This window comes from Elaeis guineensis, chromosome 5 (assembly GCF_000442705.2).
Source record: "Elaeis guineensis isolate ETL-2024a chromosome 5, EG11, whole genome shotgun sequence".
Classification (NCBI taxonomy): Eukaryota; Viridiplantae; Streptophyta; class Magnoliopsida; order Arecales; family Arecaceae; genus Elaeis; species Elaeis guineensis.
Window position 1 is genome coordinate 34,885,795 of NC_025997.2, and position 72,089 is coordinate 34,957,883.

At 35.8% G+C, this 72,089-nt stretch overlaps 1 protein-coding gene across 2 annotated transcripts; it reads left to right on the forward strand.

Annotated features, from left to right (window-relative positions):
- The first annotated feature begins 14,105 nt into the window (after window positions 1-14,105).
- On the forward strand, window positions 14,106-31,719 carry LOC105045338 (uncharacterized). 2 transcript variants are annotated; one of them, XM_010923580.3, is made up of 11 exons: window positions 14,106-18,328; window positions 18,585-18,824; window positions 21,632-21,761; window positions 23,976-24,128; window positions 24,298-24,542; window positions 24,646-24,715; window positions 25,520-25,726; window positions 26,333-26,568; window positions 28,067-28,145; window positions 28,217-28,354; window positions 30,960-31,719. In XM_010923580.3, exons 1-11 carry the CDS (start codon window positions 14,277-14,279, stop codon window positions 31,146-31,148), a joined length of 5,739 nt encoding a protein of 1,912 aa, XP_010921882.1. In that variant the 5' UTR covers window positions 14,106-14,276; the 3' UTR covers window positions 31,149-31,719. The 2 variants fall into 2 exon arrangements, 1 of the variants encoding a protein (XP_010921882.1); XR_012141511.1 differs by lacking the exons at window positions 24,646-24,715; window positions 28,067-28,145; window positions 28,217-28,354; window positions 30,960-31,719 and having other exon boundaries at window positions 26,333-26,472.
- Window positions 31,720-72,089: the final 40,370 nt, after the last annotated feature.

The following is a 72,089-nucleotide window of genomic DNA, read 5'->3' on the forward strand; positions in this document are numbered from 1 at the left end:
CTTTGGAGTCAGTAGTGCAGGAACCGCGCAAGGACTCAAACTCTCCCTCACAAATCCTTTTTTTATCAGCTCTCCAACTTGTCTTTGTAGCTCAGCATGCTCATTAGGGTTCAACCTATAGTGGGGCAAGTTGGGTAGGGTAGATCCAGGAACTAAATCAATGGCATGTTGAATATTTCTCATAGGCGGTAAGTAATCTGGAAGATCCTCAGGAAAGACATCATGAAACTCAGCAAGAAGGCTAGCTACTTCCTTAGGATAATCCACCTTAGAATCCTCACGAACTTCTCTAGCAACAAGCATCCAAACTGGTGATCCTTCACTCATGATCGTCTCTAATTCTTTAGCACCTATCAGATTGAGGCTTTTCTTCTTAAGATTTTCTTTTGGTCCATCGCCTATCTTTCTATTAGTAGCCTTAGGTGGGGAAGGATTAATCGTGATCTTCTTACCCTGATGAGTAAAGCTGCAGGAGTTGGTACGGCCATAAATCGTAACATCATTGTCGAATAGCCAAGGCCGACCTAATATGATACTTCCGACTTCCATGGGTAAGACATCGCACCACACATGATCCTGATAGGAATGAAGCTGGATGGGCACACGACATCTAAATTTGATGGGAATAGAGGAGGAATCAATCCAAGACACACGGTATGGACTAGGATGATCTACAGGAGTTAATCCTAATCGCTTAACCGTGTCGGTGGAGATGGCGTTGATACAGCTACCGCTATCAATGATCACCTTACAAATTTTATCGCCAAATTTTATGAAGGTATGGAAAATAGAGGTCCTACGCCAGTCTTCACTTTCCTTAGTTTGGGCTAGGACATACCTAACGACTCCAAGCCTAAGGTCTGACTCAGGTGTGGCATAACCTAGGATGTCCTCAGTACTCTCAAATTGCTCGGCTAAATCTGGATCAGCTTCATAAACTTCCTCCTCAATATTTTCTAGAGTTTCTCCTTCTAATTCTTCTACGAATAATGATCGGTTGGGGCATTGTGCAGCAAAGTGACCGTAACCATGGCACTTGAAGCAATGAGATCGAGAACTACTTCCTTTTGATAACTCTCCTATAGCTCCTTTTCCTTTATCTTCTTTTCTCCCAATAGGATTTGTAAGTGGAGGTCTGTTACTAGGAGTTTGATTAATATTAGGTCTCGATCCAGAAGGGGTTACTCGGTTGGGTTCAGGACGACGGGGAGTCGAATATCTAGAAAATCTTTCAAAATCTAAGGCAAGTTGATAAGCTTGTTCCAATGTGGTTACCTCTCGCAGAAAGAGCTCACGCTGAATATCCTCTCGTAATCCAGCTCTAAATCGAGATAAGGTAACAACTCTATCTTCGGCTACTCCACATCTCATGAGGTATTCATCAAATCTCGTGATATACTCGGTGACTGATCTATTCCCTTGAGTAAGCCTCTGCCATTGATCTAAAAGTCTTTGTTGGTAAGAGGTGGGGAGGTACTTCTCTCTGAGTTTTTCTTTCATCTCATCCCAGGTTTCTATCGGATCTTGTCTTCTCTGATTGAGAAGACGCTCTACACTTTTCCAATAAAGTCGGGCTTGCCTCATCAATTTCATCCTAGCAAATCTAACTCTCCTTGCTTCAGACATTTCATACCATCCAAAATAGTGGTCCATACCTGATTCCCAATCTAGGTACTCTCTCGGATCTAGACAACCATCAAAACTTGGGGCTTCGACTTTCACATTCCTAAGAATATGCTCATCTTGATCGAACTGGTTATGGTGTGGACGTGCCCCTATAGGTCGATCAAGTTCTAGATTCCTACCTTTTTGTCCTATAGGTAGTCGGAGAGACTCAGGTTCAGGTTGTTTCTGCCTAGCTTCTTCTAATACCACTATTCTCTCATCCATGGCTTTCATAAAATTTTTCATGTCATCAAACTTTTCAGTCAGAGCATTAATGATGGCTGCTATATTGGGATCCATATTGGTGTTGGGTGGGGAAGTAGGATGTTGGTACCAGGTACCTGATCTAGTGGTCATGCAACTCTAAGATGCAGAAATAAGGTGCAATAAAATTAAAATGCTTGAAAGTAAAGTACGAAATTTAGAGTGCGAAAATTTAACTTGCGAAAATTTAAATTGCTGAATTTAAACTAAAGCCCTAATCAACCTGGCTCTGATACCAAATTGATGCGGGACAATCCTAAAAAAAAAAATCAATCCTAATAATCAAGCTCTCTTCTGTTCATCAACAACAAATCACGTCCGGCCAGGGGCTCATTATTCCCAGGACAGACAGTATAGTTGCCTATACTCTGCTCAGGAGGCGTGATTGATTGATACGAGACTAAAGCGAGATCAATCTAAATGATACAGACGAATGCCATTCGAGAGATCAGTAAACAATTAGTAATAGAAAATTTCATAAACAGATAGCAGAAATTAAACATGCTCACGAGTAGATGCAAAAAAAAGAAATAAGAATGGAACGAGAGAAAATAAAATATTAAACCCGTGAGAAAATCCAAGAAGATGATAAGAATTCGGATCGTGGTAGTTAAGAAACTACTCTGATTAGGGCTCTTAATCTTTTAACCAAACAGATCCATCGATAAAGAACTAGGTCTTTACCAACATCGGATTAAAAAAAAAAAAAATCAAAGATCAACTGTTAAGGAACGAAGGTCCTTGACAGCATATGATCTGTAGAATAAGAAATCACTCCTTCTCTCAGCACGATAGATGAAAATTCTGGAGGAGACAGATCTTCTCTTGACGGAATAGGCTTGCGTGGGTAGATGGTGGAGTCGATCAGAGTCGCAGGAACACTGAATCTTAAGTAGAAGGAATAGGATAGAAAGTGGGCCTCACACCCTCCCCTTGTGGGGCAATTTTGGATCTCACACCCTCTCCCTCTCGGAGCGATTGACACAAGTATTTGTGAAGTTTGTAAAATCATTCATTGTTTTTTTTTTCATGAAAGATACAAGGATTTATATAGGACTCTAAGGGTCCTATTTGTTTAGGAATCTCTTATTTTTACAAGGAAGAAATCAACCCTCCACAAAAAAGTAAAGCATTATAATCTACCATAGGAAAGAAATCAGCCTTCAACAAAATAAGTAAGTAGCCAAGAACTCTTAAGGAATTCTAAGGAAGAAATGGAATTTCATGTGGGTGCTTGATGCTTGACACAACTTGGCATGAGCACGGCATATGCTGGCATGCATATTCTTCTCTTGGCATGTGGAGAGTGGTGGCTCCAAAGGTGACGTGGACAAATCCAAGTATGGCCCTATGGACCCAAAGCCAAATGCATTAAAATTTATTGACTGAAAATAAATAACTGAAGTAGAATCAATTTAATGAGGCTTCTTCGATCCAAATCGAACTTAAATTATGTTGCCGATTTTTGATGGCTCTGGTGTCCGCACCACCCAGTTCCAAGGTCGGGTAGTGGACGAAGAGGTATTTCTCCTTCCAATTGTGGATCGAAGAAGGGGCGCCTTTCAGCAACCCCTTCTTACCGAACTGGGGGGAGAAGTACCACCAGTCCTTCGCCGAAGGATGGCGTTTGAAGGTATAAAAATACCTAAACAAGGAGAGAGATGGCTGAACCTCGACTACGTGGCAGAGGGAGAGAAACCCTATCAAAAACCTAAAGGAATTCGGGGCCACGGAAGCGAGGGAGATGTCCAAGAAGCGGAAGAGGGCAGCGACAAAGGAAGGAAGCGGAAGCCGGAGTCCGACACGGAACGCTTCCTGATACAAACAAAAGCGACCGGGAGGGGGAGTGCTGGCCCGGACAGAGGGGCCAGGTAGCTCCAGGTCGTACTCCGAAGGAACTCCATACTGAACCCTTATCAGAAGGAGTTCCTCCGAAGTCGAGGAACATGGAATAACGCCCGGTGCGAAAATCGGGCGAAGCCCAGCCCCAGACGCGGGTTCGTCCACAGAGACAGGGACCTGGGGGTTTGAAGCAGAAGAACTCTCGGAACTGCTGGGAGCAGAAGAGCCAGAGGACATTTTGAGTAGTTTCGAAGGGGAGATCTAAAGGACCCTAAAAAGACGGACCGAAAGGGGAATGAGAGGCCGAAGACTAACTCGGAGGGATGCACAAAAGTAATGACGAGAAAAGAAGCCCCTAGGCAGTGAGAGGAAGGTTGGCACTAACCTATATTACTCTGAGCGACCTGAGGGATGAAAAATGGGAGGCGCCTACGGCTCGAGAAGACGCTCACTGAAGCAGGGCTCTCGAAGAGAAGACAGACACTAGCGAGAACTCAGAAATGGAGTAGGACGCCTAAAGGTGGGAGGACGGGTTTAAATAGACCCTGGGATCCGGCGCCATAATGATCGCGAATCCCCCGGGCCAGTCCGCATCCGACACGTGTCCCACTCCCCCTGACAGACGGCTAAAAGCGACCGACGGTTGGCAGGATCATAATTGCGCCGTACCTAGGCCAGTGTACCTGCGGGAATTTCGAAGCATCCCCTCGTATCGCTCCAATTTGAAAAGACTCCGGCACGCGCACATTTAATGCCAAAATATCTGGAGGCGGCAGTGCGCAGGATTCGAAGGGACGGTTTCGGCTGTGCCCATCTCTCTCTCTGTACTTCCTTCGTTTGAAATTCAAACTCGGAAGTAGGGGGACTGGTGTTGGGTATAAAATACCCACAGCCGAAATCCTCAGTGGAATCGACTACAGGACAGCTCCGCCCGGACTCCTACGGGAGCCGGGCTCCGTCACCGACAACTCCAACAGCTACGAGCAAACTCCGCCCGGACTCCTACGGGAGCCGGGCTCCGCCGCCGACATCGATTACAGGACAGCTCCGCCCGGACTCCTATGGGAGCCGGGCTCCGCCTGGACTCCTACGGGAGCCGGGCTCCGTCCTCAGCGTCAACTGCTGGTAAGCCCCATCCGGACTCCTACGGGAGCCGGACTTCGTCTTTGACTTTAATTGCAGGAAGACTCCGCCCGGACTCCTACGGGAGCCAGACTTCGTCCTCAACTCCAACAAGCTGCAAGTAGCCTCCGTCCGGACTCCTACGGGAGCCGGACTCCGCCAACAACGCCAACCGCAAGCGGGCTCCGCCCGGACTCCTACGGGAGCCGAGCTCCGTCCTCAAAATCAACCGCTGGTAAGCCTCGTCCGGACTCCTATGGGAGCCGGACTTCGTCTTTGACTTTAATTGCAGGAAGACTCCGCCCGGACTCCTATGGGAGCCAGGCTTCGTCCTCAACTCCAACAAGCTGCAAGTAGCCTCCGTCCGGACTCCTACGGGAGCCGGACTCCGCCAACAATGCCAACCGCAAGCGGGCTCCGCCCGGACTCCTACGGGAGCCGGGCTCCATCCTCAAAATCAACCGCTGGTAAGCCTCGTCCGGACTCCTACGGGAGCCGGACTTCGTCTTTGACTTTAATTGCAGGAAGACTCCGCCCGGACTCCTACGGGAGCCAGGCTTCGTCCTCAACTCCAACAAGCTGCAAGTAGCCTCCGTCTGGACTCCTACGGGAGTCGGACTCCGCCAACAACGCCAACCGCAAGCGGGCTCCGCCCGGACTCCTACGGGAGCCGGGCTCCGTCCTCAAAATCAACCGCTGGTAAGCCTCGTCCGGACTCCTACGGGAGCCGGACTTCGTCTTTGACTTTAATTGCAGGAAGACTCCGCCCGGACTCCTACGGGAGCCAGGCTTCATCCTCAACTCCAACAGCTGCAAGTAGCCTCCGTCCGAAATCCTACGGGAGCCGGACTCCGCCGACAATGCCAACCACAAGCGGGCTCCGCCCGGACTCTTACGGGAGCCGGGCTCCATCCTCAAAATCAACCGCTGGTAAGCCTCGTCCGGACTCCTACGGGAGCCGGACTTCGTCTTTGACTTTAATTGCAGGGAGACTCCGCCCGGACTCCTACGGGAGCCAGGCTTCGTCCTCAACTCCAACAGCTGCAAGTAGCCTCCGTCCGGACTCCTACGGGAGCCGGACTCTGCCGACAATGTCAACTGCAAGCGGACTCTGCCCGGACTCCTACGGGAGCCGGGCTTCATCCTCGACCCCAACGGCTACAGACAGACTGTGTCCGGACTCCGTCCGAACCCCCACGGGAGCCGGGCTCCACCCACGACCCCATCGCAAGGAGGACTCTGCCCTGATCCCTACGGGGGCCGAACTCCAACCGCTGTCGAGCTTCAGCCAGCAGATCTGCACTCCCAGGCCACAATCACGACCACGATCCTGCTCCACTTCCTGCGGCGGACTCTGCACAGCTCCATCACTCCCTGACAGGCCGCAGTAACGGTCGCAACACTGCTCCACTCCCTACGACGGATCCCGCGCCCACGCAGCTCCATTACTGCCTGACAGGCCACGATAAACGGCCACGATCCTGCTCCACCTCCTGCAACGGATACCGCACGATTCTCCCATCCACTGGCAAGTCACGACGACAAACGCCACCCCACTTCACGCGGCAGACTCCACATGGCACGCACCAGCGATAGCCACGGGTCCGTTCCACTACACTTCGCAGCTAACCCCGCCTGACTCTGGGCAGTCCACTGCCAGACGGTTACAAACGTCGCCATCAATCCGTTGCTTCCTCCGCCTATAAAAGGGGGACCCAGATACGTTATTCTATAAGCTCATTTCTTATCTCAAAACTCTGCTAAATTCTCCATTCGAGCACTCCATTCTTGTTGAGGCAGAGAACTGACTTGAGCGTCGGAGGGTCTTGCCGGAGCAACCCCACCTCCAGTTTAGACTTCCTTTGCAGGTCCCGACGGCGACCGCGACTTCCCCGACTCCAGCTTCTCCGGTGCAAGCAGATTTTTGCACCAACACCCTCTAAAAGAAATTTCGTCCTCGAAATTTTTCTTACTTGAGTCTTCGTATTTTCTTACTTGAATCTCATCCACAAATATTTCAATATTCTAATTCTTGATATAAAATTCATTCTTAAATTATTTCATAAGAAAAAAGTCAATACATCAATATTGATCTGAAACGGAACCATTCATTTTCTTATTTATCAAGATCAACATCTCAAAAATTTTTAATATTTCAAGATTTCGAAATTATGATCTCATTTTCTGTAAAAATTAATGTTCAATATCTCATGACTAGATCAAAATCAAATCTATCTCTTGTAAATAGAAGAAAATCAATATCTTAATTTCTAAATAAAAATTTTATTTATCATCATCATTTATTTATTTATTTATTTATTTTAAAATATTAACCACTCTTAATTTCAACCCATCATAAGATAGGAAAACATACTTTCGTAAATTATACTATGACATCCTAATCAATCAAAATTCAAAAATATTTTCTCTTATTCGTACTTTCAAAAGTTGAAGATTTATCATTTCAATCTCATTCTTGAACTTTTGCTATTTTAATTCTCAATGTAACTTCATCATTTAATCATTTCATAAAGAAAAGATCAATATCATCGGTGTTGATTAGAATCTAAACCACTATTTCTAGTCATCAAAATTTTCTTACTCAAACCCTCAAACTCTTAAATATTCTAATTCTTGAAGCAAATTTTATCATTAAGTCATTCCATAATAAAAATCAATAACTCAAAAATTAATCTAAATCAAAACTATATATATATATATATTTTATAATCAAAATCAATGTCTCTATTCTAAGTAAGTATATCAATTTACTTTATCTAAATATTAACTATTCTTAATTAATCGATTCATTATCAAATTAAATTATAAATAACTCCAATCCATCTTTTGTAGAATAATCGTCAATATCAATAGATAACCTCAATCTTTTTCATTTAGTCAGAGAAATAATAATAATCAAAAGAGTTCAAACTTCAAATTTTATTATACCCTGGAGCTAAATATTTGAGTATAATAATTTAAGATCAAAATCATCATTCGATAAATGATCTCAAATTCTTTCTAATAAATATAGAATTTTAAAATTTAATTTTAGGATAGAAAAAATTTATCTCTAAATATTCTAAATCTAAAATCAAAAATCAAAGGTCTACTCATCTTAGAATTAGAATGCTAATTATTTTTGTAGCATAGTAGGTGGAAGTACTACTTTTAAAAATCACATTAGGATATCTAAAATAATTCAAAATTTTTAAAATATTATTCTTTCTAATATCAATGAATTTCTTGTATCAAACTATATCATCTATCATAATTCTTTGACTCAAAGAATCAACATTCCTGACTTACTCAAAGTAATCCAGATTATCATGCTTTCGCTGCGCACTCTGTTCTAACAATCAAAATTAATTAGGTTCATCAAAAAAAATTTTTTTGATCAAATTATTTCTTTATCTTATCAATAGAAAAGATCTAAAATTTCAAATTTCAATTGAAGTCAAAGATTAACTTTCGATTCTCATTCATACCTTTACTGGTGTACAATAATCTTGATTAACTATTGAGTCCAATATCATATTTAAAATTATATAGATTTATTATAATCAATGTGAATCAAATTTTAATTCTCATATCAATTCAATTCGATAATTTTCAAATCAAAATCTTTATAAGTCAAATCAATGAGAAAATCCTTCGATGCTCCACCAAATTTGGACATAATCTGAATATATAAGAACTTCAAATCATTATTTTTTTCTAAAATTTCTATAATCAAGATCTTTAATATCTATCACGTATCTTTTCACAACAATCATACAAGCCTCAAAAATTAAATCTCCATTTAATAGTAGATTCAATTAGGGACCTCGTTAACAAAAGCAAAGGAACTCTATATCAATTCCTAAATTCAAAATTTCTAAATTATAAATTCATATGATTTTGATAATTTTAAATAAATATAAATCAGATCTTTTATCTTAATCTAAAGATATCAATTTTTCATTAACAACCTCAACAATAATATCAAAAAATCTCTTGATCAACTTAGATACGAAATCTTTAAATTAAAATTTTATACACATCATGTAGTCTCCAAGAGACATAATAAGATCCTAAGGATGATGATTAAAGCTTCCAATACGATGAATATCCTATAATCTCAAAATCAATTTCATTAATAAGAAATAGACTTCTTTGCAATATCTCCAAATATGCATTCATCCTAATATGCCACTTTATATATGATCCACATACCAAGTTCACTTTCGATAAATATTCCAATCAAATATCATAGAAAAAACTTTCTTAGCCCATTCTGAAATAACATTTTATTATCAAATCTTTATCTTGCCAATAATAATCAACTCTCAACTAGAAGTAATATTATAGTATTATTTTCATATCGAATTTGAACTTACGATTCACTTGAATAACCAATGATCAAATTAATAACCACAATGCACAATAAAATTTTATGTCAATCCTTTTGTAATTACTTTCAATCAAAATCTAACTAATCATATCATGATCAATAGATCATCCATCATATTTTAAATTCTATATGTCATAATCTCTTGTGATCCTTTCATACATAATCTCAATATTTAACCAAAAGTTCATAAAGATTTCTCCCACTACAATCATCAAAGATCTACACCATAATGTCCTTAGTGTTTATCCATTAACACTCCTTTTATATACATCTTAGTTCATTTACTTACGCTCTGATATCATATTAATTGTCATGTCCCCGACCTGAGATTGTGAATCGAGGGTCATGACAACCGCCGCATACTCATAAAAAACTCTTCCCATAAGCATGCAAGGCATCTTACCATGTTATCTTAAAACAACAGTGGAATAATTAGTCAATAATTCAAATCTAAAATATAACGATCTAAATTTCTTCTTTAATATCTCAATAAATTCAACAATGATTCATAGACCTTACATCAAATTCAATAAGACTTTCAATTTAAAATAAAAGTATGGAGATTCTTCTTCTGATCACTTTTCCATTCATATTTTGTATCATCTTAATTCCTCAATATCTATAAAAATAGTAAAATAAGAGGTAATGAGCTAGACAGTCCAGTAAGCAATGATCACTTTTCAATAGATTTCATCAGATATTTAAGTAAATAATTATTTATAGAAAATAAGCATATCGAGTTCATTAATTCGAAATCAATTTTCAATTATGCAATATAGTTCATGCCAAATTTATTTCTTTTTCAAAATTTAAGTTTCTTTCGAGATTTTAATTTCTTTCGTTCTTCAATTCTTTTCGTCAACTATGAGCTATGACCATATTTTTTCTGTGACAGAGTCATAATACCATGTATCTTCTTGCGGTGAGCTGCGAATCATCTGACAGCAAAGTCCTTCGGAACTCTGGTCTCTTTGACAGTTTGTTGCTGGTCTCTTTGGCGACGTAAACCCTCAGGATAAATCAATTGCCAACGTATATGCCCCCATTGGTGGGATCCTTTACATAGTCAAGTTGTCAATTCATATTGTTCTTATATCAGAATTCTTCATAAATCATATTTCATATTCTAATTTCGATAATAGAATATATAATCATGTAGTATCAAAATCAATCAATATAATACATCATGAAATCAATATGTTCAATCATACTTCATTATAACATTTCAAATAAGATATTTTCATAACAAAATATCATTCATCCGATTCATGCATCGTTTCACAAATCATATCAAAAAAATATATTATAATTTATCGATAAATCTAGAAAAAATGAAACATTACTTACCTCGAACGTATTCCAATAAATCCACATAATTCTATAAATTTTCTTTCAAAAATTCTGTTCGTAGATCATATCGCGATATCCCATGATCAAACATCCACAATCCTATACAGAATCAATTTCAATAATTAGAAAGAATACGAATACCATATTTCAACGGTTTAGATTGGGTCCGATCATCTAATTTCATCTAATCAAAATCTAATTAGGACCTAAACGATCCAAAGTTTGACTATCAGATCAAATCGGATTCAAAGTGATAGGATCGAGGTTTCTTCATCGATTTCATAAAATCAAGTAGAGAGAGACAATTAGAGGAGAGAGAATTTATGAGGTACAATTCGAATTAATCAGGTGACACAATCCAACATTACAATTGGTCCAATATCTCGATTGGTGAAATCAACATGATCAAATCAAGTCATGACTAGATCGGAATCATGGATGATCAAATCTAAAGATTCATGGTCTGATCAAGGTGGGTGCCAATACACTACCCAACAATCATGGATCAAGATTCTTCATCAAATCAAAAATATTAAAAGAATTTTTTTATTGATAAATTGATCAAGAGAGAGAAATCGATCGAGAGAGAAATAGCTTTAGAGAGAAAAAATTCTAGAGAAAAAAAAATTTTAGAGAGAGAAAATTCATCTTAGACTACTCGGATGATATTATTCAACAAATTCGATCGATCAGATCAAATCATGCTAAAATTATTATGTGGATAATTTAATAAAATTATAGAAATTAAAATCTAAAAATACCTAATTTGATTAAAGTGGATGCCGGTGTACCGTCCGACGATCGCAGATCAAAAAATTCATCACTAAGATCATTTAAATTCATCATCATTCTTCTCAAAATTCTAAAAAATCTTAGGAGAGAGAAATAATTTAGAGAGAGAAAATAGAGAGAGAAAGTCCAATTTTAGAGAGAGAAAATACTAGTTCAGGCTGAAGGAAGAGAGGAAAGAGAGAGAAACTCTCTTTCTCATATTTTATTATTTATATTATTATTTATTAATTTATTTATTTTATTTTTTCTTTCTTCTTTTCTTTCTTTCTCTTTTTTTTTCTTTTTCTTCACAGAAGAGAAAGGAAAGAAAATCCTATTTATTATTATTATTATATTATTATTTTATTTTTCTTCTTCTTTTTCTTTTTTTTTTATTTCCTTTTATTTCTTTTTTCTTTTTTTTTTCTTTTTTTCTTTTTCTTTTCTTTTTTTCTTTTTCTTTTCTTTTTCTTTTCTTTTCCTTCTTTTTCTTCTCTTTCTTTTCTTCTTCCCAGGCTTCCTTTGGGCCGAAACAGGGGATCTCACAATCCCCTGTTGGCTGGCCAACTGGCGGTGCAACCGGCATGGGGCGGCCGTCGGCAGGAGGAGGGGCGACCCAGCGGCAAGAGGAGGGCTAAGCTGGTGCCGGCGGTGACCACCGACACCCAAACATTCAAAAGGGACCGAATTCCTTTCTCAAAGAAATCCGATGACTCCAGTCGCCGGCGATCGTGCACACGGGCATGGGGAGAAAGGAGGAGAAGAGAGGAAGAGGAGGAGGCTCACCTTCGATGCCGGTGAGATTTTTTCGGTGAGCAAAATGGACGGCACAAGGATGGAGCTTCGCGGTGGTTTTTCGACGATTGCCGCCGACTAGGTCTCGAATCTTCGGTGAGAGGGAGAGAGGAGGATTCTCCTCCTTAAATAGAGCCAGAGGGGGGGCTCTTTCTGACTCCGATTGGGAGCCGGCGAGAGGAGGAAGAAGACTCCCGAAGGGAGTCTTCTCCCCTTTTTTTTTGTTTGGGTTTTGGTGGGCTGGGATTGTTACATGGGCTGGGCATCACAAGTCAAAATATAGTGTCTTCGCAAGCTAGCACTCCCAAAAAAATAGATCAGTATATGGGCTTCGTATGGATATCTGTAGAGGTCGGACATGTATGTGGCTGCTGAGCATCATGAAGAACCAATTACTACAGATTTCAGATGCAGTGATCTGCTATCCGCGCTCAGATATGGAGTTTTGAAACTAATTCATATTTAGATATGATCTAAATATAATTTAGATATGATCTAATTATATATAGATATGATTTATATTTGCTGAATTTTAGATTTCAGATTTACATACATGTATATTAGTTCATGTCATATTTTCTGTATGGTAGTTTTAGATTTGATCTATGCTATACATACATTGTAGATTAAATTGTTTAATCTATATAGTTTAACTACAAAATTTTAAAAATGCATGCACAAAATCACCACGCTTTCCTTCAGTAAATTGGGCAATAACATGAGTACAATAGCTCACAAATACCTCGAGTCGGTTTGGGCGAAGAGTCGGTCGTGATCAAGGTACCCGACACATTGGTTTTCACCGAGGTAAAATTTTTCAATAGCAATAATCATTTCCATTGAAGGTTTATCTTATTTTCACCGAAAAAAAGGTTAATCTTATCTATGGGTTATTATCCTCCTTATTGCATTCCTTTGTGTATTTCTTTTTATATTAGAAATTGTGAATTCTCTTACTTAGGCAAAACCAAATCATGCCTTTTAATTTAATCAAACTTTTAAATCAACAGCTTGACCTAGCATGCCAGCAACTCGATGGGCTATAATTTAATTTTTCATAAAATAATTATTTGATTGGGTGATGAGGTAAGCAACTCATATAAATGGAAGCGTAATCAGATCCTATATACAACACATGCTGCATACGGGTTACAATCAACTGGATTACACTAACGTCAAGCAATACATCATATATTTTCTTGGCACGAGGGCTAACTCACAATATCATTGTGGTTGCTAACATGTTAACTTGTCGTAAGCTTTTGACTTAGCACATCAATCACTCTATACTATATCACAATTCTCTATTATGATTTAGAATCTCATTATCACACAATATAATGTATCCAAAAATATGCACTAGAGCTTGCTCAATGGTTGCGATATGATTTGTTTAAAAAATAAAAAAAAATTAAATTAATTTTTTTTAATATTTATTAATAATTTATTATATAAATTTTATTTTTAATTAAAATTGAAATAATATGAATGTCGTAGTTATCACGTTCCACTGGCATCGTTGCACCAAGACATTCATTCTGCGGTAGACCGACTCACTTTCAACTGAATAGTGGATCATGCCCACATTTATTAAAATTTCTCTCAAATAAATATTCATACTGATTATAATTTATGTATGTGCTAAGTACAAACTTCTAGTAATTTTATTCTTTATCAAAAAACCCCTCCTAATGCCCTATCCATCATTTCACTAGCCTATACTTGAATTTAAAACTTTCGTATCCCGCCAAGATAAATACGTTTAGCAGCCAATGGTATACCTATTATATTCCTTTCCTAAGTCCCGGCAAAATTTCAAGAAAATGGAAAAAGTAAAAAATTTTAGCAAAAAAAAAAAAAACCATTTCAAAAGCACACCACGAAAAAAAAAAAAAAACCGAGAACCCTCGTCGCCGCCTTCATAAAGCAAAGCAAAGAAATCGTCGCGAAACCCCGACCAATCGAAGCTCTCTTCCGCCGCACCGACGCCACTTCTGCCACTCCGGTGTTACGATCCGCCGGAATCATCCTGCCGCCGCCCGCCTGCTGGAAAGTTCAGGACTCCCGGGCGGACATGTCTCCGGCGATCGTAGATTTCCGGACACCGGCGGCCGCCTCTTCCCAGGTCCACCCCAGGCGATCCCCTCCTTCAAACTCTGGAAAAGGTCAGATCCTCGCCCCCCCTCCCTCTTTCTCCTTCCATCCCACTGGCATTCCCCCCACCGATCGCCCCTCCGTTTCCACCTCCGCCTCTCCGATGGATAAGGCGAACCTAGGGCATTCATTTCCGGGCTCCGGGAACTCCACTGATGGCGGTCTTAATGATGATTTCGCTTCCTCTGCCCCTTCTTTGCCACCGTCCACATTCCCCTCGGTTTCGGCCGCCGGGAAGCCTTCGCCTGCGGCGGGGCTCTCGAAGCCCCGCCTCGTGAAGGTGAGGAAGCATTTCGCGTCCTCCCGGGTGAGGCCAACTTTAGCTTCGGAGGCGGGAGATGCTTCGGGGTTCAACCTGTTTCGAACGGAGCCGGCAGTTTCGGCTGCTGGCGAAGCCGATCAGAAGGAGGGTGGCAGAATGCGTGGGCTGAGTGAGAAGCTTCATTCGTGGAAGCAATTCGGTTCTGAGCCAGGAATTACGGTTCCTGAGAATTCAAGTGGTCCAAATTTGAGTAGTTTTGAGTCTGTGAACTCGGAGAGTGCTGGTTCTACTTTGAAACAAGGTACAAACATTGGGTCTGAGAATGTGAAAGATGGTGCATTTAGTTTTGGTAGTGAGGGAAGTCGAGGTCCTAATGCAGGTTTGTTTGTATTTGGATGTGGTGCGAAGAAAAGTTCTGATTCAGAACGAAGCTCGCCAGAGAATTTGAGTGGCACTAAATTAGGTAGTCTTGAATCTGTGAAGTCTGAGAGCTCTAGTTTTGTTTTCAGTGCTGGTTCTGCTTTGAAGCCAAGTGTAGATACTGGGTCTGAGACTGTGAAAGATCGTGCATTTAGTTTTGGTAGCGAGGGAAGCCGAGGTTCTGATGCAGGTGTGTTTGTATTTGGGAGTGGTGTGAAAACAATTTCTGAATCAGGACGAAGCTCACAGGAGAATTTGAGTGGTACTAATATGGGCAGTTTTGAATCTGTGAAGTCTGAAAGCTCTGGTTTTGTTTTTGGTGCTGGTTCTGCATCAAGCCAGAGTGCAAAAAATATTGTGTCTGGGAATAGTATAGATCGTGCTTATGGTTCTGGTAGTGAGGGAAGTGGTGCTTCTGAAGCAAGTGTTTTTGTTTTTGGGAGTCGTGCGAAGAAAAGTTCTGATTTGGAACGGAACTCTCCGGAGACCTCAAGTGGCATGAATTTGGGTAATTTTGAACCAGTGAAGTCTGAGAGTGCTGATTTTGTCTTTGGTGCTTGTTCTGTTTCAAATTCGAATAAGCCAGCTAATGCATTTAACTTTGCTAGCAAAGAAAGCAGCAATTATCATTCAGGTGCTTTTGCACCTGGGAGTGGTCTGGAGAAGATATCTAATGAGAGTCAGAACTTGTCAGGAAATTCAACTGGCTCAAATATGGGTAGCTTCAAAACTGGAAATTCTGAAAGCACTACATTTGTCTTCGATGGTAATGCTGGGTCATTTTCAGATGCCAACAGTGTTGGGTCAGCGAGTGTGGTAGGGGCTGCATCTAGTATTATGAAAAACAGGAATGTGAAATCTGATTCAAGTGTGTTTGTATTTGGGAGTGGAACACAAAAAGGTGCCAGTTCATCAAGGAACTTGCCAGAGGATTCTAGCATTCCAAACTTGGGCACTTATGTGTCTGTGAATCCTGAAAATGCTAACTTTGGTGCAAGTTCAACATCAAGTTTGAGATCCAAAAGAATGGGGCCGGGTAATACTCTGGGTGGTGAGTTTAGTTTCACAAGTGAGATAAGCTGGAATCCTGACCCAGCTGTCTTTGTATTTGGTAGTGGTATGGGAAAAAGTTCTACTTTGAGTTACAGCTCATCTATTGTCTCTGAGGAGGGCCCATTCTTGAGGCTTCCTAATGAACTGAGAAAGCTGAACTTGCAGAGCTCTGCTAATGAGGAGGGTTTTGAGAAGACAAAGCAAACTGATAATAAGGCTATGGTCGATCAGAGCAATGTTTTTGTCTTTGGTGGTAACCAGAATGCTTCCAGTTCCATTGGTGATGGTGCTGCAAATCTTCTGCCAGTGGAGATGAAGCAATTGAATATAGGAAATGAGACAGCATCCAAGAACACAAAAATTGGAAGCAAGGATCAGACAGCAAATGTATTTGTTTTTGGAAGCAATGTGAAGAAAAGCTCTCCATCAAGTCCGGGATCAACCAGTTCGTTCACTAGTTTTGAGAAAAGTGCTTTTCCAGAGTTCCCAAATGACCTACAGAAGCTGAACGTTGAAGGTTCATTCACTTCTAGTTCCATTGCTGGTGGTGCCATAAACATGCCACCAGAGGAAGTGAAGATAGGAATCGGGACAGCATCCAAGAACACAAAATTTGAAAGCATGGATCAGACATCCAATGTGTCTGTCTCTGGAAGCAATATGAAGAAAAGTTCTGCTTCAAGTCAGAGATCAACCAATTCATTCACTAGTTTTGAGAAGAGCACTTGTTCGGAGCTCCCTAATGATGTACAAAAGCTGAACATTGAAGGTTCAAGGAATGGTGGTAGTTTTGCAGAGACAAAACATACCAATTATCAGTTCAAGGTGGATGTAAGCAATGGGCCTAATGGCTTTACTTTTCCTAGTAAAGGAGATGCATCTGACTCTTTTGGAGGAAATGGAGTAAATACACTACACAATGATATGCAGAAGTCGAATATCAATAACCCAGAAAATTCAACTGCAAATCTACATCAGGGAGATTGTTCAGCTTCCTTCAAATTTACTTTTCAGGCGGGAAAACTGGATGCCAATTCAACGAATGGCCATGTTCCACCATCTAAAGCAGAAGGACATTTTACATTCGGTGGAGTTGCTGCACCTTCTTTTAAGCCATCATCATCTGGCCCTGCTTTTCAGTTTGTGGGGACTGAGTTCACTTTCAGAAGTATGCATGCAGGACAGGAAACACCATACATGGAAATTAGAACCCATAAACCGGGTGATTCTTGGTTGTCTAAGGAGAATTTGTTTACTGGACCACATCATGCTATGTCATTCAAGATGAAGAAGGGAGAGGCTAAAAGTACAAAAACAAAGAAGAGGAGAGGTAAATCAAGACAATCTTTTCCAGCCCGCCATACCTTTGCTAAACCATTTATTTCAATGAAAAAGGGTTCCTTGGAAAATATGGAACCTGAGTCTCCTGGTGGTTATTCACCAATGGATTATTCTCCTTATCAGGAAAACTTAGTAGCTGATCGATGTTCAAGAGAAGCTTCGGTGGCATCTGATGAGTCCAGCCGAATTTTCCCCCGCTGTGCATCAACTGATACACAGACCTTGCTTTCTGTAGATGAAAGAGAAGAAGACTTGGTATCTGCAACGCAAGGCTTAGATATCAATGAAGATGATCTAAGACATGATGGTGATGGTTCTAAAAGCCATGTTGAGATGAATTCTGCTGCCAAATCTTCCATTATAGATGAACAAAATTCTGGATTTGGCGGAGAAAGGCTTGTTTTCAAATCTGACAGTGTTGGTCTTAATAGTGACAATAGGAATGCTGCCATGGAAGATGAAACTGGTTCTTTTAGCTCTCATCTTGGGAGGCAAGCAACCAAGGGTGAAACATGCTTCACTTTTGCAACCAGCTGTGAGGACTTTGGTGGATCAAATTTCACATTTTCTGCATCACCTTTTACTCAAGGTCCATTATCAGCAGCAAAACGCCATTATAGAAGGAAAAATAGGATGAAAACTGGTCAGAATTTGTACAATTCCACTCCAAATGCCAGTGTTCCTTTGGCTTCCTCCTCTCCAAATTTGTTTCCGCTTACCAGCACTACTGTGCAACCAGATTCTGCACCTGACCTAGAAGGCATGCCATCGATTGGCCAGTTTGCAGATGATAAGAAAGAAGAAACAAATAGAAAACCTGACTCCAGAAAAGAAGCCGTAACCAAAGATGCAGCAAGTGTTGCAGCACAGGAAGCCTGTGAGAAGTGGCGTCTCAGGTGCTTGTTGCTTCTTTTTCTCTACATTCATGGGCCACTTGCATATATTTTCCTTTGTTATAATTATTCAATAAGAGCCAGCTCTTGCTGTATTGATTGCTTCTTGCATGTACCTTTTCTTTTTCTTTCCTTTTCTTTTTGACTTGTAGTTTTGAATCCTAGCTACACGTTAGAACTTCCAGGTATAATACATGCTGCATTAAATTGAATATGGCCAATTATGATCTTTAATACTTACCATTTTTATGTGCATTAGGGGCAACCAAACTTATGCAAATGGATATCTATCTAAAGCAGAGGAGTATTATACACGTGGGGTGAATTCTATCTCTCCGAATGAAGCTTCTAGGAATTGCAGTAGAGCATTGATGCTGTGCTATAGCAACCGTGCGGCTGCACGGATGTCTCTTGGAAGAATGAGAGAAGCACTCAATGACTGTATGATGGCTATTGCAATCGATCCCAGCTTTCTCAGGGCCCAAGTTAGGGCTGCAAAGTAAGGTTTCTTGGTTTTTTTCACCTTTTGACTTAATACTACGTCTTAAGCTCATCCTCTATTAATGCATCATGTTGTTGAACAGGATTATGAACAGCACTGTATTTATAAACCAATGTTGGAAACATTGTTGAGAAATAATTATGGGGTTTATCTTTACTAAAAATGCAAATCTGGAAAATAGAAGTGGAGGTCATTAAAAAGACGAAAAGCAAAAAATTGCTCGTATGAAATAAACAATGATGATTTGCCCATGGCAAACAGAATATATGCAATGAAATTAACCCCCCTCACCCCCTCTCCCCCCTTCTTAAGGTTAAGCTGAAATTGAAAACTAAACTATGAGGATTGTACTTCTCAACATATATAATGAAGGAAAAGTTGACTAATGGTGCAATATGCCCAATATAAACAAATAGGATAGACCCTGCTTGACAATTATAAAGATCACCAAATACATAGAAACTTAGTTCATGTACAATAACCTCATAGTTGATGATAACTTGATTCTTCATTATAGACTGGAGACTGGAAAACAAAATGGTGTTTCCATAATAAGTGGACAAAATAGAGGTAGGTTTGATCTCTTTATGTTTCATGCAGTTATTAAGTTTGTTACTGGATAATGTTCTTTATGTGGTGCTAGAGGGCAAGGAGTGAAAATGTTGTGTGATTAGAGAGTATGCAATAAATCCAAATATCCAATGATTCAGGTTCTAGTGGGACGTCCCATAGGACATTAGGATGGGGTTCCATCTCATTTGTCAGGACAGGTCCATCCCACTAGCATCCTAGCATTCTAATCGGGACGTCTTGGGATATCTCCTATCCTAAGTGTTGGGATGGGGCGGGACGGAGGCATTGTTTCATGAAAAAACTGGGACAGTCTCGTCCCATGGGATTTAAAACCTTGCAAATATCCTTTGGCATAATTTGGGCCGTTTCACGATATTTGATCTTAACACTATAAAAATGGATGAGATTTTTCTTTTTGCTTGATTTAGGATCAATGGGTTACTCAAGAAACCTGTAGAAGTCAGTTTTCTATGCCACTTGATCTTAACATCAGCTTAAGAAAGATATAGATAGATATTTCTAGTTGGGAGAACTGGAGAAAATAGTGCCATTGAAAGTGTCAAAGGGTAACAGGGATCTATAGGATAATTGCATAATGAGTACAGTGTAGACTATGAAAGCATTGGTTCAGCAGTTAGACATCATGACAATTTGATATTTATGGGCTAATATATTAGGCCATCTTTTAATTGTTGAAAGATTTTGAAATTGTCAACAATCTTGCAATCTACAACATCAATTTTTTCTTTTTTAATCTCTATCAAAGCATCTGTAATGTCAGTGGGACACATGAATGATAAATTCGGAGGTGCATCCTTGCCATGTGAGCAAGTGCTCTTTGGGATATTAGATAATATATAGAGAGCTTTCAAAAGTCTTAAGGAGGCCAAGGATCCTTCATGTTACATTAGTTTTAAGAATGATTATCTGGCCAGTATTACCAGCAAATAACTACACCACTTAAATAGGTTATTAGGTGTTGCTATAGGAGTATTGGGTGGAAAAATTGCACCATGAGGCATCAAGCATAGATGAGCATATGGTGAAATTGCATGGAGTGGTGAATTGCATATGCAGTCATGTAAACTGAGAAGTATTGCTCTAATTTTTAAAACTAGCAGTCATTATCTCACCATAGTTGTTAGTGGAGAGTCCCTTTTTTTTTTTTTTGTTGGGGGGGGGTTGAAATATCTGAAACTTCATTTTGTTCTAAGCGTATGATACTAGTACATAGAGGTGATTCTGTTATGCTTAAAAATTGGGTTACCTGTTATAGAGAAACCTTCTGCCATACGAAAGCGCTCCCTATTCTGCACTGTTTTGTATTTTTAGAATATTCATTGAAGTGGCTGTATTCTTCCATGCCTTTTTGTGCCAAGTGTTGGCATGTATGACAATCTAAATGTATCATACCATGTATGACAGCTAAGAGATACCTAAATTCCTGGTCTTGGGTCTCTCACATTAAGATTGGAACAGCACTTGATCTCCAGCTGAAAGCTTTTTGCAAATAGATGGTAACAAGTGCTAAATGTCATGTTCATGCTCATGCTCAAACAAGGAGAATGGCATCTATAGCGACTAATACATATTGTCCCTGCTGCACTGCATCAACATGCTAGATAGAGTTTCAACTTTCAAATCTCATAAGTTGTGTGCAAACGGAAAATTTAATGATGGCAAGAAGGCTTCATGGAGATCATGATATTATTCTGTTCTTTAATTGATTCATGCAAGTTTGAGCAGGAGATTGGGGATGTGGAAACATGGACAAGTTTTAAAGCAAATATAAAAGTAGTGGATAAATTAGGTATGCAAGTCAAATCGTTCATTTGAACACATTTGAGGTCCTCCTGATGCCCCATCATGGACATTGACTTAGTTGAATAACCATTATCAATTGGTAATTCTGATTGGGTGGGTCTTGGATGGTCAAAAACTTACACAGAGGAGACAGTATAGGTGAAGATTTCATTTCTCAACTGCTTGTTGATTTCATGATGTTAACAAATGTAATCTCTAAGTTATGGGAAACATTCAAACTGTTGAGTGGTCACTGTGTTATGCTTTGTTTCATATATTTATAAACTGTCTTTTCTTATTTTGCATTTTGGTTTCATTAGTTTGGACTTAATATTTATTATCTTTATGTTATGATCTACTGTCTCTTTTTGAGTTTTTAAGCAAACGAAATAGTGCTAATCTATTTGATTAATGCACAATTGATCTAGTTGTCATCTTGCACTGGGAGAGATTGAGGATGCATTGAAGTATTTTAAGAAGTGCTTGCAATCAGATGATGGTGCTCGGTTGGACCAGAAAATCTTAGTAGAAGCTTCTGAAGGTCTGCAAAAAGCTCAGGTAGCCAACCTATCTACTGCTGATTTATCTTTTCATTAACAACATTATATATTGTAAAACCAACTCATTTGATTCAAATCCTCTGTTTATCCCTGATATACTTGGACAACTGTGGATGGTAATAAGGACATAGACAAAAGCCAATCAAATTGATCACATTTTTGTTTATGCAATTATTTTCTGGATATAGAATGAATGAATCTTTATGGATAATAGTTTCTAAAAGTACTCATTACATAAATTCATCTGCGAATAAATGAATCATTATGAATATGTGGCATCAATAACGGTTAAGATTTCACTAATTGATGCTTTCAAAAATGGAGCTTTTAAATTGAACTAGAGCATCCTTGTTATGATTATCTTGCCAAATTTCTAATATTAGACTGTAGATATATGCAACTTATTCTTGGCTTCTGATTTGGAGTAGCACACGTATCATTTTATGCATGCGGACGTCTAAGATATGCTGATTCACATGCTCTTCATTATCTTTTAGATAAATGTCCCCGAAAAAAAAAAAATTAACAGAGTGAAACACTTGTTTTTATGGAGCTAAATCTTTTTGACCTGTCATGAGGGAGTTGGAAGCCTTGCCTGATAAAACACTTCTAGGACAAGGATTTGCAAAGCAAGGGCTGAATTCTATATCTTGTCATCTATACATGATTTTGTACTTTACCTTTATTCTACTTAAGCTTTTATCTCGAGTAACGAAAATATCACATATATGACTGGCGCCCCTTCTGAGGGTTTTTCTGTCTTTTGACCACTTGGGGTGGGGGGGGGGGTGCAGTTAGTAATATTAACAGTAAAATGCGTGCACATGGCTGAGTTTTCAATCCGTGAGCAATGAGTCCCATTATTTGTTTTCCCCTTTCTCTCTCATTCATCTTTATGCATGCTTCTAAAATATTGAGGCTATGAATGCTGTCCATTATCTTTTTTTTTTTTTTTCATACTTGCTGCATGTAGACTCATTTCTTTCATGATAATGGATCCTTATAAGACTGGTTGAGTCAAGGCTTCTCAAGGTTAATATTCATATCCGAGGCATTCCTCTATTAAGATCTAGATCGCTGCATAGGATGTTGAATTATCTCAGTTACTGCTATCTTAAGCACAATTCCAGGATTTGGGTACTTGATTTTATACAAAAATTTGTATTAAGAGTGAATCTAGAACTAATAAATTTTGTAAGAGGATTACTTTCCCAAAATTATGAAAACCTTACATCCTTTATCCAGCAATGCTAGAAGTGGCAGAAAATTTAGATCAGAATTTTGTATCTCCTTCTATTTTTCTCCCATTGTTAAACTATGTGACTTGTTTCCCCAACAATATTCTAAGCATATAGGTATTGGTGATGCAACTCAAGATAAGAAATGCAGATTTCAGGATGACTTATAAGATCTCTGTAGTGATGTATGAAGGGATTCATATCTGATTTGAATCGAAGTTGATATTATTGGATTGAGAGGATGATGAGGGCTTGGGGTGGGCATCTTTTAACACCCTTCCAAGTGTGTCCACTCTTTCAAGTTTTAACCATTTAGATTCATGTGTTATGCAAGTCTGCCTCCCTTCACTTCTTCCATCGAGGAGTCTATGATATGGCAAGAGGATTAGAACATGATATGGACACATATGAGCAATTGAAAAAGATTATGTCAGCTAATGATATGTTGTATATATATTCTAGGATAGTCCATATGTACTTGTATTTGCTGACATATTAAATTAATCACTGTACAAATTAGTGTAGATTGAGTGCAGTTTGGACATTGTATTTTGATACCGAATTTTGAACTTAACAACACCCTTAAATACACTTAGAAAATTTGAAAACAGTTATGGAACATAAACAACTTGACCGACTACAAATCTATTCCAGCTGTGACGATGAGCTTCTAATGAAGGTTAATGCGGCTTTCCTAGTAATATCTGTTCAAATAACATATTATTCTGATTCTCTCATGATTATCTTTCATCTAAAGATTGTTACTATGTCCATAATGTTTTCTTCTAACTTGCAACATCGTATTCATGAGGAAAAAAAACATAGTTCATACTCCTGTTGTATGTATCCTTTATTGATCAATAAATTCATTTTACTAGGGTATAATTATCTCATTTATTTTTGTCATGCCTGTAACTCTTTTTTTAGTTTAGTCAATAATTTGATGAATAACGAGTGATGTCCTTGTTTGACAGCAAGTGTCTGATTATATAGTTCAGTCTGAGGCACTTATTCTAAAAAGAACACCTGATGAAGTAACAAAGGCCTTGCAGCTAATCTCTGAAGCCATGTCAATCAGTCCTTATTCAGAAAAATTGATGGAGATGAAAGCAGAGGCTCTATTAATGGTGTGTTATTTTATTATTTGTTATTAAAGTTGTTTATATTAGCCACACAGATCTTCTCAGTTTCTCTAATCCACATTTCTCTGCATGTGTATCAGTTGCCACTTTAACATGTGAAATTATGATATACTATCTGTTTCTTGTTGCTAACGTGTTATTGTTGCACATACAGCTGCATAATTATGAAGAAGTAATTCAATTTTGTGAACAGTCTCTGGATTCTGCCGAAAGGAATTCTTTCTTGGCTGGCTCTGATGATCAACTCAATAATGTAGATTCCTCTGGAAACATGAAAATTTCTTCTGTGAGGCTTTGGAGGTGGCATCTCATTTCCAAGTCTTACTTCTATCTAGGAAAACTTGAGGATGCTCTTGAGTTCCTAAGGAAGTATGAACAAGTGAAACATACGGTAGACAGGTATTGCTTGGTTCTTAATCTGTTTTTCATATGATTCATGCCAATCATAGTTTAAATGTTTGGCTTTGGATATTGGCTTTCTAATGCTGATGAAAACTAGCAGGTATGGAAACAAGTCTTCAGAAAATTACACATCATTTTCTGTCACCATACGCAAACTATTACAGCTCAAAGTATGTCTCTCTAATTCCATAATGATAACTGAGTATCTGCTTCTTGACCTATAAAAAGAAAATGCAATTTCTAGCAATGTAGTTGTCATTGATGCACTGTATATTTTTGTCATAATGATCCTTTTCTGTCAAAGTTTTTCTCCTTTTGTTTTTATTGGTGTGCGCGTGGGTGGGGGGCTATGGGTAGGCAAATGTGTGTATGCTTGCATGTGTGCATCCATGGAGTCATGCACAGTGGAGGCACTGATATACACATTACAGTATTTGGATCTTTGTCTTCGGATATGACATGTTAAAGAGGAATTTGGCATTAAACTTATGGGCTTTAGTTGTTATTTATGTTAATATGTTACAAGGAACATAATTATTGTAGTGATGGCTTGTCGGCTCCAATTAAGGTTGGCTTTGCTTATAACTGCCAACGTTGTTTAGGTGACCTTAACTCGACAGCAGACATGTATGTTTCTTTTGTTATTGTTGTCTATAATTGGTCTGATGCTGAATAAGTAGCTTTACAGATGTTGTTGATTTGGCTGATTCATTTGTCTGCTTATATGCTATTAATTTTTTTGTAGTCTGTGGGACAAGTTTATAATGTTTGTGTGTGTTGATCACTGCATGTAAATGGGGAACATTTTCATTAAAACTAATTATGCAGACCATTTCTTATGGTTGGTTTTGTAAAGTATTTCTGAGTTTTTTCCTTGAATTTTTTTTTTTGTTATAGTCTGAGAAAGGTGGAGTTTTTTGTGCCTCATTTGCTATTATTATTTATCATCATCATCATCATCATTTTTTTTTCAGGCTGCTGGGAATGAAGCATTTCAAGCAGGAAGGCATTTGGAGGCGGTGGAACATTATACTTCTGCTTTAACATGCAGTACTGAATCACGTCCCTTTGCCGCAATATGCTTTTGCAATCGTGCTGCCGCATATCAGGCCCTGGGTCAAATCACAGATGCCATTGCAGACTGCAGTCTAGCAATAGCTCTTGATGCAAGTTATCCCAAGGTTGGTCACATATGGGATGGTATATGAACCCTTATTAGTTTTTCTAGGCTATGTTTGTACTCCTTTTTTTGGTGGCAATCTTCTGGTTAAAATTTTAAAAAAGACTTCAAGTTTTCTTGTATCTCATTGCCTTGTTGATTGACACTAGCTAGCCTGTGTAAATAATCATGTAGTTTCCTTTCTTATTTCTGGATCTTATCGACCCATTATGTGTTTATTTTGTTATTGATCTTGTAATTATCCATTTCCTTTCATCATTAATTACAAGTGAAGTTCTATTTTGTTATCCTTTTCTTCAGATAGGCATGCTAGTTTGATACTTGTAGCCATTTCTCTTTTTCTGCAGATTCACTTTCTGTCAAAGATCAATAGGTTATTCTAACACCTTCCTAGAATTAGCTCTGGGGTAAAATATTTGGCTACATACTCATTGAAAGTGATGTATAAAATGCTGTTGTTAGTCCACCATGGAAAAAGAATGTCGTAGTCATTTAATGCTGTTTCATTTGCTTTAGGTTTATAAACTCCTGCAAGACCCTGTTTAGGTTCTTTTCTATTAAAATACTGGAGGAAATAGTTATTTTAATCACCAGTATTGCATTGCAGGCTATTTCCAGAAGGGCCACCTTACATGAGATGATCAGGGACTATGGGCAGGCAGCTAATGATCTCCATAGACTAATATCTCTTCTTGCAAAGCAATTAACAAATAAAGGCAATCAGTCTGGATCACTGGGAAAATCAACTAGTAACAATAATGATCTAAATCGAGCTCGTTTACGGCTTTCTTCTGTGGAAGAGGCAGCCAGAAGGGAAACCCCATTGGATTTGTATATAATTTTGTAAGTTTTTGGTTAAATTTATCTTGTGTGATAATATCTTTTACAATTTCTGCATTATTCTGCAGAATACTGTTTTCTAATTTCTCTTAAGAACATTTTGCTTGTGTAGTTTTAGTTATGTTATTTCTGACATGCTTTTTGACTGCTGTTCTTCCCTGTGCTACTGTAAGGCAGGGAGTAGGATCTTTATTACATGCACTTGCTTGTGCACCTGGAAAGCAATATATTCTAACTGTGTTGCTCGTCCAGTTAGTAACAATGGCTTCATCATATATTTATGTGGTCAATGGACAAGCTATGAGTGTGTCTGGTGTTGCCTCTGCTTTAGAAAAAGAGGACAAGCTAGAAGCGAATTTTCCTTGCTTCCTAAAAGTGCTTTACTAATTTCTTGGAGAAACAATTTTTAGATGATGTTACCCAACACATATTTTATGGAAGGTGGCTTTTTACTTTAAAAGTAACAAAATCACCTTTTTAAGCAATACTGAAGATGCACTGAGGTTCTGTTCAGTTGAAAGTGATGGGCCCATTTGCAAGTACAATTGCCATAACTGAAACCTTTTCAGATGTTTGATTCACTGTAAGTGCAACAACATATGCAACTTCATTTTCAAAATGCAGACTAAATGCTGCAACCCTGCTTATACTGAAGCACCTGTTTGCAGAAGCAGGGAGTAATCACAGGAATTTATCAAGAGTTACTTATGTAACTTTAGTTGTTGTTTTTCAGCTCAGGGCAACTCCACTTAGCATCTTTAGTTGCTGTAATGAAACAGGCTGTGATTTCAATATTGCTAACTCAAATATGCAGACATGCTGGAAAATTGGGGATACCCTGGCTGGGATTTATAATTTTATGTATGAAAAATGTTTTGGTGTTGCTTTAGATTTGCTGTTACATTGTCTTTGGTATTTTTAGCATGTAGTTCCACTGAGTGCTTGCTCGGATGGCATCATCTCTTGCCACTTGGGCAAGAGGTCGGGGGTTCAATTGCAGTTATAGTCATCCCCCAAGGGTGGGCTAGATATAGGGTAGGAAAGGTGGGGATTAGGCCCTCCTAGTCTCAAAGAGAGGTTGGGGGGATTTTTGGCGGGGGGTGTGTGGAAGTCTAGTAATACAAGGAGGTTGCATCTGGTCAGTGTTAATCTTAATTAGAACATTTATTTTTTCCATTTTCTGGAAAGTAGTTAGAACATCTTTTATAGTGCCTATATGGCTGGAATTTATTCCTTCTGGCCCAGATATGGCCAGTTTTCTTCATCTTCTATTCTAAATGTCTGGACTGAACTGCTTTCCAGTGAGTCATGGCCCAGTCTTGGATCTTGCTTGGTGGGCCTGAAATTTGGTCTTATGTATATTTAATTTTGTGTCTGGTTATGCCTGGTTCTTGTTTGACTTCTATCATTGCAGCCCTGAGAGATCTTAGTTTTGTTGTTTTGGCACAAAACATGTGTTCTTTTGACTTGGTCGTTATAATCACTTGCTTCCTGTATGCAGGGGAATTGAACCATCGAGCTCTGCAGCTGATGTGAAGAAGGCGTACCGCAAAGCTGCACTCAGACATCATCCAGACAAGGTCTTATATATACTTTATGCATGGAAACGTGGCATTTCTAAGTTTTGTTTCCTGATGATATGTCTGTGTAGGCTGGTCAGTTTTTAGCAAGGAGTGAGAATGCTGATGATGGACTTTGGAGGGAAGTGGCTGATGAAGTCTATATGGATGCTGATCGATTATTCAAAATGATAGGGGAGGCATATACTGTACTTTCAGACCCTGCGAAGGTATTCGCTTATAAACCTATGATATCTTTTATTCATGTATAGTTTTGATTTAGCACTACCTACGGACACATGTTAAGAAGGAGAGTTGGTTTAACTTATGCACAAGGCACAAATGGAAAGAAGCAAAAAGCAAGGAGATGCATGTAAATTACAATCCTTTTTATGTTTTCATTAATGTATAAGAGATGGGGTAATGTCAGTGGTAATTAAATTATGAAAGATTGATGATAAAAAAGAAGAATGGATGGGAATAGGATTGTAGTAGTCAGGTTTTGAATAGGGAGGAAATTGTTAGATCTTTGCGGCACTCTAGGTGAAACTGGAGGAGGGGACTCAAAATTGAATCAGATGGATGCATGAACATGCGGATTTTTATTAGAAAGAATATATTTTGATCCGTCAATATTTTACTTTCATACTGGATGGGAGGAAATAAGAGGCTTCATGGAGCAAGGGTTTGAAGAGCAAACTGTAAGTCTAGATGCTCTATTACATGCCAGTTTTTGAATTTGCAATGGCATGTGATATTTCTGTAGTAAAATACATGTTATAGAAGAAAATTGCATTGCTATAATTTTGGTAAGCATCCGGTTCTTCCTAAAAAGAAAAAAAAAAGAACCTTTTTACATAAATAGAGAACTTCCAAAGGTTGTGAAATAATGTCAAAGGAGAGCCTGTCTGCTAAAAATATTCCAATGTTATGGATGTGTTGCTGGGGGAAGTGAAAGATTTGGTCCTTTTTTTCTGATTAATGGGGAGGTCGTTGGTGATTTAACTTGTTTATATGGTATGATGAGTTACAAAACTTTATATTGTTCACTTTGGACAGATTTCAACAAGTGAAAACCAACAAAGATATGTTGATCTTAGGAAAAAAAGGTCAAAACCTATGAGGCAATAGTGATATTTTATCAATCATTAAAAGTTTAAAAATTTATATCATCCAACAACATTAGTGTGTTGCCTAGAATAACATAAATATGAAAAGTAAATTAAAGAAAAGTTTCAGACTTCTGATCAGCATGTTATGTAGCATACTGCTATGGAAGATCTTTGAAGTTGTTTTCGGAGCACTGAGATGGCAATTTGCTTACTATGCAAGCTCAAGCAGTGAACTTGTAAACCTCAGCACACTCTTTTGCTGATTGTTCAAGGATGAAATTCTATTTGATAATGAGCATTTTGACCCTTTCTATGACCCTAGGATTTGATAATATAGGTCCATCATTATTTGAGATATAATATTTTCCCATTGCTACCATATATACCATCATTAATATATACAAATCCCTGTAATTGGGCTATCATTTTATTTTGAATTCCACATATTTGTTTCTTAGTGATTGCAGTGTCTTTATTTATAGAGATGATACAATACAAATTGTTAAAATTTCACAGAGAAGATATTTTAGAATAACTGTTGGTAAGATTGTGAAGTTATTAAGATAATAAACTGTAAATCTGTGACTACATTCAAGACAACACCCTGATAAAATCTTACCAACACTTTATCTTTTGAGCATCTGAGATCATTAATAGATAATTCCTATATAAAAATTCCCTTTTATGACTCAACCTTACGGCATCACTTCCAATGTCTTTCCACCTGCTCATCTCCTTATTTGCTTTGTTGCTTGTCAAAGCACTGGAAAAATCATTTTTTTGAAAAAACATCTTTTAGGAAGACTTAGGCATTGTGGTACCTAATCAGCTTTGGTTGGTTAGTGCGAGAAAAAGTAAGTTCGAATTGCTTTATTTGAACCAAGTGATGCTCTGAACCTGAGCCAAACTGAATCCTGTGCACATTCTTGGTTCAAGCATGAGTAGTATGAGTTTTCTCCTTTTAATGATTCATAACTGAATTGGGTGATTTATGTATCATGTCCAGTTAAAGTACAATAGTAGTTTGTTATACTTCTATTTTAGAAGTCTAGGATATATCAACACCATTAACATTGCCGCACATTCTAGGACCGATAAACCATCTTATGAGTGAAGTCTTATTCATAATTATAATAATACAAATGTTACCTCAAGAAAGATAATTAATAATACAAATGCATTAACAGATTTCTTGTTTAAAAACTTTCAAACCATTCAATTCTATATCACACATTCTCATTCAAAATTAAATATTTGGCCACCTGAGATGTCCATGAATCAGTATTGGAAGCTATGAAGAGAATTTCAAGAATATGGACTTTAGATGGGTGACATTCTTTAACTGATGTAAAACCATTACAAATTGAATGAGAAATACTATGGTGATATGATTTTCAGACTAAAGGAAATTCACTTAAATTGCACCGATCATAATGGAGTCAAATAAATAGGGCATGCTGTGAAGCTATAGAGGCGGTCAGAAAAAGAGATCTATGCTGACCTTTAGACGTTCCAATGCCTGATGGTTAGTGTTTGGATTGTGGCAGTAGTGAGGAAACTTATGAGTTTTGCCCCTTATAAGATTTGGTATTTTCATTCACCTAATTATGAAACTAATTTATTCGCTTATACATTATATACTTGTAATCTAGTAGTAAAACATTTTTCTTATGTTGGCTAAATTTTGTCACCAAAATATGCACGTTATGTTCCCTCTTTGCAGCGCCTACAATATGATGCAGAAGAGGAGATTAGGACAATGAAGAAGAAGGGTTACAATATGAGCAGTACACCTAAGACATCAGCAGATAACTACAGCAGCCAGTATGAGAAGAGTAGTAATAGGCGTCAGTGGCAGTCATATGGAACCTCGCATCGGCGATGGTCAGAATACACGCATTCGAATAGATAGTTTTGAACCCATGCAAGTGACTGAAGACCATTTGCGATCTTGAAGCTTCATTTGTTAGATTGCTTTCAAAGTTTTGCCTGTGCTGGGACAGCCACGTTGGTGCTGAATTCCATTCTAAATGATCAAGCTAGGCACTGGGTCAGCCCCTGAACTGCTCTGAATTATCTAATACCTCACATGTATGGGAAATGCTTGCAAGCCAGAGCTTATCGAATCTACTTATGGAGTCAATGGCAGTGGACTAACTTGTGATGTAAATACAGAGCTCACTGACATCTAGAAGCAATCTATTCCATAAAGTTCAGCCATCAAGTGAGTTTTTGACCACCTGGCTGCATTGGTTGGAGCAATGATTCTTCTCCACAAGTTTGATGCTACGAAACGTGTGCGGCAGGAGAGAGATTTTTTCTTGTTCTTCCTCTCTCTTTCAAGTTTTGTTTGTGATCTATGGTGTTTGTTGTGCTTTGTCACTAAACCCAGATGTTAACTTTGAATGTGCTTGTGGGGAGCATCATGATGTCGTCGGTAAATTAAACAGTTGTTTCATATGAGGTGCTTTTAAGTTGTTGCAGCTGTCAATGTTGATTTTATTGCTAAGGTGTATCTTAAGCTGATCAATGAGTAGAACATTAGATGCAGACCAAAAAATTTTGTGCGGCCTTTTACATTTGACAATGACGGTAAAGATAAGATAGCTAGGAGGAGAACTAAGATCTCAGAGAGGGTTTGAAATTCATCTTACTAGGATTGGGACAACAAAAGGGAAAGCCAGGTAAGGAGACCAGATTAGACTCTTGATTCCCAAATGGAGCAAATTTCAGTGTTTGTTCCATAAATTGTAAGTGAAAGGCTGCGTTATATATAATCTCTGGTGACCTCTTTCCCCCTACCTCAGGAAAAAGAAGTCACCAGAGACCTGTTCTGGCTGGCTGGTGTCATCTGAAAGCAGCTCAAATTGTAATTAAACGGGTCTGTTTCTCAAATTGAAGTCTAGATGATGATAGTTGAGCTATGAATCGTGAAAATTGCTGGCAACATGGTTCTTTCAATATTGAACTAACATGGAGACCTACTGTGTTATCCTAATTAGCCATATCAATCTGATAAGCCGTCTGTTTCTAACCCTTTTTTTTTTGAATAAAGGAGCAAAGCTCCAACTTCTTTGAGAGAACGTACAGAGAGCTTGTTTATTCCATAGTTCCTTTTTTTTTTTTCCCAACAAATTGGCCAAGCTAGTGCCGGAGTCAACTGATTCCAAGATTTCCCAAATCTGGTACGGATCCTATTTCTTCTTAAAGATGTTGAGATTTTGTAAAAAATGCTGGAACTTGTTTTGCATTTCGAGCTGCCTCATCACCGGTTTTTCCCCTTTGAGGAGATCAAAAGTAAGGTAGATTGAAACTTCTTTCCTAAAAGTTCAATCTAGAAGGAGCTGCGGCTACTACTTTCTGCAAGAAAAAGTACCTCTATTTTGATTTGACCATCCAAATCACGTAATTCCATATCAAGGCAAACATATACTTGCATAAAGGTTTATTGACATTCTTATTTTTCAAGAATTAAAGTTTGAAAAACGAAGTCTTTTAACACCCAAACTTTTGAAAACAAAATCAATAGAAATCTCGATTCATCTTTGATTGAAATGAAAGCCTTTAAGTACGTGTGGAGGTATTGGAATATCAACTAATTCAATAATGCAAAATCAGGCAATACAATAGGATTGTAAGAACAATCGCACCATCATTTGAACCATTGATTTAGATTATAATGTCAGTTTACAAACCAATGATATGCTTGCCTTTTTTTTTCCCCCCCTTAAAATAAAGAAAAGACTAACAATATGATAGTGAAAATTGATAGAAATATCAATGCTGTATCAATTAAAATCTCAAGACATTATTTTATATTGATCGAAAAAAGTTGTATGCTGGATACCTTATTAATGAGTGCCTCTTGCTACAAACCAAGAAGATACGTCTTACTAGGAACTCTTATTACAGTAATCTTTTCACAACCATGACCATAACCATCAACCTTCATATCAACTATTTGTGGTCAGCCAAAATCAAATCCTCTACAAAGATGGCTAAAACTGTCCATTCAAGGCAATATTGAGAATGACATGAAATCAAATATGATAAGATCATCAAAGGGGCTCTGAACAACAACCTGACATCAGATAGACAAATCCAAATTATTGATAATTTCAAAATAAATTTCTAGATTTTTAAAATGATTTTAAGGGATTTTTCCAGCTACATTTGCCATGTGGCAAAGTACTGGATCTATCTAGAAAATGCTCAAATCTTTAAGTATGGGGAACTCTGTTTGCATTATACCATCTCCAAGTAGGGTTATGTAGTTGGACTAATGGGTTTTTATGCTAGACACAACATGCATGCATGTGCTTCACTTAGCCTGTCTTGCCAATTGCCATGCACAGGCAGACCAGTGACACATTGGGTTACAGTTACGTGATTCCTTTTTTTTTATCCAAATTATTTAGATATTTCTCAGAGTGATTGCTTTATATAGTTTATGTTGGAACAAAGCTTAAAATTTCGGATGTGATTTAAGAAAACTAATAAGAATTTTGATTGCAAGAAAATATTATAAATAACTTATAAAAAATTAAGAATAATAAATGATCAAATCGGAAGCGTGCGAGGCACTATCGTAAGGTATATTTCCGTCTCTCATATAAGAAACATCCGAAAACACCACTCCAAGACACGATTAGTATCGTCTACCTATGAGCACAACTATAGTTAAAGTTGATGAAGACTCCTTCAGCATCCAAAAAAAAAAAAGAAATATTATAGTAAAAAAGAGAAGTATTGGAGAAAGCTTAAAAAAAAAGAAGAAAGGAGGCTTTTGGATGGCTTATTGGATTATGTTCCAAGGGGGTCTTTTTATAGTCAATCAATATGAAGGAGGCTTTTGGATGGCTTACCGGATTATGTTCCAAGGGAGTCCTTTTATAGTCAATCAATATGATCGGTTATGACCGTTGAGATTTTTATTAACCCATTAAGTGTTGGAGACCTATCTTGGGGTGTGGAGATCTGAAAACCAGTAGCAAATATTTTTAAAAGGGGACGACAAGGCTTGGAGGCGCTAGGAATTAGGGACGGTCAAGAAAATCCTAGATGCTAGGGTTTCTTCTTCTTCCTTGACTCCTATCATGTGTAGAAGTTCTCATCAGATCTTTAAAATCTGGAACCAACAAGAACATGATCCAAAGAGTTGGACAGGGATTTCTAGTAGGACTAGGACTCCTTGTTGATTGCTGCCTTGTACTGCATCTAGTTCTTCAAAAACTCCTCCTTTCTCTTCTACACCCAATCAAGCTCTGATACCATTTATTGGGGAAGGATCCCTCACGAGTGCGAAATATGGATCCTCTTGCCCAAGATCTCAATGTCGGTGATGATGTAGACATCGCAACAGAAAGTAAGAAGAGATAAAAAAAAGAACAATCATATACGTGGATCAGCCCAATGCTTACCTCTACGGGGCATGCAAGCTTTATTATGAAAGAAGAAAATAAGTATAAGAGGAGATCACACTTTTTCAACTCTCATACATAAATCTCTCTCTCAACAAGAAGTACAACCCTCACAAAAACTCTTACAACTCCCCTAAGAATAATCTCTCATAGGCCTGCCGTGTTAGGATCCTTGATACCCTTGAATACTTCTTATGATGCTCTCGACCGCTACATCATGCCTTAGCCTTTGCCCTTATGCTCACGGCCACTCCCACGCTCTCTTAGAGCTCTTGACCATTCTTGGGACACTCTTGGCTGATTTTTGCTACCTGCTGCCTGCGACCATCTTTTATGGGGCCCAAACTCACTCTGGATTGAAATCAGAATTTTATCAGGACTCAAAAACACCTTTGACCATTCGATCATGACCACAAGCTCTCCTAACCCTCAGATTGCACAAAACAGTATATAAACCGTGCATAGATCGCCCTCTACGTGAATCGATTGTGAAACAGACCCTATCCATGTGCGCTCATCCGTGCGTGTGTGAGCCATGATAAATCCCCTGTAGACCTCAGCAGTCCACGCATGAGGTGTGGATCACATCTCCTCCCGCAACCTATGGTGGACTGTGTCACCTATCAGCGTGCAAGGTCACGCACGTCCGTGCACCCATGCGCTCGCCCAGTGCTTGGGCCATGTGCTTCAAGCCCCGCTAGGCCGTGCATTGCAGGCCACACCTTCGGCCCATGTGCCGTGGGCTCCTTTATTTCTAATTGCTGTGGGTCGAATTCAAAGTGCCAAAACCCAACATTAAGGCCTTTAATAAAGAATCCAATAGTCAAAACCTTTAATAATAAGCTTAACAGTCATAAAATATAAATTAGATTAAATATATATGATTGTTTGGGCTTTTACTAATCTATTAAGGTTTGTAATTATGAGCTTAATGGTTAGAAATTAAAATTAGAATAATAAATATTGATCCTTGGTTTGATTTTGATGAATAATAAAATCTTTGAGTATATTTGGTACTAATAATTTATTTGAATATTTGAAGAGAAGTTTCAAGAAGCTAGGATCCTATTTCAATGAAACTTAATGATTTTGAATGAAAGATTCAAAGAAGGAAGACTTAAAGAGATCAAGCCAAAATTTTTTTATTGACCTTTGATTGATTTTGATGATAACAAAAGCATTTGGGTATAATTGGTTATGTTACTAATGTTGTTTTTGAGGATGTGTAGCCTTCAATTCCCAATGCTCACAAAGTTTCAAATATTTTCCATCAATTAAATAAAGTACCACCACTTAAGTAATTTGTGAAGAAACTCTAGACTAAACACATCTTAAAAAGAATGTTAATGAGAATTAAAATCAAGTTAAGAAGCTAAGTCTAGTCTAGAAATCAAATTGAAGAAGAAAGACTGTCAAAAACTTCATAGCATGCTTGGCATGCAATTTGAGTCGACTCGGTGGATATTTGAGCTGACTCAATATCAGTGATAGAAAGTCAAGTTTTTTGATGCAGGAGACTTAGTCGACCTAGATTCACCTTAGTCGACTAAGATAGGATCTTATCGACTCAGTCAAAAAATTAGTCGACTTAGTCTTAGATGACAGCAGCAAGACAGAAAAGTAGATTTTCAAGCTTTGTCCACTTAGCCGACCAAGTCAAAAATGAGCTGACCAAGACAGGAGAGTTAGTCAACTCAGATGTTCAGTTAGTCGACTCAGTCTCAGAGGATAGACAGCACAGAAACTAAAATTTTGGATCAAGTTTACTGAACCAACCAAGTGGTTACTGAGCCAACCCAGAGATCAGCTGAGCTGATCCAGATGAAAACTGAGCCGACCTAGTCGCAGAGAGGTATCAAAAGATAGAAAGGCCATTTTTCAGCTCTCTAATATTTATTTGACTAAGAAAGATTTTGAGTCGATTCAGTGAAGAACTTAGTCGACTTAAAGAAAAGTTAATCGACTAAGTTACTGTAATAGCTAGTTTTTTAGATCTATATTTTTTCGACCCCATCTTGTTTTCAATGGCTAGATCTTCATTTTCAATGGTTAGGACATTAAATGAAGCCTCTCTAGATGCCTTAGAATGGTGTGAAAGCTTTGGAATATAAATAGAACACTTATGAGCTTTAAAAAGAACCTTTTAAATACTTATTGAAGAGCATTCAAGTTTATCAAGTGCATTCAATTGTGTGAGCCAATTTATGAAGTAAAGGAGAGATTTTTCAAAGAATATTTTATCCTTCCAGTTATCCTCAAAGTGAAAGAAGTTAGGCCACAAGCATTAAAGAGCTTCACCAACTTCTTTCAAGCATTCAAGGTGAAGAGATCAAACCAACGAGCAATATTCAGAATTTCTTCTCTTAGGTTTCATTGAGTTTTTATTTCTAAACTTATTTACTCTTGTATTAATTGTGATTGTAAATTTTTTGTTTTTAAGTTTCTTGAGGTGAGAAACTTGGGTTGGTTCAAGCTTAGAATTGGATATTATATTGGTTTGATTGGTGAGCCAAGGATAAAATCAATCGAGGTTAATTGTTAGTCCAAAAAAAATAATCATTGTAAGATTGTGGTTGGTGAGCCTAGGTCAAAACTAACTGGATTGGATTGTGAATCCAAAAAAAAAACAATCGAACTATAATCAAGTTAGTGATTATAGTTGAATGCCCAAGTGGTTTACTTGGAGAGTAGATGTAGATGCCGAATTTGATGTCGAACCACTATAAAAGCTTGGTATTTGTAGTTGTGCGATCTTATTTCTATTACTCCCATTCTATATTGATGTTTTACTTTATCTCACTAAGCACATAGTATTAAATTTAGCACAATTAAAGCTCAAACTTTTTAAATACCCAATTTGTCTTCCTTTTTGAGTAGCCATCCTTGGGCAATATTTTTTAAGAAAATAAGATTTTGAGCCGACTCAAGAGGATGTTGAGTCGACTTTGGTATGCATTCAGCATTTGGTACGGATCTTGAGTCGACTCAGGCATACAGACTAGCACCGGTATAGAAAAGACAGAGAAGCTATTTCTGATCCTGCTGCTCGAGCCGATGTAAGAAAATCTTGAGCCAACTTATGAGGATCTCAAGTCGACTCAAGAATCTGATGGTCGACTCATTAGCTCCTGATAGCTCTAACGGTTAGTTTTCATAAAGCTACAGAATTGATCCGAAAAGCTTCAAAAAGTTATTTCTCATGCTCCAACAGCTACAAACCCATTTTTAGTGATACTAACTTGGATTAGAGGGTGTCTAAGCCATTATTAAAGCAAGAAAACTCAAGAAAATAAAGATATAAGAGAAATATCTAAGATACATTCAAAAATTCTATTCAACCTTTCAAGTGAGCTTTAAAGAGTTTTTATTCCATTCCGACCACTTAACCAGTTGTACAATCAAGTCATTCTCAAGTAAAGGAAGGGAGTATTCATTGTAAAAATCCTCCAATCTCTCATGTTGCACATCAAAGTCTCACATCAGCTCATTAAAAGACTTTGTATTTGTGTTTAAATTTTTGTACTTACATATTTATATTTTAAGTTTCAATAGGATTTGAAACTTGGGGGACAGGCTCATTCAAACCTTGAATTTGATTTGTACAAGCCTTGGAGTGGCTTGGAGATAGGTTTTGATTGATGAGCTTGTAAAAGCAACTGGATTCAGATTGTGATCTCAAAAAATAATCTTGCTATAATTAATTGATTATAGTAGAATTTTCAAGAAAGTTGCTTGGAGAGTGGATGTAGGTGTTGGGGATTGACGCAAAACCACTATAACCTTTTTTATTTGTATGTGTGTGATCTTGCTTTTGAGTTATTTACTTTTAGTATTCATATTTCTGTATATCAATACACTGCATTCACTTCATACACACTCAAAGTTGGTATATTCTTGTTTAAGTTAGTAAACTTTTTTTGAAAATCCAATTCACCCTCCCCTCTTGGGTTGTATCTCTAGGAAATCAATGATATCAGAGCAAAAACTCTCTTTCACTTTTATATTTTGTGATCTAGAGAAAAAGATTAAGATAACAATCCAATTGAATATTCTCTAGCGGAAGGGCAGTCCACTAATCGACCTCCTTTATTCAATGGTTTAAATTACACATATTAGAAAGTACGCATATGTATATTCAGTCAAACACTTGATTATGATCTATAGAGTGTTGTAATCAATGGACTACATATACCCACAATCACTATTGATAGCAATATTATCCTAAAATTCGAAAAGGATTGGAATGACAATGACAAAAAAAATAGCTCAATTGAATGCTAAAGCAATGAACGTGCTTTATTGTTTACTTGACGCAAATGAATTCAATTAGATTTCTATTTGTATTTCAATCAAAAAAATATACGATAGACTTGAGGTTATCCATGAGGGTATCAATCAAGTAAAGGAGTCCAAAATAAACATGTTGGTGCATAAGTATGAACTTTTCAAAATGGAACCAATTGAAAGTATTACTGAAATGTCTATACAATTTACTGATATTATAAATGGGCTTAAGAGCTTGAAAAAAGTAAAGGAGTCTAAAATAAACATGTTGGTGCATAAGTATGAACTTTTCAAAATGGAACCAATTGAAAGTATTACTAAAATGTCTATACAATTTACTGATATTATAAATGGGCTTAAGAGCTTGAAAAAATCATATACTAATAGTAAACTTGTAAGAAAAATTCTTAGATCTTTTCCTCGAGCTTGGGAGGTAAAGGTGACGGCCATATAAGAAGCAAAATATCTCAACATCTTATCCCTTGAAGAATTTCTTGGTTCTCTCATAACATATGAGTTAACCATGAAGCAAAACATCAAAGATGAGGCCAAGAAACAAAAACCATGGCACTCAAATCTTTAGCCAAAAAAAAAGATGAAGATAGTGAAGACTCCGAAGAGAAGATCCTTCTCCAAAGGTGAGGCTAGCAAAAATTGAGAGAAAGACAAAGACAAGGAGCTACCCACATACTTTGAGTGTAAGAAATCAAGTCATTTCAAGATTGACTATCCTCTACTAAAGAAATCCTTCAAGAAGTGAAGAAGAAGGTAATGATGGCTACTTAGAGTGATAGTGAAGATTTAAGTTCAGATAAGGAGGCACAAGATATAGTTAACCTCTGTCTTATGGCTCAAAAGGATGAGGTAATACTTGATGCTCAAATAGAATTTATATTTGAAGAATTATAAGTCTTTATGATTTGATTAATAAACCTAAAAAGCTCATTTTGAAAAATAAAAATCTCAAGTCATCAAATCAAGCCTTGATCAAGGAAAAAGATAAGATTTTAAAAGAAAAAGAATATATTTTTGCAGAAAATCAGAACCTAAAGAAATTGAAAAATATAAACTTATGGTTAATAAGTTCACCTTAAGTTTTGAAAAACTATAAATGATATTTAACAACCAAAAGACTATTTTTGATAAAGCAGGAATTAGATTTAAAACTCAAAAGAAATAAAAATTTTTAAAAAATTTCTTTGTAAAAGAATCATCATCAATCTCTCAAAATATAATCTATTTTTACTATGATAAAATTGAACATAAATCATATATCTATAATTTTAAAAAAATAAAAAATAGATAAAATGTTAAGAAAGTATGGGTTCCTAAAGGAATCATGGATACTAACCTTAAAGGACTCAAGATGACTTAGATACTTAAAATCACTACTTAATTTATGATTGTAGATGTGCCTTGCAGCCAATAAAAAGAAAAAAAAATAGTATCTCGATAGTGACTGCTCAAGGCACATGATGGGTGATAGAGAGTACTTTATCACTCTTGAATCCAAGGAAGGAAGAGCGGTGCCCTTCGGTGACAATGGTAAAGGACACATCATCGAAAGTGATAAAATATATATCACTCCTTCTACTTCTATAAAAAATATACCTTTAGTAGATGGTTTAAAGTTAATTTGTTGAGCATAAGTCAGTTTTGTGACAAAAGATTTAAAGTAGTTTTTGAATCACTCATGTGCATAGTAACTAGTCCCATTGATAATAGCATAATTCTTATTGGATATAGACATAGGAATATCTATATAGTTGATTTGGATGATCATTCCACTAAGAATGGCCAATATTTAGTTGTAATGAATACTAAAATTAATGAGAATAGTTAGTTATGGCATTATAGATTAGGGCATGCTAGCATGGACTTAATTTCAAAACTAATTAAAAGAGATCTTGTGAAAAGTTTACCAAAACTTGACTTTGAGATAAATAAAATTTATGATGCATGTCAATTTAAAAAATAAATTAGAAGTTCTTTCAAATCTAAAAATATGGTTTCAACTTTTAAGCCTCTTGAACTATTGTATATGGACTTGTTTGGACCAACTAGGGCCACAAGCCTAGATGGTAAGACATATGGACTTATGATTGTGGATGATTTTTTTAGATTCACTTGAATTTTATTTTTGATATGAAAGGATGAAGCTTTTTTTATATTCACTAAATTTTTTAAGAAAGTATCAAATGAAAAGAATCTAACAATTATTTATATAAAAAATGATCATGGAACCGAATTTAAAAATCAATACTTTAAAAACTTTTATAATGAATAGGAATTAATCATAAATTTTTTACTTCTAGAACACCTCAATAAAATGGGATTGTTGAAAGAAAAAATAGAATCCTAGAAGAAATAGTCCATACCATGTTGTGTGAAAACAAACTTTCAAAATATTTTTAGGCTGAAGTAATTAATACAACATGTTATGTTTTAAATAGAGCCTTAATTAGATCTATTTTAAAAAAAAATCTCTTATAAACTTTGAAAAAATAAAAAATCAAATATTAGTTACTTTTATATTTTTGGTTGCAAATGTTTCATTCTAAACAATGGCAAAGATAATTTAGGTAGATTTGATGCAAAATCAAATGAAGGTATTATTTTAGGATATTTCATATCTAGTAAAGTATATAGAGTTTTCAACAAATACACGTTGGTTGTTGAAGAGTCTATATATATGGTATTTGATGAAGTTAATGATTTATCTTCTAGAAAAAAAGTTATTGCTGATGATGATGCAGGTTTAATTGACAATGACATGGAGAAGCTTATCCTTAAAGAGTTGACAACTTAAAATGATAAAGAAGAAAGGGAGGCTGAAACAAAAGATAAAAGCTATGAGAGTCTTCAATTGAAAGCCTACCCAAGGAATGGAGGTATGAATATGGTCATACTAAAGAATAAATTATTGGTGATCTATCGCAACAAGTAAGAACTCGTGCATCCATAAAAAATGTTAATAACTATCTAGCATTTGTGTCTCATATAGGACCTAAAATTATTGAAGAAGCTGAAAATGATCCTAATTGGATGATTGCTATATAAGAAAAATTAAATCAATTTGAAAGAAACAAAGTATGGGCACTTATTGATAGATCTAATAATCATCTAATAATAAGAACTAAATAGGTATTCAGAAATAAATTAGATAAAAATGGTGTAGTAGTAAGAAATAAAGACTAGCAGCTAAAGGTTACAATCAGGAAGAAGATATTGATTTTGATAAAATTTATGCTCTTGTTGCTAGACTAGAAGGCACTATTATATTGTTACTTATCTTTGCATGTTTTATGGATTTTACATTATATCAAATGGATATTAAAAGTATATTTTTGAATGATTTTATTTCAGAAGAAGTTTATATTGAACAATCATCTGGTTTTGAAGATTATAATTTTTCAAACCATATTTTTAAATTGCACAAAGCCTTATATGGTTTGAAGCAAGCATCCTGTGCTTGGTATAAAAGATTAAACAAATTTTTAATTGAAAATGGCTTTGCAAAAGGTAGTGTAAAACAACATTATTTCTAAAGAAAAGAAATGATAACTTGCTAGTTGTGCAAATATATGTAAATGACATCATATTTGGTGCTACTGATGAATCTCTTTATCAAGAATTTTCTAAGCTAATACAGGGAGAGTTTGAGATGAGCTTGATGGAAGAATTAAACTTCTTTTTTATTGTTCAGAAAGGTAGCAACCCAAGAGGGAGGGAGAGGTGGATTAGGATGTTTAAAACTTTTTAGCTAAATTAAACTTTAAGCAAGTATGTACTTCAAATTAAATTTATTTGAATATTTGTGAAGAGTAAACAATATATAGCAGTAGAATAAGTAAAACTATGCAAAAAAGATATAAAGTATGCAAATCAAGAGAGCATAACACCAACACAATAATATATAGTGGTTTGTTACAACCCCATACTTATGTCTACTCCCCTGTTACAACCCCATACCTATGTCTACTCCCCAAGAGCCCCTTAGAAATTTTACTATAATCCTCTTAATTACAGCGTGTTTGTTTTACATGGGTTCATAAACAAACTCAATTGGTTTTTCAGGATCACCAATAATAATCTTATATCGATTGTTTTCTAGGCTCACAATCAATCCAGTTGGTTTTATGGGCTCACTAATCAAAATCTACAAAGTTCAATTTCGAGCTTGGATAGGCCTAATCTCTAAGTTTCTTTCTTTTAAAAAAATTTATAAAAAAAAATAATATAATATTTGAATTTTCATACAAATAAAAAATAGAAAAGATGAACTCTTTTAAGCCCGAAGAAGTTGTTGATGAATTACACAAAAGATGCTTCAACTTCTCTTAAATGATGCTTGAGAAGATGTGGAAGATGATGGAGAAGATTGATCTTGAAAATTTGCTGAAATCTGTGCATAAAAATCTTCTTTTTTCTCTCTTTTCAATGATATTCAATATTTTCTTCAAGAAATAATATATTTTTCTTTCAAATTCTCTTGATCGTTCTTCTCAATTGATTCTCTAACTTTTTATAATCTTGATATTGCCTAAAAAATGAGTTTTGACTGTTGGAAGGCTTGGACTAGCCGTTGGGATGAAAAAATAACCATTTGAAGGTGTGTAGAAAACCAACTATTAGTGCTATCCTGAGTCACGAGTCGACTCGATTTTTTTTAGAGTTGGCTCGATTTTATTTTGAGTCGATTCAGTTTCATTTTGAATTGGCTCAGTCTCAGACATACAGAAATTGCTTTCTATCCTGCGAATGGAGTTGGCTCTGATTTTTCTCAAGTTGGTTCAACTTCGTGTCAGTTTTCTTTCAGCAGGCCAGAGTCAAGTTTTCTTCACTAGGAGTCACCCCTCTTGGCCAAATATGAAAAAATATGTTCTTTGAAGTACTTTGGCTTACCAACTTGAGAAGATCTTTTCATGAATAAATTCTTCAATTTAAGCACCTGAAAACTTCTATATTCATCTTTGAAATACATGATTAGTATCAATTATACTCAATATTTTGGAATCATCAAGATGAACTATAGGGTCAACAATCTCTCTCTTTTTGATGATGACAAAACTTTGAGTATATACGTAATTAAAAATAAATAATATATATTAATATATTTTATCAATATTTACAATGAAGTAATGAGATTAAATACATAAATGCACACTTCATGAATGTTCTCAATTAATCTTTTGGTTCATTGCACATACTTCATGTACACATATGAAAATAATATTTCAATTCAAATCAATGAGTATTAAGGTTTCAATTTATGCATCAATTCATTGAGTTGCTTAAATATTAATCCTTTAAGCATATACTCAACATCACTCTCCTCCTTTTTAACAGTATCAAAAAGCTCATGAGAAGGTTGAAGAAATTAAAATCATCAAAATCAATAAGATGTAAGAATGTAGCAAAATAAGAGATTAAATTCAGAAAATCAAATCATCTCCCCTGTAAAATATTATCTTTTGATTCAAAATAAGTTCAAAATAATTTTTCTTTTTCAAAAATTAACTTGAATGAAAATACCAATAGCTCTCCCCCTTTTTGAATGAATATGATTCTTTAATTAGATTTTCAATAGCTTTAAGAGGAATAGAGCTTTTCAAAAGATTTGAATATGAACTTCAAGCATAATATATACTTCAATATTCAATCTTTCTTTTTCTTAATAAGTTTTATTTAATTAAGTTCAAAAAGATATGTATCGAGAATGTATCGAGCAAATCAATGATAATATCAAAGCAAATAAGAGTTACTTTTTCAAATTTATTTCTTGAGTAAAAATTACTTTGATACAAATAATTTTATAAAAATTTCTCAAGACATATCAAAAAATCCTGTATTATATTCAGATTTTCAAACATATTTCAAAATTTGATGTATCAAGATCATTTCTAGAGCAAAGTGGAAAACATTTTAAATTCAGTTTAACTCCAATTTATTGTTAAAATTGATTAATCAAAACATACAAATCAAATTGAATAATTAAAAGCATATGAAAGCTCAAAAGTATAATGCAATCAATATTCATTTTTCTTAACACAAGTTATTCAAAATTTTCAATCAAATCAAAATAAAATTTTAAAAATATTTCTCCCCCTTTTTCTGATATTAAATATCAAAAAATTTATTTTTCTTTTTAATATTTCAATAATATTTTTTCTCCCTATTTTTCATGATTAAAGCTGGATAATTTTACTTTTTAACTTTACTCACCCTTTTTCTTTCAAATTAAGCATATTTAACATGAATTTAATCTTTAAATTTTAAATTCAAATTTTCAAATTTAAAAGTATTTTTAATTAACTAATTATTTTTTAATATTTTTTCCCTCTTAGTTTTGAAAACAAAGTCATTTTTAAAAAATATATATTTTCAATAACGCATTTAGAGAATAGCTATAGAACATTTTAATTTTAAGAATTTTGAGCATTAAAACCAAAATTTTAGCAAGAAAATAACTTTAAGCTTTAAAGATGCAATAGAGATGGATTTTTTTCGAATAATATGGCCTTAAAAATATTATTCTCTTTTTTGATACTAAAGCAGATCATTCAAAAATATATCACAAGAATTTATCTCAAATGATGTAATAGCAAGAATATAGCCATGAAAATTTAGATTTGAGATATAGTATACTTTTCTTTTACCAAAAGATAAAGCGATGTAATTTAAGGCATGAACAAATAATTTGATACCAATTATAAGAATTATGATACCAATTGTGATGATCTTCTTGAGAAATTTTGCTTAATATCAATTGAAAGAAGTAATTGAGTTTATTTCTTTGAAATATAATCAATAGAAAACAATCAATGTAACTCTTCTTCACATCAAATATTTTGAGATTCAATCTAAATAACAACTATCCGAAAAGATTTTTTTTTTTTATCTATACATTTAAAAACGCATCTCTCCCTTCTGAATAAAATTGATGTATTAAATAGATTCTTAAATTCAATTACAAAATGGCTTTACAGGTCTAAGAGAGATAGAGCTTTTCAAAATAAGAAATTTAGAATATCAAAGCCAAGCATAAGATATCTTTTCAAAAAACATCTCTTCCTTTTCTTTAAGAGGTATTAAACAATTAAATTTAGAAATGATATCATGAATGTATCAGAGCAAAATCAATGCAAAATGTGGTATCAGAGCAAAATAGGCTTTGGATAAAAATTCTTTTATTTTTTGCCAAGAAATAAAGCAATGAAGTATAGTGCAATAGAAGATTACCTGATACTAATTGTAAAAATAAACTTAAGGATAAATTATGAAGATTGTGAAACCAAATGTAGACATTAATCTTTTTGATACTACTTGTTTTAAAATGTAAACCAAATACCAGATATGATAAATTTCTCAAAAAATATCTCTTGATACCAATTGCTTTGAGATTCAAATCAATTAACAATTTGTTTAAAAGAATATTTCTTAATACCAATCAGAGATTAAAAGAGAACATTTGTTAAATTCATTTCTCTACAATAATTAAATTCATTTATCAGAATTAAAATCTTTCAAATTTAGCTTGATACTAATTATTTTAATTTTGAATTAATAAAGATGAATCGATTCAAATCAAACAATTTGAGAATTTAGAATGATAAATCAATTTGAATTAATATCAGCAAATCAGTCAAGGCAAATCATAAAGAGATTTTCAGTTATTCTTCAAAAAAATTATCTCTTCCTTTTCTTAAGAAATATCAAGCAATTAGATTCAAAAAAAATATGTATTTTTGAATTTATCTCAAATAATATCATATCAAGAATATAGCTATGTAAAATCAGATTTGAGACCAAGGCATTCTTCTCTTTTTGTCAAAAAATAAATCGATCAAATATAGGATAAATAGCAAGCTATTTGATACTAATTGATTAAAACCGAAGTCCTCTTTAAATCTTTAGCATTAAAGACAAATGGAAGTTTTCTTAAAATATTTTGCTTGATATCAACTTCAAAAGATTCAAAAAGAGTATTTTTCAAATTCAATTTTCAAATCAATCAATTAGAACAAAGTATGAATGTTTATCAATAAATTCTCTTTTAAAATTAAAAAAAATCAAATCAATGATCAAGATGGATATTCATATTGATTTTGGGGATCAAGAATCAATCAATTGGAGGTATGATAATCAAACAAATCAAGTATGATCAAATCAAGGAGAATCTAAATAATAGTTCTATGAGTTTGGTTCAATTAGAAAATTTCAAATCCTTAAGGGTAAACCTAAGATGCAATACATATCAACACATCATGCACTTGATCTCTTATGACTAGAGTGTCTTATCTTTAAGTGCTTAGATTATACAATTTTTTTGAAAATTTTCAATAATTAAGCTTCTTATGTAGAGAATGATAAAAATTTATTCAATTTATAAATTTTGCAATCAAAAGAATCCTTATACAATCATACTTATTTCATTTTAAATTTTTCAAATGATAACATGATACAAGAAATTGAATAAGCATGCTGAATTTAGGATAAAAACATAAGCTAAAAAACAAACAATTAAAATGATATACTAGTTTTAAATAATACATCAAAATATTCAAGTCATGGAGCATGATCATTATAAGCATGAATAAATCATCAAAATCAATTATTCATTCTTAATAAATTCAGCATTTATTGATGGTATGATGTAGAGAAATGTTTACCTTTTACCAAATATTATCACGCATTTTCTCAAGTCTAAGCCATCCATCAATAAGAATTAACTCCTTTTACTTCAATGAATGCTTGGCCTACCTACAAAAATTATTTTTTAGCTTTTGGTACCCAAGCCATCTTGGGTCCATTGAGGTTAGAGCTTATGGTTCTTTTTGGAACACATTTTTGCTTAATCAAAGTATAACCAATTCTTTTAGTATTACATTTAGATATTTTGTGGCCAACTTTGTTGCATTTAAAGCAAACTATAAAATGATTTTGAGGATAAGCTTTTGTAAATATATTCTTAACAAGTTTCTATTTTCTTAAGTTGTACCCAATTCCAACTTTATCAAAAACAACCTTTTGATTATTCAAAATTGATTGAAGTTTTTGTGATCCAAGTATAAACTTCTCAAGTATAGGCTTCAATGTTTCAATCTCTTTTCTTAATTTAGGATTTTCTTTCAAAAGAGATTTTTTAGATCTTAGGAGTTTTTCTTTTTCTTTAATGTAAATTTTTGATTTTTTGAATTCCTCTTTCAATTTAATATTTTCTTCAACTAAAAATTTTTTAAATTTAAAAAGTACATCCTTTTCTTTAGCCAAAGAATTTATTTCTTTCAAAAGATCTTCCTTTTCACTCAAAAGATTATTCTTTTCATCAGCTAAAAAAAGATTTTATCTTTTAAGCTCTTTATTTTTTAGCTTTAAATTTTTGAATTCATCCATTAATTCATGAAAAGCTTTCTGAAGCTCATCAAATATAAATTTAGAAGAATTATCAATGTTTACCTCATCATTTTGAGCCATCAAGCAAGGATTTGCAATGCTTTCTTCTTCTTTTTCATTTTTTTTCTTTGCTTTGCTCCCCCTTTATCAATGCCTTCTTTTTCTTTTGTTTCTTCTTTTTTTTTTCTTTTCATCCTCATGAGATATGAGACATAAGTTGGGGTGAGCTTCCTTGTCTTCTTGGGAGCTTGATGTTTCTTCTTGATTTGCTTCCTCAAAGATTGTTTTCAATTTCTTTTAAATTTGTTTAGCAGAAATGCAAAAGAAAATTAAGTTAAATTTATTTATATTCGATGAGCAATAAAGCATATTCATTACCTTAGTATTCAACTGAATTATTTCTTTATCATGCCCAATTAATGCATTTGAGGTGTGTGAGCTATCAATTATAATCTTTCATAAGTTATAATCATGTACTTGTATGAAGATATGCCTGCGTGCTTTCCAATAACTATAATTTAAGCTATTCAAAAATGGAGGTCGATCTATAGAATGACCTTCAATAAGAAAAGATTCAATTTAGACTGCCATGATCTTTGGCTCAAGACTGCTAGGTTAACAATTAAGTATTAGAGCACCTACTCTGATACCAATTGTTGTCCAGAAAGGTAGCAACCCAAAAGAGGGGGTGGGTGAATTGGGTTGTTTAAAGCTTTTTAGCTAAATTAAATCTTAAGCAAGTATCTATTCCAAATTAACTTATTTAAGTGTTTGCGAAGACTAAATAATGTATAGCAGTAGAATAAGTAAAACTATGCAAAAAATGATACAAGGCATGCAAATCAAGAGAGCACAATGCAAATATAATAATTTATAATGGTTTAGTGCAACCCTACACCTACGTCCACTCCTCAAGAGCTTTTTAAAAATTTTACTATAATCTGCTTGATTATAGTATATTTATTTTGTACGAGCTCACAAACAAACTCAATTGATTTTTCATGATCACCAACCACAATCTTATACTGATTATTTTTTGAGCTCACAATCAATCCAGTTGCTTTTATGGGCTCACCAACCAAAACCTATAAAGTCCAATTTTGGGCTTAGATAGACCTAATTTTCAAGATTCTTTCTCTCATAGAAACTTGTAAAGGAAACAAAATACAACATATGAATTTCAGCACAAACAAAAAATAGAAAAGATAAACTCTTTTAAGTCCAAAGAAGTTGATGATGAATTGCACAAAAGATGCATCAATTTCTTTTGAATGATACTTGATAAGATGTAGAAGATGATGGAGAAGATTGATTCTGAAAGTTTGCTGAAATCTGTGCACAAAACTCCTCTCTTTTCTCTCTTTTCAATGATATTCAATGTTCTCTCCAAGAAATATTGTTTTCTCTTTCAAATCCTCTTGATCTTTCTTCTCAATTGATTCTCTAGCTTTTTATAACCTTGATATTGGTTGGAGAATAAGTTTTGACTGTTGGAAAGCTTGGAATAGCTATTGGGATGGAAAAATAACCATTTAAAGGTGTGCAGAAAACTAACAGTTAGTGCTGTCCCATGTCACGAGTCGATTTGATTTTCTTTGTAGTCAGCTCGGTTTGATTTTGAGTTAGTTTGATCTTAGACATGTAGAAATTACTTTCTATCCTACGAATAGAGTTCGCTCAAATTTTTTCAAGTCGGCTCGACTCCGTGCCAGCTTTCTTCTAATATGCCAGAGTCCATTCTTCTTCACCAAAAGTCGACTTCTCTTGGCCAAATATGAGAAAATATGTTCTTTGAAGTACTTTGACTTACCAACTTGAGAAGATCTTTTCTATGGATAAATTCTTCAATTTAGGCATCTGAAAATTCCTACATTCATCTTTGAAACACATATTTAGTATCAATTATGCTCAATATTTTGAAATCATCAAAATCAACTATAGGGTCAACATTTCTCGAACTCCAAATCAAGCAAACAAAGAGAGAATCTTCATCAATCAAAGTAAGTACATCAAAAAAATAATTAAAAAATATGGGATGGAGACCACTAAACCTCTTGGTACATTGATGAGCTCTTCATGCAAACCTGACAAAGATAAGAATGGTAAGAGTATCGATCACAAACTCTATCATGTGTTATTAGATCCTTACTCTATCTTACTGCTAGTAGACTCGATATAATATTTAGTATATGTATGTGTGCTAGGTGTCAAGCAAATCCTAAGGAATTATATTTATCAGCTGTTAAAAAAATTATTAGATATTTAATAAAAATTTATACTGTTGGTTTATGATATTCAAAGAACTCTTCAATTGATTTAATTGTATATTCTAATACTGATTTTACTTATTGCAAACTTGATAGAAAAAGTATTAGTTGAATATATCAATTTTTAGATGTTAATACTATAAGAAATTGGACTATTAGCAATGGCTATTAACCATTGCTAATAGCTGATTTGCTGTCGCTAATACTATACAGCACCCCATTACTAATTGATGGTCGAAAAACTCTAGTCGCTAATTATCATTATTAGTGACGGGTTTATTAGCTATCGTTAATAATTGATATTAGTGACGGTATTAACAATGATTGAATTCCATTGTTATTTTTTTCTTATTTTTAAATAAAATTTTAAAAAAATTTAAAAATAATTAGCGATGGCTTTGTTGTCGCTAATGCCATCGCTAATTCCATCGATAATATTTAATTATATTTTTTTATAAAAAATTTATATTTTATTATTAATGATGATTTTAGCTGTCACTAATACCATCGATAAAAATAGTTAATTTTATTTTTTAAAAAAATTATAATAATATTTTTTAAATTTTTTTATTTAATCATAATCAATTATGGTTCCTAATATTTGTTATAATTAAAATTCAAAGATAATATGATAATCATAAATAAAAAACTAATTATATTATATTAAAATATAAATTATATAATTTTATAAGTAGTATCAAAAAATATAATACATCAAAATAAAAAAAAATCAACCCAGATCCTCTTCATCGTTCTCCTCCTTGTCCTCCTACTTCTCTCCAGCAGCTGGTGGATGAGAGCCAGATGTCCCAGCATTCTGAAATGAAGAAAAATAAAATATTATTAATAAGTTTTGATATGAAGATGTATCTTTTGATATGGAGGTATATCTTTCGATACACTTATTCGATTCTCGAATAGATTATTTTTATATATTTTATTCAATAATATAAAATTATAAATACCTCCGACCCATCAATTGGATAGTTAGATTGAATTTTTAGCCCCTAGATCCTCTTCTCTAACTTATATCTAAATATGTGAAGCTTCTAAATATGAAAACTTAAAACAAGTAAAAAAATTTACTAATAGAATTTTTTGATATGATGGCTAGGACAACGAGCTTAGCTGGTCGTGCAGTTGTGGATCTTGGAGAATCTCTACGATCATATTGCGGATAGCATCCCAGAAGCTCTGAGGTTGCTGGCTCAAATACCTCTATACGACCTCTTCCATGTGTGCATCGCTCTAAGTCTGGGATGTCGAGACCTGTGAGGTTGTCAAAAAGTATCGAGCCACTGGAGGATCAAAGCTGTGGCCGAATCATACGACCCAGCTCCTACTCAACCCTTTGGTTACCCTGAGCCATCTCTCAAGATCAAGGAGGGGCTGAGTGGATGGGTTATCATCATGCCGTGCAACGACATACTCTGCATAATCTATCTACATAGTTTAGAAATACATTAGTCCTAATATACATATTATATCCTGTAACAACTTAATAAATATAGTTTGAAATCTTACTGCGATCTATCGCGATATAGAATCTAAATATCATCAGTTCTCCTAAATTGGTGTGTGGCTTCCTACAACTACAGCTGGTCTGATGGATGATCCAATTGTCATGTCTACAATAAGTAAATAATAAAATTAAATTAATTAAAGTATATGCATAAGAGTTTTGATAATTTTAGTGAAGAATTTTGGTATAGATTTCTTACCAGTCTGTCGGCCATAATATATGTATCGATGGTGCCATCTGTATGCCTGATCGGATCCTACTGGATGGTCTGATTCTGTCGGGACCTCTGCAGTCTACTGGAATACTCTTCGCTGCTCCACTGGTCGTAGAAGGCCTCCCATACATCCATCCGTATCCAGTGATCCCTATAGGATCTCCAGTCTGATGGTGACTAGAAATCGGAATGCTCAATAACGGACTGCCTGAGGTCATAGAGGCCATCTTGGAGCCTCTGTGTGGCCACCTCATCGAAGGTCCAACAGCCAGCCTCCTCATCCCGAGGAGTCTCGAATCAGCAGTACTCCTATAAGATAGAATCGAAGCATGTATTAATAAGTAGAATACAAATGTATCATGAATTTAAAAATTAAATATTTCTAACTTATCTAAAACATCTCTCAAGCTGCATCATGAGCTCCAGACGGCTAGTTGGAAAACTCGTTCACCAGCCCCAACATCAAGCATCGGATGATGCCGGTAACCACATGACATACTCCAAGCTCTCTAAATATGTTGCAAAATTAATTTTGAAAAATTAATGTTAACTCTAGAATGGCTAAATTCTAAACATATTAATTAAAGTTGTAGTACTTATGAGTGGCTCTGAATGTGGATGAGCTCTCTATCCTTTGATCAAGTTAGAGGTGCTGCGAGTTGGGTGGGTTCTCGACCATGTCTCTATGTCTGAAAGTCAGTCGTTGGTGTGTGTGACTGTGGGGTCACTGGTGACTTTCTGTCATCCGAATCTGAGTGCAAAATATCTAATATAAAGAATATTATATTAATTAGTAAAGGATAAAATAACATAAACGAGAATATCTAAAGTGTTAGAGTTTACCATCCGGTGTGAGATGTGTAGAATCCTGCGAGCTAGCCACATGATCGCTCTCTCCTCGAGAGCTCTGTCCTCGGTTGGCACGACTCCGACCTCTGAAAGATATAATGTACAATCTTTAAAAATAAAAATAAATAGATTCATCAAATTAATTATACAATTATAGATGACAATGTAAGATTTAAAATGATGCAAGATAAATAATTAAAATGATTTAAGGATTATATACTTAGCACTACTCATCAACCTCTTCAGATGTCTGGTACCCTTCGGATTCTTCTTCCAATTCTTTCTCCTCTTTCATTTTTTCTTCTTCTATCAATTCTTCTTCTTCCTCTTCTTCTTCTTCTTCTCCTTCTTGGATAGGATTATCCTTTAAAACAAAATCAGTTAGGTCTACCTCCTCATGTTGGCCATCATGTACGAAAATTTCTAGAGCATCTAACTCAGCATCTGTTGAAGACCAGTGAAACCCTAATGTTTCATCCTCCTAAAAGTATTCTGGTAATTGGAGCTCTTCTTCTTCTTCGAGCACATAATGAATGGCTTGAGACTTAACCTTATATACAGTCCACTAATCTTTCCTTCCTCTCTCCCTTGATGAAAAAGGAGTATAATACACTTGAGCAGCTTGTTGGGCTAGCACAAAGGGATCATCGATATATGCTTTTGATCTATGTTTGTTTTCAATAAGCCCATGTCTTGGATCAACCTTCATATAATTATCGATAATCAAACCATCGACACTTAAACAGAATGACACTATTATCACCTAAGGGGTAGATCAACTTGATCACTTATTCGAGGATTCCATAGTAGTCACTCTTCGCCTCTGCCCATCAACTGCCATTTATACACACACCATTGTTCTTTATAATTTTATGTTCTCTTTATTGCTACATGTAAAATTTAAAATCATTTACGTTATAGCCATTATATCATGTCATATACTTTGTTGGTCTGTAATTTAATGGTCTTAGCTTCTTAGGTATGGATTCACTGTCTTGCATGACCTGCATATTATAAAAAAAATAAATTAAAAGAAATTAAATTAAATTAAATAACAATGATCATTTACTAGTTGATGGAATCAATTTGCAAAGTTCTGTGAGCACTGAGTGAAAATTTTTTTCTCACTTATCATCGGATTGTCCTATCTCAGTATCTCATCATATTATCTATACATGTATAAGATAAATATAGGATGATAAGTGATTAAAGAGTTGAGATTGTGATGGATACTTACTCAACATATGGATCGACCTTCGTATAGTTTAGCAAAATATATGCCTCTACCTGTCAAAGATTAGTATCAGTCAATAGCCGATGAATCTCGTGCCCAAATTCACGAGTAGAATAGGCAAATATTGAGATCTCCATCTCTAATCTTTCACTACCATCATTATGTCGGTCCACTTGAGTCAGCTTTATCTGTACACTGGGGTTAATATAGTGTCGGTTAAAATTTAAAATTTCTTCTATTATAGAAGCCTCCACAATAGAACCTTCGACTCGGAACTTGTTTTTAATTTTTTTCTTAAGATTGTGCATATATCTTTCAAATGAATACATCCATCTGTACTACACTAGTCTCTCTACCCTAGCTTCATATGTCTGATGAATCACAAGGTGCTCCATGGAGTCGAAGAAGCTAGGAGAAAATATCTTCTCCAACTTACATATGGTCTCTATACTACTAGCCTCAAGACTGAAGATATGGTCAGTGGATAGTTCAGTAGCATAAATATCTCTAAAAAAAAGACTAAGCTCGATCAAAAAACTCCATATGAAGTTGGAAAGGAGATCACGCCAAGCCAAAGCAAGTAATCATTGCATGAAAATATGGAAGTCATGGCTTTTTAGCCCATAGAATCTACAATCTTTGATATTGATGCATCAAGCTAGATTACTTGCATAATCATTTGAGAATTTAAGACTTTTACACCATTCACAAACATCCTTCAACTACTTTCTTGTAAGATATAAGATGCTTTTCACTTCAAAAACTTTTCAGGTGACACCTCAACTAGCTCTAATGAGGACACTTGCATATATTCTTCATATTTGCTCGAGCCTTGAGATTATTTTTTATCTTGTCCTTGATATCCATAACAGTGTAAAAAATATTATCAAATACAATCTTCTCAATATGCATGATGTCAAGATTAGGATGGATCACATTGGTGGACTAGTACGGTAATTCTCAGAAGGTGCTTCGCTTCACCTAGTTATGAGTTCTATTGAACCCCCGAGGCTTCTACTTATCAAATAGCATGCCAAACTGGACTTCGTCCAATTGGAATACCCTCTGAAACACTTCCATACCACTGAGGCACGGATGGTGCATGATCCTTCTCTATCTTATTTTTTCTAAAACTATCCTACTGTTTTCGAAAAAGATGATGCTTGGAAAGAAATTAATGATGACAATCAAACCAGTAGGGCTTATGATCATGCTCAAGCTGAAGTGATTTTGAATTCTCCATGCAATAGGGACATGCAAACTTTCCATGAGTGCTCCATCTTAATAGCATCCCATAAGTAGAAAAATCGCTAATGGTCCACATCAATGCAGCCTTCATTATAAAATTCTGCTTCTTTGATATATCAAAAGTATGTATGCCATCGGACTATAAGAATTTTAGCTCATCAATAAGAGACTTTAGATATACATCAATGCTTCTGCCAGGATGTCGTGGTCCAAGAATGACTAATATAAGAAAGATGTTATATTTTTTCATACGCATGTCAGATGGAAGATTGTATGGAGTAATAAAGACTGGCTAACATGAATAAGACACCACTGCATGACTGAATGGTGTAAAGCCATCTGTATATAGATTCAGTCAGACATTGCATGATTTCTAAGCAAATAAAGGGTAGCAAGCATCAAATTACTTTCATGCCTTGCTATCCGATGAATGACTCATTATATCGAAGTGCTTGCGAATCTCTTCTTTATGCCATCTCATTTGCTCGGCAGTACTCTTGGACAAGTAGAGCCTCCGAAGCCTAAGAGTGAGCAGAAGGTATCGAAGAATCTTATATGGTATGTCCTTCTAATTTCTATCCTCTTGCCTCGACTTAAATTGACTTTTACTACATATGTCACATAAGCTCTTCAGTTGGTCCTCCTTATAGAAAAGCATGCAATCATTATGGCATGCATCTATTTTCTCGTATTCCATATCTAATCCTTTCATTATTTTTTTTGAAGCATAAAATCTCTCAATAAGCTTCTCATCCTTGGGTAGTATCTTCTTTATTTTTTCTATCATCCTATCATAACAATCAACCGTCGCATTAAACTCGACCTTCAAATTCAACAACTCTAAGATAGCTGATAATACAATGTGTGCTTCACATCCTGGCTACAATGGTTCATCAGCATCTTTTAGCATATGATAGAATTCGTCGCTGCCAGCTTCTGGATCGTCCTTCATATTTCAGTTAAATTCAAGACCAGCCACATCCATAACCATGTCTACCATTCTATCTGTGTTTCTGTCCTGCTCGCTTCGGACTCTTGTAACTTTCTTTCATGCCTCTCCATGTAGGTACCAATACTTATAGTTGGACATAAATCTACTCTTATACAAATGGATAATCATTGTATCCCTATCATACATTTCTCTACTGCCACATCTGTTACAAAAGCAATGAGCCCATCCTTGATGTAAGAGTGTTGCATTTCTAAAAGTAAAATTGCAGAAGTACTCTATATCCTCTCTATATTCAGCAGAAATCATCCCGTTGACTATTCGACGGTTCATCCAACTACGGTCCATAGCACCCTATCTAAGAATTCTGCATATACATAAATACAAAGCAACTGTTAATTAATTATTTTATCATTCACAATGGCTTATATAGTAAATACATCCTATCATCAACTAATAGGTGTAGAAGGTCCTATCCCATTCAAAAAATATATTAATTCTATAGGTCAATTATAGTAATCAAATGATACGCAATAGGTCGAAAAATTTTTTGATAGTACTTCCCCTTAGTTCTCCCCACAAATTGAAGATGTGTGGGGAGAACTAAAGAGAAATATTATCTAAAATTTCTTTCAAACCCTTAGTATATCATTTGATTACTATAATAACCTATAGAATTACTTATATTTTTCAAACTATCCATACTAGACAATCAATTGATTAATGAACATAATTCTTTCATCTATATAAAAATATATAAATATACGAATACAGTAGAATATGTACATTAATCAAAAAATAAATTTATGGTTCCATGCAATATAAATTTTTTAAAAATTAACACCTAATTGTTACTTAAATTAACACCCAATTATAGGATGCCGTAGAATATGTACTCAGCCCCTATGCAAAGACTGACTGCCCTAGACACTGCTGGGACTCGAGGTCTGAGCACACAGGGCATGCTTCGATCCTATGTTTGCAATATTGCCTGACACCTTCCATCAGCCTAAGCGTACTGGGCATGCGAGGGCTGGATGCCTTGGACGCCAGCTGGGATCCGAGGCTCGAGCGTGTAGGGTACATACACACATTCTAGAGGCATAACATTATAATTAAATTTTGAAATAAATAAAATTTGAATTATTTTTTCATTCATGTTGTGTTTTTGATTATATCCATGAATCATCTGAGGAATTAACATATGATGACATGTATTTTCAAAAATTAAAAATTTGAGACATGTGTCATTAATGATTAATTTCTAAATACTCTCGATCGATAGATCATCACGGAGATGGTGACTGATCCACATAGATCGGTGCACAGATCGTTTCTTTCATGGGTAGGTGAGTCTCGAGTCGACAGTGTGGGGATACTAAAGTAAGAATACAGATCTTTGATAGAGATCAAGGGTACTGAGCATAACTAATACGAGAAGTCACTAGGATGGCTATCCATTTATTAGTGACTTACTCAAAATTATAGCGGTGTAGATAGTTTTTTGACCTACGGTGTCTCGACTGTTTGCAGTGGGATTACTGTAGTTTGACTACACAATCACTTGGTTATCTAGTCATTTGAAATCATACGGTGTATGTTGGCTACAGTAGGTCTATTGTAGAAATATGGTGTGCACCTAGATGAGATCTATCGATCTTGATAGATAGAGAGAGGTCCTATATAATTCATAAAATTGAGTCCTAAAATCTATGATCATGGTAAGTGAATGATGAAAAAAAATTTCCATAAGATTTCATATGGACTCAAATCGATTGAATTTGACATATGACGGATGAATGGATTTGACGAGTTATCCTTGATCTGCATCTTGTCAGGACTTACAATAGAAGAATCAAATTATATGGTAACTGCACCTAGAGGTTCATTAATTTTATTTTGTTGGGTTGCTACTATATACTACTAAGTGTCATTGATGAATTATGAGATTCATCGAGCGTCGTCTTGATGATCGATGATCCTCGAATGATAGAGTTGGAATTCTTCAAATCCATCAAAAAGAGTTTCGATGATATTATGATGGAGATCATAATATATCTCACTATCGGATAGAATAAAATCTATGGGATCACACATAAAAGAGATTTTAGTCCGATCAGATGGTTGATTAACGATTATGAATCGCTGAAGGATAAAATCGTCAATGTGATTGATGATTGATCTTAAGCAAAAGTTATAATTATTAATCTACTAAATGTTGGTGAATTATAGGAGAATTAATTAATAATTGGATTGTTAATTGACTCAATTTGATTGAGCAATAAGGTTCGAATAAAGATTAATTGAATTGGATTCAGTTTGACTTAGATTGAGTTTGATTGGATCAAGCTTGATTGCAAGGGAGACTAATTTCTGATTTGATCAAGATTTGGATTTAGTTAATTTCTAATTAGATTAAAAATTTATTAAGAAGATTGGGTTCCTAATTTGGTTAGGTTCTTTTCTCTCTTTGGATCAAGTCAAATGTGATTTGGTTTAAACCAAAATAGAAAATCCAGAGTCCCAAAACCTTGGGACTTCTCCTTTGCGCATGCCCCATGAGAAATCATGCTAGATATTACACGCTGATATTGTTTGGCATGAGGAATATTGGCATAAAAAGGAGAGAGCACAGAGAGGGTGGGGCAGCATCTATTGATAACTCACATCCTTATCTTTTTCCTAATTTGAATTTGATTCAAATCAAGAGATAATGATAAGAATGGTAGGTGATTTCTTGATGAGTCATGATTTTTATCTCCTACTTAGTTTGAATTTGATTCAAATCAAGATGAAAGGATCAGAAGAAGACAAATCTGAAATTATGGAAAGCAATATGTGGTGCCAATCCTATCCCATATGTGCGCTAAGAAAGAGGTTGGCGTGAGAAAGATATCTGATTTCTTTCTCATGCGCTACTTTGTTTTTGGCATTGGAAATATGGGATGCCCCATATATGATGTGGCATGTAATTAGTGTGGCCATCCTCTAAAACCCTAATTCCCTCTTTCTTATAAAAGGGTCCAAAAGTTGGACCCCTTGAATAGATAAAAAATAAAGAGAGAAAATTATTTTCTTAAGGCAAGCCTCCTCTCTTCTTCCTCTTCCCTATTCTTTTTCTTCTTCTCCATCTCTAGAGAGTCATGAGATTTGAGAAGAAGTCATTTCAATCATCAAAGAGGAGTCTTCTACAAGGAAGCTAGCACCCCGATAAAGACACCCACCTCTAATTGCAATGAGTCCTCATGTGGATACCTGTGGAGGCTGGGCACGTGTGCGACTAGAGGAACCATTTAGATCTACGATCATCGACTGTGGTGTAGTATGACCCGCACAAAGGTATTGAGATCTGATCTCAATATTATTTAATTTTTTTTAGATTATATGCATGTCATAGATTCGAGCACAATTAGTTAATAGATTTGATCTATTGCATGTGGAGTTAAAGGGTTTAACCTAGCTATGCTTCTACTACCATTTCAAAATTATTTTAAAATCTATGCATGCAAGCCTACCCACTTCCTAACAGTGGTATCAAAGCTAGGTTTTTTTTGACATGCATGATTTGATTTTGTTTTAGATTTGAAAGTTTAAGGTGTTTAAAATTGATCTTGTGCTACTATAAGGTTGTTCTGATATAGGGTTTATTCTCTATATTGAAAAGATTGTGCCAGCATAAAATTGATTAGTTTTGAAAATTATTTTCAAAACTTTTAGATCAATCTTTTAGATCTGAAAATAGATGTATATGATATATCTTTATTTATATTTATATCTGAAATTAAAATGATTAAAGAACGTATCGGATTGGTATAAGATTGACCTAATATAGGGTTTAACCTCTATGTTGAAAAGGTTGTCCTAATTCGATGCGAACCAATTTTTGAAAAATATTTTCAAAATATTTTAATTATTATTTTAGATCTGATTTAGCACATATGAGATATGTGTAATTTTAATTTTAGATCTAAAAATAATATGTGATATGTGTTTTGTAGTTTAGATCTAAAACTACATGTATGAGATATATGACTTTAGGTTTAGATCTGAAAGAGTTTCATGATCATAAGCCATTAATACATCAATAAAATATAATTTAAAAAATATTTTAAAATATAAAAATTATGTTATTGCATGTGGGTATGGGTTGAACAAACTAGATCTAGTGATCAGCTACAATTAGGGTCAATTGATTAGATCAGGTTAGAACTCCTGATCAATTTTGAGTAGTTAATCAAACATAATCAATGATTGGTTTGGATTAGATTAAAGATGCTCAAAGTCAAGTTTAGTTATAGTTGGTTACATCGTTTCACATTTTGATGTGAATTGATTGACTTAAGATCAAATTTGGCTCTATAGTTTGGGTCCGGATTAATAAGCCAACTTAATCAATTCTAATCAATCAATTTGGTGTTTAAGGTAGGTATTTAGATGGTGGTTCTTTAATTGGTTCCGTTGTCAGACCTGACCAATTTATTGGTGTCTAAGAAAAGTAACGGGAGACCCCTGCTCATCTTAACTTATCTGATCATTTTAGGAGATTATGTTTTATATTAGGATACTTGTTGATTCGAGTTCACTCATACTGACTAGATTGATCAGACATGAGATGTGCTGATCTAAATCAGATTAATCAGATATTAGATGTACTGACTTAAACTAGGTTAATTAGACATGAGATGTGCTGATCTAAATCAAGTTGATCAGACATGAGATGTACTGAACTAAATCAAGTTGATCAAATATGAGATGTGCTTACCTAAATCAGATTGATTAGACATGAAATGTACTTACCTAAACCTAGTTGTCAGACCTGTCATTTACATCAGATGTATGTGAGTACTTAGAAGAGACCTGAATTTAAAACCACCTCAATAATATTAAGTCGAGGAGTCTTCCACTGTTATAGAGTGACGTGCCCTTTTTGATATTGATTGTACTCTGCTGGATACAGTGGGTCAGTTGCATTAGGAGAGAAACAACTACTCTAAATGTGGGATGGAGATGGGGTTGGGCCCAAGATCTGTCAGGTGAGGATCCAATGACAGCTTCACTCATGCTCAATGATGGGTCTAACTTAATTAAGAAATAAGATCAAAATCTGTCAGGTGAGGTTTCAGGACTTAGAGATCAAGTCTGCTGTAATTTGCTTGAGAAGCATTGGATAAGAGTTGTCCACCTATTGGTTGACACATTCATCAAGATCTATCAGGTGAGTTGGTGTGCCAATCGATGGGACCATAGTGCCCATTAAGAATCTTAACTCACGAAGGGATTTTCGCTTCCTAACCTGAGGAGTGTTAGGATCTAAAAAATTAGTGGAAGCTTTATAGAAATAGTAGGAGCTAAGTTTATTTTTAAAATATATTTTTTTAAATAAACTGAAAGCAATTATAAATGTCTAACTAGAAACTTCTTTTCTCTGTAGGAAATTATTTGCCTCCAATAGTTTAGCCCGCATCTTAGAAATCAACCAAATATTAGGTTTCAACTATATGGATTGGCTAAGGGACTTGAAAGGTGTTTCGAGTTCTAGGAATCTAGGTTGTGTCTTAGACTAGGAATTATCGATAGGAACCTTGAAGAGTTCAAGGGACACACTTTTAGAAGGTATGTCAGATCTGCTCATGATTGAGACAAACCTTATGATTTCTTCTACTACCAGTTGGGTAATAGACTCTGGTTCTAGTATACATTTGTGTACTTTAATGCAGGATCCTAAAAATTATAGAAGGTTGAGGCTAGGATGTTGGGGATGTCTGGTCAGGACACTATCACCATAGGACCTTTTCGATACAATGCTTGGTGCAGTAGGAAGAAAAAAAAAATAAAAATAGAAATATAATCAAATATGTGGATCAGCCAAAAGGCTCACCTCCATGGGGCATGCAAGCTTTACTATAAAAAAAATTATAAGAGAAGATCGCACCCTCAACCCTCGTACACTCAATCTTTCTCTCATAAGAAGCTCTTCTTCACAAAAGTTCTCTCTTTAGGAAACCTCTGAATCCCTGAAACAATTGCTATCCATTGCCTAACAGTCTGCCCGAAGCACCCTTTTTCTTCTACTCTCTGTTGGCTGCTGTTGCCCTCTGCTATACGATTTTAGGTCTCTGTCAAACCACCACACCCCTCTGCCCCTCTGTTTGTCCATAGGACTTTAAAGAGCCCTAAATCCAAGTCCCACTTAGTAACAGGGCTCAAACAGGACTCAAGAGCCCCCCTAATCGTCAGATGATGATCGCAAACACCTTCGCACCATCCGATCGCACATTACCAGACTCCCCGATCCATAAAACCCCGCATGAGCTCCGAGAAATGCCCCCAAAATGCCATTGATCCATCATGGACTGCGAGAAATTAGGTGGGAAATGCCCGACTGGACCATGCAATGCCCCATGGACCATCGGTCCATGCACCATGCATAGACCACATGAGATGTCCACGTGGGTCGCGCCTACATGCGCCTACCTGGGCTTGGGATGCCCCCACACATCCGCACGCTGGGCCATGCACTCGTGATTGGCCCACACGCTATTGTAGCCTTCGTCGTGGCCTCCATCGGCCTCTGTCACTCTGTGGGCCGTGCCATCATGCCCTGGCCTTCTTTCGCACGTAGTTTCTCCATTTGGATTCCATTTGAGCTGTTCTTAGGCTCATTAGACTCCATTCGTTATCTTGGATCTCGTTATTATCTTCTTATGGGCTGAATCTCGAGGCATCAAATCCCAACAATCTTCACTTTGACTTGATATTTGGCCTCCATCTAACTCTGAGAGTTTCTGCATCTCCTCACCTGTATGTCCTGGGATAATCACCTGCTAATCATGGATGGGTAAATATAGGAGTCGAGCTAGGCTGTTCGATTTCATCTCTATCATATGCTGTGCTCCTCCTGACCTAAGACTTGCTTGGGATATTCTTTTGCGGTAATCAAAATCTCATCCTGTGATATCGCCTCTCATCTTTTTGAATCTTGCTTCTCATGCTCGATCCACCTTCACTTGGAGCTCCACTTCGCTCTGGGCTCCTCCTGCCTCCTAAAGCTCTACCTTGCACTGGGCTCCCCACCAGATAGTAATATCCTCTCATCCTCTTCTTTCTCTCTAGAATAATCTTATTACCATGTAACACCTTTAGGATTTCTCCATCAGCTACTGTCCTATAACCTCTCGAATCTAGTCTGCTTAGTGAGATAAGATTCTATCTGAAATCGGATATGTATCAAACATCCCCCAATCTTCTTACTATGCCATCATGTGTCCTCCAACTGATTATCCCGATGCCTCTGATCGTACAGCTCGATCTATCAGATAGATGAACAGTGCCCTCACTGCTCTTCAGAGAGTCAAACTACTCCTCTCTGCAACATACATGATGGGTGCATGCAGAATCTAAAATTTACTACTGAAAAGAAGTAGATACCTCATCAGATATCTCTAAGACATCATCTTCTAACTTGCTACTGGTTGTCATTACAGTAGCTCTTATTGGATCTCTGAGTTGAGGACAATCTCTGGCTAGATGTCCTAGCTCATCACATTAGTAATATCTGATTTTGCTCAAGTCCTCATCTTAGACTTGGACCACCCATCTCGTGATCTACTATCGCTCCATCTGTCGTCTCCTGCTCTTCCAGAAACCACCAAAGTTGAGCTATCACTGTCTGAGTTCGAAGTTGGATTCTCCCACTTGAGAATCTCATTCTGGAGAATTACTGTGGTGACCTTGTCCATCTTGATGGTGCTCTTTCCTTCTAGAAGAACTGTCATTAAGGACTCATACGAAGGAGGAAGCGATGCTAGCAAGATAATGCTCTGATCTTCTCCTCAACTTTCTCGCCAACACTAAGGAGGTTGGTGAGAATTTTCTGAAAGTGACTGAGATATTTCTGTATGCTTTGTCCCTCAGTCATCTACAGCTGGTAGAAATACCTCTAGAGGAAGAGAGTATTGGTGAGAAACTTCACCATGTACAACTTCTCAAGCTTTGATTATAGTATTATCGGAGAAGACTCGCTAAACATATGGATCACCACCTCATTCGCTAGGTACAAGTGGATGGTACTCGCCATTTGCATCTGTAGCCATCTCCAATCCTGCACCTTCATGGTAGTTGATTTCTCCTCATACAAAAAAGTATCGATCAATCCTTGCTGGATAAGCACGTCCTTCACCCTCGCTTGCCACAAAGAGAAATTACTTTTTCCATCAAACTAGTTGATCTCCATCTTGATTAAGCCTATTTTTTCTATCTTCAATTTTGATCACCACCACCGTAACCTGCGCCTTGGGACTGTCTTGCTCTAATATCACTTGTTGGGGATGTCTGGTTAGGACACCACCACCATAGAACCTTTTCAATACCATGCTTGGTGCAGTAAGAAAAAAGAAGAAATAAAAATAGAAATGTAATCAAATATGTGGATCAGCCAAAAGGCTCACCTCCATGAGGCATGCAAGCTTCACTATGAAAAAAAATTACAAGAGAAGATCACACCCTTAACCCTCATATATCCAATCTTTCTCTCACAAGAAGCTCTCCCTCACAAAAGCTCTCTTTTTATGAAACCTTTGAACCCCTGAAATAATCGCTATCCGTTGCCTGATAGTTCACCCGAAGCACCCCTATTCTTCTACTCTCTATTGGCTGCTGCTGCCCTCTGCTCCATGGTTTCAAGTCTCTGCTGAACCACCATGCCACTCTGCCCCTTTGTTTGTCCATAGGACTTTAAAGAGCCCTAAATCCAAGTCCCACTCAATAGCAGGGCTCGAATAGGAGTCAAAAGCCTCCTTGATTATCAAATGATGATCGCAAACACCTCTGCACTGTCTGATCGTGCATTACCAGACTCTTCGATCCATGAAACCCCATATGAGCTGCAAGAAATGCCTCTAAAATGCCATCGGTCCACCGTGGACTATGAGAAATCAGACGAAAAATGCCTGGTCAGTCCATGCGACGCCTCATGGATCGTCAGTTCATGCATTGCGCATGGATCGCATGAGAAGTTCGCACGGGCTGCGCCTACGCGCACCCACCTGGGCCTGGGCCGTGCTCACAGGCCATGTGCCACTGCATGCACTCGCTCTGCCATGGCCTCCGTCGGCCCGCTGTCGACCTCCATTGCTCCGTGAGTCATGCCACCATGCTTTGACCTTCTTTCGCATGTAGTTTCTCTTTCTAGACTCCGTTTAGATTGTTCTTAGGCTTATTGAACTCTGTTCATCATCCTGGATCTCACTGTGGTCTCCTTATGGGCCGAATCTTGAGGCAACAAATCTTAACATAGGAGAGATGACCCTATGCATAGGCAACGGAGCAAGAGTTGCTGCTATGGCCGTAGGGACCTATCCTCTTCGACTACCATCAGATTTCTGACTAGAACTAAGAAACTATTGCTGTATACCTAATGCGAGCAAAAATTTGATTTCTATTTCGTATTTAATGCAGAATGATTATAACATTAGTTTCAATAAGAACCATGGTACCATTTATTTTAAAAATAAAATGGTAGTATGTGGTCACTTAATCAACAGTCTTTACCATTTGCATGTTGATGTAGATGTGTCAATTAATCTATCCGAGCAAACTATGAGTGCCGTTGGATCTAAGAGATCCAGAGATGAGGTTAACCTGAAGTACATGTGGCATCTTAAGCTAAGTCATGTTGGAGAAGAAAGGATCAATAGACTAGTGAAAGATGATCTTTTAGACTCATTCTCGAATGAGTCGTTTCCAATCTGTGAGTCCTGCCTTCAAGAAAAAATGACTAAGCTTCCCTTTGTAGGACATGAGGAAAGGACCACTGAGGTCCTGGATTTGGTACATACTAATATGTGCGGCCTATTTAATTTACTGGTTAGAGAAGGTTATCTCTACTTCATCATCTTTATCGATGATTTTTTATAGTATGAATATATGTTTCTTATAAGACACAAATCTGAAACTTTTGAAAGGTTCAAAAAATTCAGATTTGAAATGGAGAAGCAAACTGAAAAATCACTCAAGATACTTCGATCAAATCGAGATAGAGAATATCTGAGTGAGAAATTTTTCGATTACCTCAAAGAAAATGGTATAGTCTCTCAATAGACTTCATCTGGAATGCCTTAGCTCAATAAAATTTTAGAATAGAGAAATTAAACCTTATTGGATATGGTTCGATCCATGATGAGCTTCACCGATCTCCCTTTATTTTTGTGGGGACGCACTTTAATGACAGTCAATTACTTAATTAATAAAGTTTTTTCTAAATCTGTTCCTACCATACTATATGAGATATGGCATGATAAGAAGCTGAATTTTGGTTGCCTCAAAATTTGAGGATGTCCAACTTATGTCAAATGGCAATAGACGGATAAGTAAGAGGCTAGATTTATGAGAGTTCGTTTTATAGGATACCCAAAAGAGTCTTTAGGGTACTATTTTTATCTTTCGAAGGATCGTAATGTGATTGTGAGTGGACATATCAAATTTTTGAAAAGAGATTTTATCTAGGATGAAGGTAGTGGGAGAAAAATTCAGCTTGAAGTGAGTACCTCTGAAGAGTAACAAGCCATAGAGCTTGTGAAACCCATTCCACCTCGTAAATCCACTAAGATCTCACATCCTCATGATAAATACATGGATATGCTGACATAAGATGTAGAAAAAATATTCTTTATGGGTGATATGGACCATGTTGATGATCCTAAAATCTATGATGAGGCGATGTCAGATATCGACTCCAAAAAATGGTTGAAAGTGATGAGGTCAGAGATTGACTCAATGCATACCAACCAGGTCTGGACCTTAGTCGATCCGTCAGAAAGAATAGTTTCTATTGGATGTAAAAGGATCTTTAAGAGAAAGATCGGTTCATATGAAAAAGTGAAGACCTTTAAAGCGAGGCTTGTGGCTAAAGGTATAGTCAGTGCGAAGGCATTGACTATTAGGAGATCTTCTCGTCAGTTGCCATACTAAAGTCCATTCGAACACTGCTTGCTGTTGCAACAGCTCATGACTATGAGATATGGTAGATGGATGTGAAAACTATCTTCCTGAATGAATATCTTGAGAAAGATATTTATATGGAGCAGTCTTTGAATTTTACATCTAATGATAGAGATCATAAGGTCTACAAGCTGCAAAGATCCATCTATAGACTAAAGCTAGCATCTCGGAGTTGGAAGACTCAATTTAATGATGCGATTAAATCATTTGATTTCATCAAGAATGAAGAAGAACTATGCATGTTCAAGAAGGTTAGTGGGAGGGCTACCCCATTTCTCATATTATACATGGATGACATCCTCCTAATTAGGAATGACATTCCCATGATAACTTCTGTAAAATTTTAGTTATCCAAAGAGTTCTCCATGAAAGATCTTGAAAAAATATCCTATAATCTGAGAATAAAGATCTATAGAGATGGATCTAAGAGGATGCTAGGTTTGTCACAGTGACTGTACATAGAGAAAGTACTGAAGTAGTTCAGCATAAAAAAATTCAAGAGGGATCTATTACCCTTCAGGCATGGAGTTTATCACTTCAAGAAGATGTATCCTAGCACACCTAAGAAGATTCAACATATGAGTAAGATCCCTTATATTTTAGATATAGAAAGTCTCATGTACGCAATGCTATGTACTCAATTTGATATTACTTTTGCTGTGAGTGTCACAAGCAGATATCAATCGAATCCAGATGAGGAATACTGGATTGCTATGAAGAATATCCTTAAGTACTTGAGAAGGATTAAGGAGCTCTTTTTTATCTTTGGAGGAGGAGACTTGCGGAAATAGGGATACACAGACTCAAACTTTATATCTGTCATTGATGATAGAAAGTTTATATCAGATTTTATATTCCTATGTAACGGTGGTGCGATTAACTGAAAGAGTTCTAAGCAATTGATTATTGCAAATTCCATCATGAAGGCAGAGTGCATCACCGCATCGAAGGCTGCTAAGAAAAGATTTTGGTATAAGAAGCTTTTTATAGAGCTGGGTGTGATGATGTCGTTTCATTCTTCTGCGACAACAATAGTGCCATAGCGCTCACTAAGGAATCAAGATCTCATCAAAAGTCCAAGTACATCTAGCGGCAATTTCATCTTATTCATGAATACCTCGAGAAGAAATTTATCGAAGAGCAAAGAGTTGACTCCATAAAGAATGTGGCTGATCTGCTGATCAAGTCGCTGAGCCAACAAAAGACTGAAGCTCACCTTGAGAAGATGGGGCTTAGATTTATGACCAATTGACTTTAGGTCAAGTGAAAGTTTGTTAGATATATACTTTAGAAGCCAGATTGGCTGACACATATATACATTCTAGAGATATAATATTGTAATTAAATTTTAAAATAAATAAAATTTAGATTATTTTTTTGTTCATATTGTATTTTTGATTGTGTCCATGAATCGTCCGAAGAATTAACGGATGATGACACATATTCTTAAAAGTTAAGAATTTGAGGCACGTATCATTAGTGGTTAATTTTTAAATACTTTCAATCGATGGATCATCATGAAGATGGCGACTGATCAGGATAGATCGGTGCATAGATCGCTTCTCTTCATTGGTAGATGAGTCTCGAATCAACAGTATGGAGACATTGGAGTGAGAGTGCAGGTGCTTGATAGAGATCAAAGATACTAAGCATAACCAATATAAAAAATCATTAGGATGGCTACCCACTCATCAGTGACTTACTCAAAGTTGCAGTGGTGTAGATAGTTCTTTGACTTGCGATATCTCGACTGTTCACAGTGAGATTACTGTAGTTTGACTATACAATCACTTAGTTACCTAGCCATTCGAAACCTTATGATGTATATTAGCTACAGTAGATCCATTGTAGGAATAGGATGTGCATCTAGATGAGATCTGTCAATCTTGATAGATAGAAAGAGATCCTATGTAATTCATGAGACTGAGTCCTAAAATTTATGGCCATGGTAGGTGAATGATGAAAATTTTTTTTTATAAAATTTCACATAGACTCGAGTCGATTGAATTTGATATATGACGGACGAATGAATTTGACGAGTTATCCTTGATCTGCATTTTGTCGGGACTCACGACAGAAGAATCGAATTACATGACAACTGCACCTAGAGGTTCATTACTTTTATTCTACTGGGTTGCCACTATATACTGCTAAGTGTCACCGATGGATTGTGAGACTCATCGAGCATCATCTTGATGATCGATGATCCTTAAAGGATAAAATTAGAATTATTTCAACCCATCGAAAAAAGTTTCGATAATATTATGATGGAGATTACAATATATCTCACCACTAGATAGAATGGAACCTATGGGGTCATACACAAAAGAAGTTCTTGTCCGATCAGATGGTTGATTAACGATTATGAATCATTGAAAGATAAAATCATTAATATAATTGATGATTGACCTTAAGCAAAAGTTACAATTATATAATCTACTAAGTGTTAGTGAATTATAGGAGAATTAATTAGTAATTGGATGGCTAATTGGCTTAATTTGATTGAGCAATAAGGTTCGGATCAAGTCTAATTGAATTGGATTCAGTTTGATCTGGATTGAGTTTGATTGGATTAAGCCTGATTGCGAGGGAGACTAATTTTTGATTTGATCAGGATTTGGATTCAGTTAATTTCTAATTAGATTAGAAATTTATTAAGAAGATTGAGTTTCTAATTTGATTAGGTTCCTTCCTCTCCTTGGGTTAAATCAAATATGATTTGGTTTAAACCAAAATAGAAAATCTAGAGTCCCAAAACCTTGGGACTTCTCTCTTACGCACGCCCCATGAGAAACCACACTAAATATTACACACTAATATTGTTTGGTGTGAGGAATATTGGCATAAAAAGGAGAGGGGGCAGAGAGGGTAGGGCGGCATCTGTTGATAACTTACATCCTTATCTTTTTCCTAATTTGAATTTGATTCAAATCAAGAGATAATGATAAAAATGATAGGTAATTTCTTGATGAGTCATGATTTTTATCTCTTACTTAATTTGAATTTGATTCAAATCAAGATGAGAGGATAAGAAGGAAACAAATATGAAATTATGGGAAACAATATGTGGTGCCAATCCTATGGGATCCCATATATGCGCTAAGAAAGAGGTTGGTATGAGAAAGAAAATTGAGTTCTTTCTCATGCGCTACTTTGTTTTGGCGTTAGAAATATGGGACACCCCATAGATGATGTGGCGTGTAATTGGTGTGGCCATCCTCTAAAACCCTAATTCCCTCTTTCCTATAAAAGGGTCCAAAAGTTGGATGCCTTGAATAGATGACAAAATAAAGAAAGAAAATTGTTTTCCTAAGGTGAGCCTCCTCTCTTCTTCCTCTTCCCTATTCCTCCTCTTCTTCTCCATCTCTAGAGAGTCTGTGAGATTTGAGAAGAAGTCATTTCAGCCATTAAAGAGAAGTCTTCTATAATGGAGCTAGCACCCCAATAAAACACCCACCTCTGATTGGAACAAGTTCTCGTGTGGATACCTGTGAAGGCCGGACACATACGCGGCTAGAGAAACTATTCAGATCAACAATCATCAGCTGCAGTGTAGTATGACCCACACAAAGGTATTGAAATCCGATCTCAATCTTATTTTATTTTATTTTTAGATTATATGCATATCGTAGATCTGGGCACGGACAGTTAATAGATTTGATCTATTGCATGTGGGGTTAAAGGGTTTAACCTAGATGTGCTTCTGCTGTAATTTTAAAATTATTTTGAAATCTATGCATGCAAGTTTACCCACTTCCTAACAATTTAACCTCCCATAATTTTGATATTACATTGAGAACTAAGATCACATGACAGCAGATCAACCTTTTCACTGTATGTGTTTTTCAAAGGTTAAGATTATTTGAAAAAGGAAAAAAAAGTGTTAAAGAAAAGAAGTGCAATATGCTAATAATCAATAACTCAACAAATACATTTGAGGGCACAAAGATCCTAATCAAGTGCCAAAAATTGAGAATAGAAACATAAGCTGACAGCTAAAGATGTTTAAGTGTGCCACAGCAGTAAGTAAATGCAAGTTTCAACAAGTAAACATGAAATTTTCTATATTATAAACTTCTAATTATGGCAAGCTTTCTGCATTAATAGCTTTGAAATACGAAATCAAAGAAAAAAGTCTAAAGAAAGTCTTTGTGCACCATGTGCGGTGCAACAAAATTGACATGGAGTACACCATCAAACTACATTGAAATACGTAGACATCGTTTTTCAATGCGCATTTAATAGCGCATTTAATACCTATAGTTTTAATTTTTTATTTAAAATTTTGAATGATAAAATGTCCCTCCTCTTCTAAAAAATTAAGACATTCTATGATCATATTATGATATCCTATGCTCAAATTATGACTTTTTGTACACATAATATCATAATTTTTTTCAGAAGTCATAAAAACAGAAGCACATTTTCGTTATTGAAAATTTATAAATTTTTTAAATGACGAGAATATTCCT

What these genes read in the sequence shown, in the direction of transcription:
- LOC105045338 (XM_010923580.3), top strand. Translation starts at nt 14,277, where the DNA reads ATGTCTCCGGCGATCGTAGATTTCCGGACACCGGCGGCCGCCTCTTCC. An exon ending in GTGAAACATACGGTAGACAG is followed by an intron (nt 24,543 to 24,645) that starts GTATTGCTTGGT and finishes GAAAACTAGCAG; the next exon opens with GTATGGAAACAAGTCTTCAG. An exon ending in TTGGATTTGTATATAATTTT is followed by an intron (nt 26,569 to 28,066) that starts GTAAGTTTTTGG and finishes TCCTGTATGCAG; the next exon opens with GGGAATTGAACCATCGAGCT.